General features: G+C 47.1%; 1 protein-coding gene across 1 annotated transcript; it reads right to left on the bottom strand.

The window, feature by feature from the left end:
- Positions 1-19,204: 19,204 nt before the first annotated feature.
- LOC135908616 (uridine phosphorylase 1-like) lies at positions 19,205-71,421 on the bottom strand. Its single transcript, XM_065440440.1, has 8 exons — positions 71,198-71,421; positions 29,602-29,749; positions 27,261-27,422; positions 26,657-26,771; positions 24,149-24,219; positions 23,529-23,670; positions 21,390-21,536; positions 19,205-19,580 (listed from the first exon to the last, which is right to left on the bottom strand). Exons 1-8 carry the CDS (start codon positions 71,236-71,238, stop codon positions 19,432-19,434), a joined length of 975 nt encoding a protein of 324 aa, XP_065296512.1. The 5' UTR covers positions 71,239-71,421; the 3' UTR covers positions 19,205-19,431.
- Between the last annotated feature and the right edge of the window lie 668 nt (positions 71,422-72,089).

The raw sequence follows: 72,089 nt of genomic DNA, 5'->3' as shown, positions 1-72,089 counted from the left end.
GTGTTCGCCTGCACGGCAGGTACGGATTCTTTGGTTCGTACATTGGTTGGTTATTTTGTGCGAACACCAGTTTATTGCGCTTCGATATCTCGCGTTATTTACCTTGGGGTGTAAGCCTGAAAGCTAGGTTTCAGTTGTGAGCCATGTGGAACATGTCTGCATCGAAATGGGAGCCGGGTCCCGCTGCGACTGGGGACAGCAATACCGGTGAGTCGTTTAACATCACTGCTTCAATCGGTATGTAATTTATTCGTCTCGTTAACTTACAGGCGGAGGTATGTTAACGAACTAGATGCTGCATTACATAAGGGCAGTCAGGACCCTCCGTTGCTGTTTCCGAAATAAACTTTCAGTTGCGAGGCCATCATTATGCACACATTCACGAAAGAGAAACGATATCGGAACGCGCGTCACATTTTTCATCTCGTTGTAGCCGTAGCCATAAGTGACTGAGTTCCCTTATCAATATATATTTTTTTTCGAGTCCGCCGGCAACTTCTTTCGTTCACAGAACCGAATAACCTTTTAATAAACTGACGCTAAAGTACTGAATTTAATGTATTAAACAGTTGCACACATGATAATTCACCCATATTTCGTACCTGTTGGTTCCAAATGTTCTTGATGTTCAGTTTGGCTTACCTCAGGACATCTATTTTTGCAGTAGTGAAGCGGTGCATCAGGTTCATGCACAAAAAGAATGTATCAATTCTAATAGCTTCATGTCTTTCATCTATTTGCTTGTGAAATCAGCAGTGTGATCTCTTCTAGTGTATAAACGAGCGCACAAATGTTCTTATTTGTGATCTGAATAATACTTAAGCTGTTGACATGCATTGTAGTTACGCAGACATCAATTTTACGGAGAGTAACCATATTTATTTACCACCGCTGCTTAAGCACCCTAGAACAAACAGTGTACATACATTTGCATGTGTTTTGTAGTCACAAACCATTGCAATGTATATGTCGCACCTTTTCGCGTTTTATATTGCAAAATTGTGCCTATTCAATTTCTGATGCAGTCAAAATTTCTGTTCCAGACATGCAGTAATGAGGATGGCACCAGTATAAAGCAACACACTCCATGCACTAAACAGAAGCTGCTGCCTGCTACAACAAGGTCATTGTGTGGACTTTGGCTGCTACCACAAGGTAAACAACACCTGGTTCAGAAATAAATATGCTTGATATATGCTGCATTGGCTTGCTAGTCTTGAGATACATGTCATTTGTTTGTAGCATATGATATGAACATTTGTTCATGTTTACAGTTCAGCACAATTAGTTCGAACATAAAAGAAAACACTACATGAGTTTGGATAATCTCTGCTGTATCTCATGTGCCATTGTTCTGCCCCAACAGAGTCTGTGCCAAGTACATCTTGGTCATCACGGGAGCCCCCATCTACACCAACAGGAAGGGGCTGGAGCTGAATTCGCAAGACCACGAACAAAGAAGCCATTCCAGAATTATTTGGGTGAGATATCAAGTCTACGGACGACTGTTTCAAGAGTGAAAAGAGCCTACGCCATCATTCCACCAGCACGGATATTGGCCGAGTCATCCAGGTACCTCAACAACAAAAATTATTTGTCTTCAGATGTACCTGCAACCTCTGAACAAGCACAGACGACGCTGGCTAAGAGTGTTCTGTCAGCTTGCCCTTCCTTAGTGAGCATCCTGGCCTTGCCAATTCTTGCCAAGTATAATTTTGTTTCAATGAATGCAAGCTTCTTCATTCCACACTTTTGTTAGAGATCATTCCTATTCCTCATACAAACAATAAAGGTCAACCGATTCTTTGCTCATACTTAATGCCAGTCACTGTCTAGTAGCATAACATATGTGTAGCAGTTCTTTCTAGTGTATGTTGCCATGTGCAATTCCTCTCCTGAAATAGCTGATGCGGCATTGGCGTGTCTTGCATTAACCTTTACACTGTGTGCTATGCAGCATTTAACTTTTGTTAATGTTTTTGGCTTTCAATGCTTGCAAGGTAGAGTGGCTTCTTTCTTGAATGCAAGCTTTCTCAGTCCCATATTGAATTCCTAGTCTCATTCAGGATTGCTATTCTTGCTCGACAGCCTGTGTTTTTGTGCAAGCTACATTGAAGAGATTGATTACAGAATCTGGTTTCGGCGCTGTGCGACTTGGTACTTGTCACCGTGTTACGTTTCTCATATGTAGGAGCCTGGTCAGTTGCATTGGGAAACAGTCTCTCGAGGCATGCACCTGCTCCTACAGTCTGCACAGTGACATAGACTGCGAATTTACACGCACCGTGGTTAGTGCTCCCCGTTCCGTCCTTTCCTGCTGCTGCCGTGTGCAAATTTTGCTTGTGGCCTTCCTCAGCCATGATTTGGCGTCAATGGAGACTCGTACATAATTACATGGTTCTAAGTGTATGAAGTTGATATCCACATGTGTGGAAAGGCCTGCAAAAGTGACTGCAAAATAGTGATGTCCACAAAACCGACCATGTCCATATATAGAGAATGTGGTGGACGAAGTGTGAGTTACACATTAGTGGCATGCAAAAGAACAAAAAGAAACATGCAGGTTGGAAAGGCGGTAACGCTAAAATGCCGGGCACTCCATGTCGCTGTTGGCTGTAGCAGCAGATGCTTGCGTCACCCGATTGCTTCGCAATGCAAGTTGCTCATTCAACGCCGACTGTCGGTGCAAACACGTGGGACACACTGTCCAATCTGCTTGCGCTGCTGGTTGTTGCTTGTTACCAGACTGCAGTGTGCGACGAGGCAAGCGCTATGCCTACAGTCGGACGGTTGAATGTGCCGCAAGCAACCCGCGTGCGTGTATGCTCACTGTTGTCATGTAGATCGTAGCCAATGCATAGTGCCAATGTATAGATTGAGCCTTATGTTAGAGTATGCTGAAGTGATTTGATTGCATAATCTTGTTTCAATGTTTTCCAACTTGGTCATGGTTGCCGTGTTACATTTCTGGGATGTGGCAGCCTGTTCAGTTGTATTGGCCAACGGCCTATCGAGGTAACCACCTGCTCCTGCAGTCCACACAGTGACACAAACTCCCTGTTTACATGTACTGTGATTGGTGCTCCCTGTTTGTCCTTTCCTGCTGCAGCCGCGGGTAAAGTGTGCTTGTGGCCTTCTTTGGCCATGATTTGGCTTGAACAGAGACTATCATACATGATTACATGGTTTGAAGTGTATGAAGTTGATATCCACATGGGTGGAAAGGCCTGTAAAAGTGGCTGCGAATTGGCGATTCCCACAAAACAGACCACATCCATATGGAGAGCAGGTGGGGCACCAAGTGTGAGCGACACATTAGTGGCCACCGAAAGAACAAAAAGAAACATGCATGTATGAAAGGAGGTAACACTAGGTTGCCGGGTAGTTCATGTCACTGTGTTGGCTATGGCAGCAGGTGCCTGCGTCTCCCGATTGATTCGCAGTGCAAGTTACGGTGACTGTCAGTGCAAACAGGTGGGGCACTGTCCAATCTGCTTGTGCTGCTGGTTGTCACTCGTTACTAGACCACCATGTGCGACGTAGGCAAGCACTGTGCCTGAAGTCGGATAGCTGAATGTGCTGTATGCAACTTGTAGTGCGTGAATGCCCACTGTTGTCATGTGGATCTTAGCCAATGTACAGTGTATTGTCTGAACCTTATGCGGTCATTGAATGCAGTCTAATTTGATAATGGTCGCCGTGTTATGTTTCTTCGATGTGGCGACCTGGTAAGCTGCATGGGCAACAGTATCCCGAGGTAACCATCTGCTCCTGCAGTCCACACAGCGACAAAGACTGCCAATTTACATGCACCGTCATTGGTGCTCTCCCCATTCGACATTTCTTGCTGCAGCCGCCGGCAAATTATGCTTGTGGGCCTTCATCGGCCGTGATGTGGTGTGAGCGGAGACAGCACACGTTATTACATGGTCAGAAGTTGATAGCCACATGGGTGGAAAGGCCTGCAAAAGTGGATGCAAAATGGTGATGCCCACATTGAGAATGTGGGGCACCAACTATGAGTTACACATTAGCGGCCCCCGAAATAACAAAAAGAAACGTGCAGGTTGGAAAGGCGGGAACGCTACAATGCCGTTTAGTCCATGTCGCTGTGTTGGTTGCGGCAGCAGATGCCTTGCGTCACCGGATTGCTTCGCAATGCAAGTTACGGCGACTGTCAATGCAAACAGGTGGTGCACTGCCCAATTTGCTTGCGCTACTGATTGTCACTCGTTACCAGATCGCCATGTGCGGCGACGAAAGTGGGCAGTTTCCGAGCTCGCGTTAATGGTTTCAGCGCATCTCGACATGCAAATTTTATTTCTGATCTTGTATGAGAAGGTGCACTGGTTTTCTTCTGCCAATGAAGTCGCACGTCCTGTTCACTCACTTGTGGCTTGTTTGTATGGGCGTCAGTAGAGGCTCTTTAGTCTCCTGGCCATTAAAACGCGGCAGCTGGGGCATGCCGCAAAGCCAGCGAGGCGGGCAGGGCGCGTACAGCGTACGCCACCGGTATAAAGCGGCCATATTGAATACTGTATTAAAAAAAAAAATTCCGCTTTCTGTTTGAGTAGCACCATCTGTCGGATCCCCCACTAAGTTCCATGCGCTGCCGCTTCTTATTTTCGAACCACTGTGGAAGGTACAGTTTCCCTTCTCTAAAGTTGTTCTTTATTCTATGGCGTGAGCTTGCGCGCGCCACTGCGGCCGCTTTTTGTCGAGTCACGAGCGCTGACGCATAGGGCCGGGCTTGGTGGCGAACGCAACAATTCGTTTTTCTTTTCTGCGCTGCACCTTTTCATGGCCCATCTTCATTGTTTCTTTTTTTTTTACGAACGGGGCGTTCTCCCGCAAAAGAGCATGGCAGAAAACGCAATCTATAGAAGGAGACAGGCAAGACGAAAATGAACATTTGATTTCGGTTGTATAAACGAGGTTCTGCCCGTCGAAGCCGCCACGGTGCATATCACAAGAGGGGTGCCTCGCAACATTCGAATATCACCGGCGCGCAGAAAGGAAGCGCGAAACATGCACGCTTGCAGTCTCGGAGGGACGCGCATGCGCACAGGTGTCGGTCTCGACACCAGGGGTTCACCGCTAGAAGGGGAGGAGGGTCGCATTGCCACGCGCTCGCGCACCCCGCAATATTTTGTGGGCGAGTGTACGTCCATCCCAGGCACAAAAATTGGGATGATATCTTGCCTTTTATCACATACGCCTACAACACTGCAAAGCATGAAACTACCGGCTACAGTCCTTTCTATTCTCTTTGTGTCAGACCACTCTGCAGCTTCCTCGACACCATTCTACCTTTTACTCCTCGTGCGGACTCTTTTATTGCCCAGACTCTCTGCCGCGCTGAGGAAGCACCCCGCATAGCTCAGCTCCGTACGTTAGCATATTCCAGGACCGCTCGAAGATCAGCTACGATTCACGCCATAAGAATGTGTCGCACGACAAAGGGGGCATAGTATGGCTTTGGACACCACTTCGCAAGCGCGGCCTGTGCCAGAAGTTTCTGGCTCGTTACACCGGGCCTTTCGTCATCACCAATCGCCTAAGCGATGTGACCTACTCGATTGCTCGTCTCGTTTCTAATGGCTACCGGTCTGCGAAGACGCAGCTTGTTCACGCCGCCCGCCTGAAACGCTGTCATCCCCGTGACTCCGAGCGGACGTAACAGTTACTCGTTCAGCGGGCTTCGTCTGTGAAAGGAGACAGACAGACAAAGAACTTTATTAATGGTCCTGAGGAACCGGCGGAGTGTTACGCTAAAGCTACAGGTAGAACGGAGGAGGACGAAGTGCGCTCGTCTGTGCAGCGGCTCGGTGTCGGCGCGGCCCCTTTTCATGAATTCAGCTTTAAATAAACGCACCCCATCGTAACACTATGTATTTACCTTTCCGATGTTTGCCGAGAATGATGAGGTTGACTCGGGATTCCTCGACACTGGCAAAATTAAGAAGGCAGCGTTTTCCACTTTTGTTGAACTCTCCTTTGATTAAGCAGCAAGTGAGCAATATGCGCCAGAAATATGGAAAGCTTCGTTTCTTGTTTCAATAATAATAGCACTACTTAATGAACTCCATAAAAGACTGTCCAGAGGGTGGCACTCCTTTCTAAAACGCGATGACAGCAGTCTCATAAACTAACTAGCGCCGAGCTCGGAGGTCGTGCACCTCAGCTTGCGCGCCAGCTTAAGATGAAGCTTTGCCTCAAGGGCTAGTATCTAAATACATGTCAACGGAGAAATCGGTTTGCACACCATCCACAGCACAGAATTTGCTTAGGTCTGTTGTTATAGGCGAGAATGTTAAGACAGTAAGCAGACGGTTGTTGTTAAATTGTCATATTATTTTACGAGAGTTGTTGAAATTGCAAAAAAACCTATGCACGCCGTAGTGGGGGACTTCGGAAATTTTGACCACCTTGGGTTCCTTAACGTGCACCTAAATCTAAGTAAACGGGTGTTGAGTGTAAATAGAGAATAGAGCAAGCTGCTTCATCATAAACGATTACAACTACCAGTCTAGTGTTACACAAATAAAACTTAAGCTTTCATTACAATCCTTGAGCACTCGCCGAGACATTGCCCTTTTAACACTGTTCCACAAATTCCTTCACTCCACTCGAACACCCGCATGCTTGAAACGACCCTACTCCACGTCACATAGGCTTCATAATCATTTCAGCTATGCCCGCCTTTACGGGTCTACAAAGGCATTCCATTGCTCTGCTCTTCCTCGTGCTATCAGAATATGGAATTCGCTCCCTGACAGCATTGCAAGCCAATCTAACTACGATTCATTCCGTGATGCCTTGACTGAATACATGACTAAAGAAAAGTGAAGTTTTACGTTCGTCGCACAATGCTTTCTATACTTGCACTATATTTACAGCTTATTTTCGCATTATTACTGTTATGTCGCTATGTTTACCGTTTCGTTGGAATGTCGCGTCCGTAACTTTTCTGTCATTGTTTTTCATCATTACTGTTGTTATTAATTACACGACTTCACTGAAAACAATCTGTGTGATTTATTCCTTGTTATTATATTATGTTTTTTTATGTTTCTTCTTTTCCCTAGTGAATCGTAATCTAAAAAATTCTTTTTTTATCTCAGTTGTACTTTGGTTGTAGGTTGTAAACAGATACGGTTTATAGATGTCTTGTATTCAATGTATTTTCTATGTACTGCCCCCCCTTACTCAATGCCTCACTTTGAGGCCTGTAAGGCATTTTTAAATAAATAAATAAATATGGCTTAATTAAAAATGATATGATGGGGTTTTATGTGCGAAAACGATGATCTGATTATGAGGCACGCTGTAGTGGGGGACTTGGGAAATTTTGACCACCTTGGTTTCCTTAACGTGCACCCAAATCTAAGTAAACGGGTGTTGAGTTTAAATAGAGAATTGTGTGTTGGAATATAGATTGCACTTGCCCCCAAGCTGGAGCTGCAGCACTTGCAGTCCTTGCCAAAAGACAAACATCTTCCAATAGTCGCAAAGCCTACGTGTCTGTAGAGTAAGCGTCTATCCTGCCTGGTTGGACAGAGTTACACACGGGGATCACGTTCTCTTATTATCCTACCCGTTACTGAGCAGGTCAACCCCAAATATGCGCTGTGCATGCATTACGGTTGTACTATCGGCGTCAAATGAAACGCGAACAGCATAAGCGAAGGTACGGTGCACACCGGTGGCCACCATCGGCAAGCGAGCTCGTCCCGCTTGAACGCATTGCGCGACGATGCTCCCCATTTTCGTTTCTGGCTCTTTTATTTGAAAGCGACAAAAGAAAAATCGAACAGGAGCTACAGTATCACACCACAGGGCGAGTGTCGCCCAGTGCGTCGAAAGCGTATGTCAAATGAAAGGTGCGCGTTGCGCTGTCACCATTACTGCAGCATCATCGGTTCTCGCCTTCAATTAAAACAGAAACGAACATCACCGTGCAGGGCAGGGAAGTGCGCGCCTGCCAATCGTGATGACCGGACGGGGCGCACTTTACGTTCGGTCTCCGCTGTTCACATTTCAATTGACGCCGACAGTGCGTCGTGCTCTCACTTCAGCGGTTGGCCACATTTTGTGCGTTTTTGTGTTTCCCACGGTTTACTTCCGACGTCATTAAAAATGCAGAAGCAGAGCGAAATGCCCTACATTCTCCCGAAAAAATGTCGGACGGCCCTACCAACTGCAGCTTAATTATCTTACGGTTGGCAACGCTGGGTACCGGGGGCCTGCGTTACAGGGACCGGCAGCCTGTAATCATGTACTCCCTTTGATTTGTTTCTTGCGTTTTCTTCTTGTGATACGACGAAAACTTGTGTAATCCACACCGGTTACCTTGAAAAGTGCACCAAAATTGTTTCGATCCTGCCTAGCTAAGAGCCGGAAAGATGACCTCGTGATCATAAGCAGAGCGTCATAGAGACTGCAGAGGATAAGGTTTTGAGAAAAATACTGTCCAATCTTACAACAATGGTGTTCTGTATGTTCTGAAGAAGAAGAGGTGGCCGAAGAAAGCAGATGCATTTCACGTCGGCTCCGTCTTCGTTCAATGATTTCGCAGGGAAATCATCGAAAATCACCCAGCTTTTGCTACCATCTCACGCAGTAAGTTACCAGGATTCTGCTGATATCAACTTCAAGGTGTGAATCCCATTTTTCGAAGTTATACGCCAAATGTTCATCTGTGCCACACCGGCAACCGCGGCGGTGGCTGCTGCGAGCCTTGTCCTGCAGGTGCGCCTGCGAAAAAGGAGTTCACGTGGCGCGCGCACACGCTCCTTCGCAGACGGAAGAAATGGAGGTGCTCGTGCAAGGGGAGAACATTTCCGAAGAAGAATTCGAGGCCGGCACGGGCTGGAGTACCGCCGGCTCGAAAGAGCAAACCGTGGAGAGATCCGATACGAGCAGTTTCGGCGCCCACCTCGTCACCGGTGGAAGGAAGCAGAAGCGCGAGCAGAAGCTGAAACAGCAGTTGATCAAGGCCAGCGGCATGCCATGTCTACAGAAGGGCGATTTCAACATCATCATCCGTCCGAAGGGAGGCCTCAATATTGGCGAAATTAGGAGCGGCCCGAGTAGCCTCGTGCCTCTACCAAGCTGCTGGCATACCCGGGGAGAACAGGGAAGACGGCACCGTGTGCCTCAACGTACAGCAGAACATCATCGTAGTGATTACCCCCAGTGAAGCCAAGGCAGACCGAGCGCCTCGTGGTCAACGGCCAGGCCTATGAGACAAGCGCATACGAATCGGCACCCGACTTAACTTCCAAAGGAGTCATCAGGGGTATACCTCTCGAAAATTCACCCCGGGACATCACCACCCAGGTCGTTACCCCGAAGAATCCTACGGCAATCGCTGCGAAACGACTCAGCAATACCACCATGGTTATCGTGCTGTTTTCCGGACTGAAAATTCCCTCCTTCGCCCGCTACGGAGGCGCACTCATCAGGTGCGCGTCGTACAGAAAACAAGTCGACCTGTCACACCAACGTGGCAGACTGGGCCACCGCATGGACGTGTGCTCCAGTCCGCATGACTGCATCTATAGAGGCTGCGGCACGGCCAACCCAGGTCTCGACCACCAGTGCAACCCCCTTTGCCAACTTTGCGGGGATGGGCACTTAACGGCCGATAAGAATTACAAGGCTCGCTTCAAGACGCCATATACAGTCAAGAGACGACATTGGGAAAGACAACGACAACAGGAAGGAGAATTCCTAGCATCGGAGGCTACGAGGGAATCAGTTGGACGCCCTTCCCGGGAGACAAGGCCCCGTTCACGCTCGAGGGCCCGCTCGAGAACCCGAAACTCCAAATCACGGAGCCGCACACCCGGACCGGCCCGAACCAGATCCAAAAGCCGTACGCGTTCGCGGTCCCGCCACAGCGGAGGCGGCCCGGCAGTAGAAGGGTCGACCAACAAGGTGAACTGGGCAGACGCGGTCAAAGGCTCTGAGGACACTGCAGCTTCTACGGAAAGAGCGGAAATGAGACGGGAAAATGCACAGTTGAGAGAATTAATCTCACACCTCACGAGATATATCCAGGATCTTAAGAAGAGTCGAAGGGTAGACATATCCCCCCCCCCCCCCCCCCCCCCTCTGAGTACTTGTAGTAACCCTGATAATCGCATGGAGGAGGATGAAAACCCTCCGCCACCTAAGAGAAAGGCTCCGGCCGTTAGCAGCCAAACCAGATCGCAACTGGCAGACCTGGGGAAGAAATTAACGGAAAGGCAAAATGTACTCAAAGAACAAACGGAAGCCGTCGGCAACCTCGCGCTGGCGGTCTTGACCATAATATCGAGACTTGACAAATTCTAAAACAACGTGGCCAACCTAAGTCTTAGGGTAGCCAAACTGCAGCCAGTTACCACCGCAGGGGCCCCCATAACTGGGGTCGCATCTGATCAATTCCACGACGCCGCTGCAAACACCGCAGCAGCATGTGGGGTCGTTCAGACCGCCACCCCACGACCAGACAAAAATAGGCAAGCACGGTAAAAAAGAGGCACGCTGACGATATGGCAATGAAATTGCAGGAGTTACGCCGCAAAAAAAAAGGTCCTGCAGCATTACCTTAAAAGCAAATCGAAACCCGATGTAATAATACTACGAGAGACACACGGATTAGCAAAACTACCCGGTTACCAAGCCATCGGTTCCTCATCCGGGGAGAACTGCGCGGTAACTACTTTGGTCACGAAAGGCTTAGTGGTCGTTCGTCACGACATTAAGGTAGCGCAGATTGAACAAGTATTCATGGAAATTATACCCAAAAGCAAGAGCCAATCCAGCTCGTTTATCCTCAATCTATGCGGCAACCCCGTGCACATACGACAACGCTTAATTCCTAACGCTTTTTAAGTGGGCCACCGACATCGCGGGCTCCCATCCCCTACTAATCGGGGGAGATTTTAACGCGCCGCACGGAGCGTGAGGCTACGCCTATACGAGGGCCAAAGACAAGGCTTTATGGCAGGAGGCCTGACACTCATCACCGATCCCAGCTCTCCCACCAGAACGGGAACCGGGCTGACAAGAGACACCACGCCCGATCTAACATTAGTGAAGAACACGAGAGGAGTCAGTTGGAATAACACGTGCGAAGGCATTGGTAGTGACGACAGAATTCTTGAAACAAAATTATTGGAGAATTTAATGATCGAACCCAACAAAACCTTCAAATGGACGGACTGGGACCAGCTCCGTAAGAATCGAGCCGGAATGACGCACGCGCCCATCACAGACATTCAAGAATGAGCCGAAAAAGTGATGGCTGACGTCACTGAAGTAACAAAGACCGTGACCCCAGAACTTCCCGCCGAGAAGGTCGACAGCCGCCTGGTGCAGATGTGGGAGGTCAAACGATCATTTCAAGCCAGGTGGCAGAAGCAGACACAATAGGAAGTTTAGGAAACGCGTTACTCAACAAACAAATAGAAGAACACTGCAGAACTCTTAGTAAACAGCAATGGGATTAGATCTGCAACGCGATGGACGGACGGATTGGCACCGGTCACACTTGGCGCCTGCTCCGACACCTGCTAGACCCGACCAAGACCAAGGCAACACATAGGGAAACCATCCGCAAGATAATACACACATACGTCAAGGACGAGGAAGAAATCCTTTCCGAACTCTGCGATAGATACGTCCCCCAGAACCCGACTATTAAACACGGGGAACACACGGGAAAACCCAACTTCTTTCTCGACAGAGACTTTGGCGAGGCGGAAATCTGGGCCGCTTTGCAAATGCTCAGCAGCAAGTTGGCCCCGGGACTGGACGGCGTAACTAATAAGACCCTTCGTAACTTGGACAACGAGACCATCTTCGAACTGACCAAGTACATTAACGATTGCTGGATCCGAGGATCCATCCCCGACCAGTGGAAAAGAGCAAAAATAATGCTCATCCCCAAACCAGGGAAACCCCCAGATCTCGACATCCTTCGACCAATATCTCTTGCGTCGTGCGTCGGCAAGTTGATGGAGCACGCCTTCCTCACCCGGATAAACGCACACTTGGACGATGTCGAAGCCTATCCAGACACCATGCTCGGAACTGAGGTTTCACCTCAGTTCTAAGTATGAACCAACTAGCCCTCATCAAGATCTTACCATGCTCGGGTTTCGGGCTCATCTCTCGACGCAGGATGCAGTGTTGCAAATCAAACACCAGATACTCGACAACAAGGCAAGAGGTACCAGGGCCATTCTAGGATTAGACCTGAAGAAAGCCTTCGACAACGCAGCTCACGCAGCCATACTACGCAGCATTGCCGCACTCAATCTAGGAAACCGAGCGTACAGCTATGTTCAGGATTTCCTCACAAAGAGGAAAGTCTCCTCAACGCTGGGCAAACTCGCATACGAAGACAGGAACATGTACAGCTTGGGCACTGCACAAGGCTTGGTCATCTCGCCCATGCCCTTTAATCTCATTATGATCGGCCTCCCTGAGCGCCTCAACGCCATCGAGGGAGCGCATCACACAATATACGCGGACGATATTACGATCTCGGTGTGCGAGGGAAGCGACAGAGAAATAGAAGAGCGGTTACAGACCGCGATCAAGGTGGTGGAAGAGTACCTCGTCGGAACCGGTCTCATCTGCGCGCCAGAAAAATCGGAACTCCTCCTCTACCGCCCGACGCTTAGGGGAAGACCCCTTAAGGCTCACATCCAGCATGCTGCGTACAAAGAAACTTACATACGCACCAAAGACGGACAAGAAATACCTAAGTTGAAGCAGATTAAGGTGCTCGGACTCATCATAGAATCCAACGGCACCAACGGAGAAACGGTCAGGCATTTGGAGACTAAGATCACGAACACGATGAGGCTCATCAGAAGAATCACCAACAGACGCCAGGGTATGAGGGAGGCCAGCGTCGTCACACTCATACACTCCTTCGTTATTAGCCACATTACCTATGTGGCCGCCTACCATAACTGGTACGCGGCCGATTATGCCAAACTGAACACCCTCATTAGAAGAACACACGAGATGGCACTGGGCCTTCCACACAGCACAAGCACGGAACTTCTGCTGCAGCTGGGCGTCCACAACACGCTCGAAAAGTTAATTGAGGCACACCAAATCTCGCAACTCGAGAGACTAGTGAAGACACGAACGGGCAGGAGCATCCTGGACAAACTCGGGATAACTTACCACAATCAGCATGGCGACAAGACATCCCTTCCAGGCGCGATCAGGGAAAAGCTCCAGGTGGCTAATCTACCCAAGAACATGCACCCCGAATTCAATCAGGGTCGAAGAGAGAGTTGTGCTAAGGCTTTACTACAAGCCTTCGGTTCGGTTCCCACCTGCGGCAAGTTGTTTTTTCATCCACTTTAATTTCCATTGAGTTATCGTTTATTTATTTCATTTATTAAGCGCAAGTAATTTCCCCTATGTTGTCCTTGGTGTCAGTGTTTGTTGGCTTCTTATGATATGACTAATAAAAATCGGGCTCCTCGGTTAACCCCCTTCCTTCTCGTTTATTACATAACGAGGGTCTCGAATCCGGCAACATTGATGCCTTCAGGTAGCATATGTGGGTTTATTGACCAGTTGCCTACACCCTAAAAGATCGCGTTCTCGAGACGCCTGCGGCGAAAAGGACGTTCCACGTCCGCCGCGAAGGTCTGTGAGTGGTGGAGTTGGCTAACACTCCCAGGGTTCTACTAGGGCACATAAATACTCAAGAAAGTGGATGGGGAAGCGGCGCCGCGGTAGCTCAATTGGTAGAGCATCGCACGCGAAATGTGAAGGTTGTTGGATCGGTTCCCACCAATGGCAAGTTGTTTTTTCATCCACTTTGATTTCCATTGATTTATCGTTTATTTATTTCATTTATTAAGCACAAGTAATTTCCCCTATGTTGTCCTTGGTGTCAGTGTTTGTTGGCTTCTTATGATATGACTAATAAAAATCTTCTTTCCTCTCGTTTTTTTCTATGTCATAGGTAAGATATGAATGGGATGGGTGCCGGATAGATGACGCATATTCTAACTGCGGACGTACGAATGTTAGATATGCTAGCTTTTTTATTTCTGGTGATGAGGTTGTGTTTTAAATATCCAAAGTTGCGTGAAGCATTAGAACAGATGGTGACAATATGACTTACCCATGATAGTGTCCATGTCATGTGAATGCCTAGATATTTGTAAGACGGGGCATGATTGATAGGAGCTGAATTTATTGTGTAGGTGTGACTTGTTAAGAGGAAGCTTTAGCTCGGGCCCAACTCCGACGCGGCCTATTCAAATAGATGTAAAACGCAAAAAACGTTTTTATGGGATAACTCCTGGACCGATGTTAATGAAGTTTGTTGCATTTGAAAGAGAAAGTTAAATTCTACTGACTGTTGGAAGCGGAATTTCAATTTAGGACTTGAATTTTCTTAAAACAATTTTCAGATACTTGACCGTTGGAAAAAAATAGGAGCACGAAGTTTACAAATTCATAGCTCTGCATCAAGAACAAATATCGCGGTTCTGTAAACGGCATCCATTAGATCATTCAAAGCGGACAAATTCAGTATGTCATTTTACATCTCAAGGGAATTTGTTACGTTGGTTGCAAGGATTTTGCAAAAGTTGTATTTCCCTATTATTAGTTTTTTTATATTCATGTGTAACATATCAATTTTGTCCGCTTTAAATGTACTATTTGATGCAAATCTCAGAATTTTATTGTAATTTTTTGTTGTTGAGTTACAGAGCTGTAAACTTGACAGTTTCGTTTTCTGAAAATGTTCGATTTTTGCCAATTTTAATAAAAAATTGACGACCTAACTCAAAAATTAGAAACCAACAGTCACTAGATTTTAAGTTTTTCTTTTAAATGCAACAAATCTCGTCAAATTTGGTGCAGTGGTTGCCGATAAAAACGAATTCTCCTTTTACATGTATTTAGATAGAAGCACCCGAGCTAAAGCTTCCTCTTAAGCTGTGGCTGCGGGTGAATGACAGAGCTTTGCATTTAGTAAGGTTAAGCAGCATGAGCCATTTCTCGCACCATACTGCGATGGAATCGAGATCCTGCTGTAGTGCGGTGATGTCATTCGCACCCGCCGTGGTTGCTCAGTGGCTATGGTGTTGGGCTGCTGAGCACGAGGTCGCGGGATCGAATCCCGGCCACGGCGGCCGCATTTCGATGGGGGCGAAATGCGAAAACACCCGTGTGCTTAGATTTAGGTGCACGTTAAAGAACCCCAGGTGGTCAAAATTTCCGGAGTCCTCCACTACGGCGTGCCTCATAATCAGAAAGTGGTTTTGGCACGTAAAACCCCAAATATTATTATTATGTCATTCGAGCCTTTGATAGGGGAATATAGGACACCGTCATCCGCGAAGAGACGTAATTTATTCTTAATGTTAGCAGGTAAGTCAATGATGTAGATGAGGAAAAGTAGAGGCGATAAACGAGCGCCCTGTGGCACACCCGATGTTACGCTGCTAAGAGATGAATAATTATGGTTATTTGCAGACGTAAACTGTGTGCGCCCTTATAAGAAGTGTTCAAGCCAGGTAAGCAAGCTATCTGGGATTCCGGTAGATGCGAGTTCTTGAAGTAGGTGATTGTGGGAAACGCGGTCGAATGCTTTCGAGTAATCCAAGAAAATGGCATCATTCTGCAAATGAAATTCCATGAAATGCAGAATGTCATGGGTAAACTTGGCGAGTGGGGTCCCGCATGAAAATAGTTTTCGGAAGCTGTGCTGGTGAGGGTAAAAGAAGTTGACAGATTCCAGGTGAGACATTATAGGTTGGATGAGATTATATGTTCTAGAAGTTTATAAGGAATGCTAGTCAGAGAAATTGGGCGATAATTTATAGCACGGGAGCGGTCTCCAGTCTTAAAGATTGGTACGACATGGGCCTTTTTCCAATCGTCGAGCAAGCTTTCAGTCTTTAAGGATTGCGTAAATATTAGGTGTAGTACCTGGCTAGAAATGTTACTCGTGTTAACTAGTATTTTGGCGTTAATTCGATCACACCCAGCTGAGGTGGTTAGTTTTAGTGAATTAATGAGACGACATATGCCATCACGGTTGATCTTGATGTCTGACATTAATTTTATTGAAAGTGGTGGTATTGGTTCAATGGGAGTGTCATTAGTGTTGGAGAAAACTGAGGTGAAGTAGTCGTTAAGAGCTGACGCGCATTTCTCAGAGTTAATGAGATTACCATATGGATCTGTTAGTTCAATCTGTGTAGTATGTGTCTTTACTGAATGTAAGCGCCAGAATTAATTGGGGTTTGATCGTAGAATCGTCAGAAGGTCATGATTAAAGAAGTTATCTTTGGCTATCGTCAGCTCCTGAATATATTGGTTAGCGTACAGTTCGTATTTTCCCCATGTTTCTGAGTTATTTGTAAGTTTGGCTTTTCTCTAAAGCCTTTTCTTTTTAGTAAGGAGAGCTTTGAGCCGTTTATTAAACCATTCATTGTTAGAATGGGATTTCACGAGAACTGTTGGTACGTATCTAGCTTCCCAGTTGAGCAATACATTCTTATAAAGTTCCCCGTTGCTATCGATAGTGCTTGATAAGTAAGACTGCTGAAAATCATAAAAAAAATTGGAGTTCTTTATTTATGGCGTCAATGTCTGCCCTTTTGTAATCTTTTATTATTTTTGTTGTGGGTGACTTTTTCTCAAGTGCTATTGTCATGCCGATATGATATTGTCATGCTGTTGTCATGCTGAATATACCGGGTGTTTTACTTGAACGTTAACAGAATTAAAAAAAAAGAAATTGCCCGTGGCATTTGGCAGAAATATACTTATTAAGCTGGAATAATCGGAGAGGTATACATTACATACACTGGAAATCAATAAGCATGACTAATTAACAAGTACGATTAATTAGCGTTTAACTAATTAATTTAGCGCTATATTCAATACACGAATTGGAGCCAGTGATTTCACAGGACTCATCCAGTTAGAACAAATTTTGAAACTAGCACCACTTTTGAGATGAGCGCAGGCAAGCTTGTAAAAATGCACTGTTGTATCAGTTATCATTTTAAGCAAGAAGGATTTTTATGCATTGTAGCTCAAAAGTTACTCAAACACCAATGTATTTCGTCCCAAACTTTCGGGACACATATGTAGAAATTAATGTCCTCCTCAGAATTTGTTCCAATGGCTTTAGAAGTCACCGGTTACAATTACTAAATTGTAATATGTGATGTAAAATAAATGGTTTAAAATTTTCAATAGCAAGAAATAGCTAGAACAATCCAGAAATAGCTAGAACAGAATAGCAGACATAGCAAGAACAATCCCACAACCTTCGTATGCGAAGGTTGTGTGATTGTTCCCAACCTGCGGTAAGTTGTTTCTTCATCCACTTTCATTTCCATTAATTTATCGTTTATTTATTTCATTTATTAAGCACAAGTAATTTCTTTTATGTTGTCTTTAGTGTCAGTGCTTGTTGGCTTCTTATGATACCACCTTACTGATTGGCAGATTAAAGGATGCCGGGCTTCCTGAAAAATTGATATTGTGGTTGCAGGCTTATCTGTAAAATCGCACACAGTTTGTAGAGTGTGCAGGTGTCAGGTCTGCTGACCTTCCGGTCTTGTCAGGGTTACCACAGGGTTCCGTACTTTGTAATTTGTTATTTCTAACATATATAAATGGTAGTTCCTCTAACTTCGATCACCCTGTTACAGTAAAATTATTCGCTGACGACTGCGTGATGTACAGTGTTGTTAATAGTTTCTCTTACCAAACACTACTGAACAATAGCTTCTGTAAGCTTGCGTAATGGTGTGAACGAAACGGAATGCAAATAAATTTTAATAAAACAGTTCTGATGACAATTACCACAAAGAAAAATGCACTCTCTCATACGTATTGCATTGTTAATAAAAGTATTCAGTCAGTAACGTCTGCCAAATATCTACGACTGACTATGACAAGCAACATAAAATGGGATAAGCATTTGAAGAATGTTTGCACAACCGCATTTGATAAAATTTGCGATCAGCGCACTAAATTGAAAGACTCACCGTCACGTGTTAAACTCGAGGCATCGACCCGTCCTTGAGGTATACGCTTCCGCAGTGCGGGACCCACACTACGTTGCACGCGCGTGGAATAGATTTGTTGTATGTGACTATCGATTTCCGTCATCTGCGGGACTAAAAATGCTTTATTTCATCTATCAGAACAGAATTGGTATGCCGCGCGAAACTTATCTTTCCCGTGCACAACACGGATAATCTAGAATTAATCACTCGAATGTTATCCGCCCGTATACATCGCGAGGACGAAGATTTTCAGAGGTTTTCTTTTTTTTTCCGCTCGCACTTGAAGAATGGAATTGTCTGCCAGCGCCTGTTGCCGATTGTACAAATTTAAATGCCTTTGTGGATTCTTGGTCATTGCAGTTGATGTAAAAAAAAGATCTTTCCTGCTTGGGCAGCACTGCTGCCTGCAGTACGCATTTCGAAATAAATAAATAAATGAATTCATAAATAAATACACGTGACATGCGCACTGCAGCTTTGCCGAAATTGCTTGCAGTATGGATTACCCATTCATAAATAACCTAGCCTAAGTGAAATTTTATTGCAGTAGGCCTCTAAGATCAGTGGTTCATGTTATCAAAACATCGAGTCTTAGTATTTTTTTCTGCTCCGCAACAATTGCGCGCTCTGCTTCCGTGTGTTCCCTGCCTTCATTTACGCCGCCAATCTTCTAGCCATCTTTTAGATTTTAATTGACTTTCCTCCGACTGTTTTTGAAACCTAACGCCTGCGGCAGGGTAGCTGCGTAACGTTTTATTCAATAATTTAAAATCAAGGAAATGCATTCCCGTTCACAGGAGACCGAGAAGTACTATTAAAACGTGCTAAATAGTTTATGCACTGTTTCCACGCGCGCCGCTTGAAGAATCGCGTGCGGCAATATTTCTTGTCTAACCATGCGTTTTCTTACACCTTGATCTGGCTTCGAGCAGTGTAGCGCTGTTCTTTCAAGTACAACAAATCTCTTTTGATGTCAGTCTTCGCTGTTGTATGCAGTCATGGTACTCAACGCTATCAGTTTAAGGAAATGTTGGGAGTACCACGATGCCCACTGGCGATCTTTGAACGAGACACGTACGCATTATGTCATTTTCACACTCGCAGAACTAATAACGAAATAAGAATACGCAAGCTTGCTCACAAAACACTTTATACGTTAAAACCAACAGTAGCGTTAATCTCATTATTCATCGTTAAACAGCAATAAACATCAGTAGATATAAGCATTCATTGTTCCTTTGTTTCTGGGTGACGTAACGTGACATGGCGACTGTATTCCACGCCGTGAAAGTTGGCAGAATCATTTTTTCGCATAAGGCCGGAAGCACCGACAGGCGTCGTAGGTGAGGTAGCGCACACTTCAGGCACACAGGGTCGCGCCCAGCTGGCGTGCCATGAAGTGAATGGCGAGCTCCTGTGGCCGCTGCTGCCACTCGGCCATCACATCCTTGGACGCAGTCACCTGGTCGCCCTGGATCCTGTCCAGCAGGGTGACGCACAGAACCGCGCCTGCATTTAAGCGGTTCTCGCATTTATACGCGGCAGCACTGGCGGGTCGGGAGATGGGGCCCTCCCCCCCTGCGAATGGCCAGTGCTCAGGCCGCAGCGAGCCCCCATCCTGGGTCCACGGCGGACGCATGGGAGAGGTATCGCGGAGGGGAGGCAGGCGCTGTTTTCTGCAGCCCTTTACACACGGGGGGAAGGGGGGGGGGCGGAGAAACGTGTGTTTTCCTCACTCACTGAGCTCCAGTGAGGTCACAACCCAGATATGAAAAGGCTGACATGGCGGCGAAACCTCGGGATTCATTTGAATTGCTAGAGGATTATAAGTCGCTGATGTCAGCTAGTGCAGAAGAGTGTCCAGCTGGGGGGCAAGCCTACACGCTAGGGCAGGGCACACTGCACAATAAAATGAAGGAAAGCTAAACTATCATCGCAGTCCGGAACACGAACTAGAGAATGAAGGTTTATTTAAAATCCTGACAAACTCAACATTTACGGTTTGACAACGTACAGCATCGCCTCCGTCATGCATCAACTAGTCACTGAAAAGTTAGCCTTGACAACAGTCTCGCTTCGCCCCACACTTCGCACTATTGGGAAGGCTGTCGTTTTTTATTGCCTAAGGTGAATACTAACCACCGTCGCTCGTACACCGCAGTTTACAGGCACCTCAGTTTGGAATAGGCTTGACAGCAATCTAACCAGTCTAAGAACATTGCATACAATTCTTTAAAGAATTAAATCACTCACTTAATGACAATGCGTAGCACTGCGTATGCTTGCACACAACCTTAATTTTTTTTCTTTTCATGCGCGGATGTTTTTGATAATGTAAAAGAAGAAAGTTGTTAGAAAAATTTATAACCTACGTGTGAAATTTTCCCTACTACTGTATTTTCTTGTTTTACTTATTCCAGCTGCTTTTGTTTTATGTGATTTCGCAACATGATATAACAGCTGCCATAGGAGTGTTTTTTTTCTTAATATAACCCTCTGACAAATTTGTTGGATCCCAAAATGTGTACTTCGTAATTGTGTACCTTATTTATGCTAAATACACTTTCAATGTTTCAAACTACGATATACATATAACTTTTGAGAAGGAAATATGGTAGCGGCAAACAATACAGTGTCGAGACGTGTAGCATGCAGAACTGACGCTTACACGTCCATGACACTGGAAGCGCCAGTCCGGTGCACTCGTTTCGTCCTTGTTTCTTCCTTCTCAGTCGTGAACCAACTCGCCCAAGAAAATGCTCTACTCAGATATAGCTTTTGATATATCCGCTGAGAAATCTCGGGAGAAATGTACTGGCATTACTCACAGTTCTTCCATAAAGCATCCCTTTTGAAACGCTTCCTGAGGCTTTGCTTGTTCATACACTGTGGGTCTCCATCTTCCAGTGGCCACTTTATCTGCTTTGAGCAAAACTACACGTGGAAAGCCAATCTATCGTGGGCGCTTTCGGTGTCAAATAACGCCTAATTGGTCTCAGACTTCTTATACTTTATCAGTGGACATGCATTGAGCGTCGATTGATTTCAAATCCTCGATTGCAACCACCTGACAAAATCAATTTCAGCCCAGTCCAGTTAACCAAAAGGTGAACCATTGTTTCTTTGTTCATCAAGGCGGTCACTGATTATGGCGTAATTTGTGACCTTCGATAGCGCGAATATCGCAAAAAAAAATCGCTTCTCTGCTCCCTACTGCGTTTGGGAATGACAGGCTTCGCTGAAACACCGCAAGCCGCTCGTACAGCTCGAGAGGCCATACAAAATTAAATTTCTGCAGTGCAACAAGCGCTGCTCAACCTTTGACTCCGGCGTGGTGGCACATGGCTGCAAATTGCGAGGACTCCATCTCGATGTTGACGACGCCCAGCTCACGCAGCCTCTCGAGGAACGCGACCTTGTCGTCCTCCGTGTAGTGGCAGAAGGCGCCGTCTAGTCTTGCTTGCCCTGCGCGCGGGCGTGAAAGAAGTGCGCTGCAGCTCGAATATTGCAGGCTGCAATGCGTCACTGGTGCGTGGCGGATTGAATAAAGTTACGGAAACTGCTACGTAGGCGATGTTCAGTTGCTCTGCTAACAGAAAAGCCTCGAGTTGGTGGGCAATAGCTTGAATGAACAAATTTTGCCTTAAAGGGACACTAAAGGCAAATACTAAGTCGCCATGGACTGTTTAAGCACCATTCCAGAAACCTTGCAGCACTTGTTTCGTGCCAAGAAAATGCTTAGTTTACGAGAAAATTGTATCTGAAGGGTCCGAATACCTTTTTTCGAAATTCAAATCTCCCGCCACCTAACCGAGGGAGTGGTGACGTTGCATGCGCCATCACCACCCTTTGATGCCGTCGGTGAGTAAAACGGCGCCCGGCAGACGGCGGTACCGAGCCAAAAGAGCCGGGTACAGTAGTAGAGCAGCAGCTTCCAGGTTTATTTTTTTCGGACGACTTTGTGTTACTAGTGGCACCTCTAAGTGCCCTAATATAGTGTAATACCTCTACGTACCTCTATTGCCTGTGGACAGGAAAGCGAGAATTTAGACTTAAAATTGAGCGTTAGAAAATCAGGTTTATGGTGTTCAATGAAAACAGTGATAAGACAGTGGCAATACAGGGCCAGGAAATACCTCGGTTAAAACAATATATATACCTTGGTATATGGATAAACGGAGGTAATAGATATATGGAAACACAGAAAAAAAAATAACAGTAAAGCGGAAGAGAAATGCAGCCATAATGAAACACACAGCGCTATGGTGATACAATATGTAGGAGGTGCTCCAGGCTATGTGGAAAGGTGTAATGGTTCCATAACCTACTTTTGGAAATGCGGTTGTTTGCTTGAAATCAGAGGTACAGTCAGGACTCGATGGCAACCAAAGGTCAGTGGGACGTCTCGCATTGGGCACTCACGGGAATATTAGAAATGAAGCTGTGCAGGGCGATGTTGGCTGGACAAGTTTTGAAGTGGGGGAAGCTCACAGTAAAAATGATTACGAAGAACGACAGAGGAATATGGAAGAAAGTAAATGGGCTGGGAGAGTGCTGAGGTAGTTGTACAGGAAACACCTTGATTCAAATACATTTATTCACAGTGGAGGAAAAGAACTAGGAAGCTTACAAGCAAGTATGCAGCCTGTACGGTGAGCAACACAGCAACAAAGAACGTCAAGCAGAAAGTTAGAGAGGCTGAAATAATCTCATGAGTGGCGGCAACGGAAAAGAAACCTACCATGAGTAACTACATAAGAGGAAAAAAACGAAATCAGGAAAGAAACAATTTATGATAACTGAAAGGGAAGCTCATTACTTTTCGAAGCGAGATCAGGATGCCTTAGAACACGCACCTATAAAGCGAGTTATAAGAAGGAAGAAGAAGCATGTGCTTGGCGACGGTAAAGCTAGGAAAACGATGGGGCATGTTTTGTTAAATTGCAAAGATATCTACATAGCGGTCGATTTAGGTACCACTGGCCTCCTTGAAGCACTTCGATTCAGCGAGAGCAGGCGGAAAGTAAACATATCCGCAGTAGAGATTAGTAAGAGGCGATTGGTGGAAGTAGGGAAACGACATGAAACGGAGACGTACAAAAACAAAGTTCACAATAGGGGGAGAGAAAATTTGGTTATGGGAGTTCATCGTGTGTTTTTTATTTTTTCTGATTTGTTATCCTAGGTAATACATTGAGCAGTACAACAGCAAGTCATTATAAGTCAGTATAATAGCAAGTGCTTGTTAGTTTAGATAGTATGTGATTGTTTGCAGCACATTGTGCAGCCGATGAAACGACTACCCCTGCTTCGTATGGCAGTCTAATAATTTGGTCTCGGACTTTACGCTTCGCCTGCGATGGAAAACGGTCACTTTTTTGTGTTGTATGAATCATTGCACTTCTCATGAGCAAGTATTACATGAGAGATTCGTGTCACAGCATGCCATGCCCCTACCTTCGTAAAAGTCGTTGGAACTCAGTGTCTTCCCGGCCACCACGTTGGTGCCGGCCATGCAGCGGCGTCCCATGGCGACGACCTCGTTGGCCAGCTGGGTGTCCAGCACACACGGCCGCCGTACTACTTCACCGAGGATATGCTGCGCCGACGCAAAGGAGAAAATGTGACACACCCTTTCTTTGCACGTTGCTCTTTCAGTATTACAATTTCTTCGCATGTTTTCTGTCGTGGCCTATTCTCACGCACTTCAGTGCAATACCTTCTAATAGCAAATACGTCAACTATGAAGTCCCGTCCACATCTATACAATGCACTGTAAGTAGCGGATGCGTCGTCGCAGCTTCCGTGAGAGAAGGTATTCGCATAGCTCTCTCTGACAAAACGAAAAGACAAAATAAAGAGAGAAATTAGTATCGAAGCACTCTCGGTTCCCAAAGTGAAAGCTTAATAATGTAATATCTCATGTGTACAACAGTGATGAACGAACGGGCCAAATGCCGGCAAACTCTGGCTGAATTTACTCGCTCATTTCGCAGGACAACCGCCTAGGGAGGTGGAGAGCGAGGAGCGATGCCTGTTCGCAGCTCCCAAATCGCAGCGTATTATAGCACACTCACCAGCTCGACCTCTTCCTTGAGCAGGCCATTTACGGCTCCGGTGCTGACCACTACGGTGCCGGGCTGGATTCCTGAAACAGAACAAGGCGCAGTCAGCGAAGCAGCTGTAGCGTTGCTATCTGCTTAGCTCTATCGCATGTTCAGTAGAGAACGAGAAATGTAACAACAACAACAACAACAACAACAACAACAACAACAACAACAACAACAACAACAACAACAACAACAACAACAACAACAACAACAACAACAACAACAACAACAACAACAACAACAACAACAACAACAACAACAACAACAACAACAACAACAACAACAACAACAACAACAACAACAACAACAACAACAACAACAACAACAACAACAACAACAACAACAACAACAACAACAACAACAACAACAACAACAACAACAACAACAACAACAACAACAACAACAACAACAACAACAACAACAACAACAACAACAACAACAACAACAACAACAACAACAACAACAACAACAACAACAACAACAACAACAACAACAACAACAACAACAACAACAACAACAACAACAACAACAACAACAACAACAACAACAACAACAACAACAACAACAACAACAACAACAACAACAACAACAACAACAACAACAACAACAACAACAACAACAACAACAACAACAACAACACAGCCATGGGAAAGGATGATCGTCGAAGTCAAGCGATAGCTATCATGTGGATCTATTGAGATATGCAGCGGGGGACACTTACTGGTTAGATTTATTACTTAAATGCTGTGAGACGTGTGATTGCTCTGAGTACGTTGCGCTACCTTGCCCAACGCCGGTCAATCCTGTCAATTTGTCCAGTCAATTTTTATGCGGTGGCAGCAGGATCAGCCCACTGAGTCACCATATTTAATTGCGCACTGTCTCTGGGACTGGCCCCCGTTTACTCGGCCAGACAGCCGTCCTAGATATGCATGCGGAATAGCCAACAAAATCTTCGCTCTAATATGAGGCGACTCCGAATTCATTCACGTCAATCTCTCATTCGTGTATTCTCCCAGGACTGAAGCAGGTCAATTTCGTATGACCAATTAACCGGTGCCATATCTCCACGCACTGCCCGGGAAAGGGCCGGTGTAGTGGCAAGCATCGCCGCTTGCGATGCGAAGCACGATAAATATTCATACAGCGCAACGGTAAACGTAGACAGCGCTACGCAAACATCGCTCCGTAGGCATATTTAGGATGACCCGCCAACTAGCCTAAAGTACCGTTGCTGAGTTTGACGCAATTCCGTATACGTCAAACACAAAGGCCGTGCGACTCGGTTTTAGCAATACTGATACACTTTCGGATATATGTCTTAATAAGGCTTGTGAGAATTTCCAGAAAATATTCGATTGAATATTATGCTATTCAATAATCGCTTCAGTTCGTATTCAAATGTTACAAGCTTTATAGTATTCCAAACGAACGAATATACGTAGTTTTCCGCATATAAGCCACATAATAAATAAACAAGTGAGAAGAACAGCATACAACGCCATAATATTTGTAAAACCGTCCACGTTAGTTAGATCTTTGGCCGGCGGCTCTGTTTCCCATCTCTGCGGCGGCGCGCTTATGACAGAGAACTTTGCCTTAAAGGTTGTTTCACGCCAGCACGCAAAGCGCTGCCGCGAAACATCACTTCGAGGGGAAATAGCATTTCTGTGAAGCCACACTTGAAGTCAAAATTCGAATGTAAGGTACCCCGATTTTACTGTTAAATTAAAAATATTTATTTTTCGTCTGTGCAATTGTAGAAAGGAACGGGTTAAGTTCGGGTGTAGGTGGAAACGGTCAAGCTGAATTTGCGCAACACGGCAAAAGAGTGCTGGCGTCACGCAGTCCCGCTTCACAACATCGCGACGAGCACGATGGGAGAACGCGACACGCTCCCCCGGCCTCGACCACCACAGAATTTAGGTGGACTGAAGCGCTACAGCGAGCAAGAGCCTGTAAACACGTTTTCTGTGCAGCTGGAGTTGTAGGAAGTGTTGAACTTGCACTTTGCATGAAAATATCTCAACAGCCGCAGTTTGAAAATAAACTGCATGACTTCAGAGGGGAACCTATTTCATAATTGAAAGCGAAGAACCAGCTTTTCTTAAAGTGGTCAATATCTGGCTCTTAATGTCAAGGTGTTATGCAAATCTCAGAACTAGTTTAACTGTTTGGTTTCAAGTTATTCGACGCTAATTACCATTCGCCTCGACTTGGCTTCCAACCAAAAAGGTGATATTCGCATAAGCTTAGTCTTAATAGTTACTGCGCACGTTCTGTGGAGTCCCTTTTCTTAAGCAGGAAACTTGCACTTCTCTTCGGCAGAGTGCAAACAGTGAGGGAGAGAATAATTTTCTTTTGTGCGGCTTGCCTTTTCCTTCTTAACCCTGATTGCGTACACAACGCCACTGGTTTTTCTAGCCCTTACGTGAGATCTCGTGGAGGCAAGGATGGATAGAAATAGTGACTCACCAATCCCACCGCTGGTGCCTATGCGGATGAGCACGACGTCCTGGCAGCGCGCATAATGGATCAGCTTGAGGACCTCGTGCATCAGGATGGACAGGGAAGGTGCGCCCATGCCGTGCTGCGCGAGGAGACAAGCCGACAAACATCCGCGCGACGCCCAGGGAAGAAGGCCGTCTCAGTGTCCTTGCGCGCACACACATTCAAGCACCGCAGGAGGGCTGCACACCGGGGAGTCGGTACACATTCCGAATGTAGAGCAGTTGCTCCTTGGGGCGGAGGCATTGTTGCAGGAGTATGTGTGACCAGACCGGCGCGCACCTTCTTATTATTTTTCATCGAATTATTTACAGAGCCAATCAATCTTCATCCCACCGCACTTTTCAACGATTGGCGACTCTGTGAGCCGCAGACGAGAGAACAACGGCATCTCGTAAACGGACGGGACGTATAGCTTGCAAAACGAAACGACCCTGCTCGTGCCCAACTTTTCTGTGTCCGCTCCTCAGTGCCCCATTTTCGCTGGTTTTACGTCTTGCCGCGCGTTGTGAGACACACCAGGATAGATTTGGCTCGTGGACATGTTAGAGGAGACAGCAAATGAACTTACGCTGACCGACAGCACGGGGCCGCACTTGTACATGGCGTAGCGATACGACCGGTGGCTGATGTCACACAGCTCGGCACCCGTCGGCAGCTTGATGCCCAGGCGATGCTTGGCCAGCTGCGCGAACTGCTGCATCCGCGCCGGAGTGCCGCCCATGCACACGAACTGCGCCAAGGTGAGAAGTGCCGCTTCGAAAACTGGCATTCTGGCGCGTTCTCATGAATTAGCGCATAAACTACACAACGTACTATATAGATGAGTGGTTATGCCGTTTAACTGCATACTGCGCTAGAATCATGGGTTTGGTCCCCATAGTGACGGTTATCGGCAATGTTTTCTTCAACATGCGATGAGGGTGAAGCTGTGGGACAGGAGATAACCTGACGACACTTGAAAGTCAGGGCACATCCCACCTTCGAGCTCTCAGTTGCTATCGCAGTAAGAGCACGACAATACACAGACAATTCCTGCAGAATTGCCTATAGGTTTGTAGCCCGATACTTTTACCAAATGTGACATTTTGTATTTAACAGCTTTTGCCTTCTCTCCTTTTTTCTCTTTCCCTGCTGCTTATAGACAAACCCTGCAGAATTGTTTATAGAGCGCATGACGACAAGGCCTTACAGTGGCGTAGCCAGGAATTTTTTTAGAAAGGAGGGGGAATGGGGGCGGTGCTGGGCGGACAACAAACTGGCACGCAGAAATTTCGAAATGGGAGGGATCGCGTGTGCCAACTCTACCTTCCCTCTGGCTACGCCCCTGAGGCCTTACGCTTCTTCCTGTCTGCTGTACGTCCGAGGAGTCTCTTTAGACACATGGCTAAACGTCGAAGCTGAACTTCTTGGAGAATTTCGTATGATACGAACTCTAAAGCCGCTAGCGCAAATATTGATGTCGATAGATTTAATATCTGGAGTATAGCAAACGCGCTGCAAATCAATACTACAAAGACGAAATCAATTTCGTCTACACCATACCAGAAACGCATACACTTTAAATTTAATCATAACATCGGAACAACTAAAAGTGAGTTACTGTCAGAAAATTATGTACTTGGCGTAATATCAAATGGGCACTTACTCTAGAAATCGCCAATTAAACATGATCTTCATAATCCTGCTAGAGTAGTTGGGATGCAATGCAACTGCCGGTATGTATCACCAGGCAGGCTGAAGCTGTACAACTGATTTTTTTCCGTCCAAGTGAATTACTGCTCGGTAGTGCAGGGTACGACGTCGCTCATAAATATAGTAAATAAGATTCACAGATTGCAGAAGAAAACTCTGTCAAATTGCCCTGGGGTTCACCGTCACATAATCTATTCCTTACGTACAGAATCTTACTTTTTGAGCAGTTCTACAAGAACAGATTATTGCGCCATTAAAAAATGTGTTTAAAGTATAATAACACGTCATTTAAGTCACTACTCGCAGTTGTTGCTTAGTGGCTTTGGTCAATTGCGCTGCTAAGCACGAGGTCGCGGGATCATATCCCGGCCACGGCGGCCACATTTCGATGAGGGCGAAATGCAGAAACACCCGTGCACTTAGATTTAGGCGCACGGCAAGGAGCCCCAGGTGGTCAAAATTAATCCACCACGGCCGGCCTCATAATCAGCTCGTGGTTTTGGCACGTAAAACCCAATAATTGATTTTTTTTTTCGTTTATGTCATTGTGCAACCCAAGGAGCGCTCCAGAAAATGCGTACAATTTCCGGAGCAAGACAATCTGGATGATGGTATCTTTCTGCGGGACAAATCACGGCTCTAACAGCACAAAATTTAATTTAGGCAGACTTTTGAGTTAATTTCTTGTGGCATAAATGTCCTGGAGATGACGCTGAGTAATTTCAAATTTCATTTTCGAAGCACTTTTGGTAGTTTTGTTAACACGTTATCATGTACCCCTACTGATTAGTTCTGGATTTGTTAAATGCGGCACATTTCTTTCTTTTGTAGTTACGTATGTTCTTTACCTTTTTCTTTTTGCATTCCACAAGCTATGATTTTTACATTCTCGCTAGAATCGAAGTTTTTCACGATTTGCATAACGCTCTTCTACTGATAACCACTGTCGCTCTGCCATTGACTGTCTGTAAGGGTGCTGGGATCCCGTGAAGCTTGTCAATTGACAAAGCTTTTTGTCCCTGTACCCTGCATTTCTGATGTATGAAGTGCAGAAATAAATTGAAATTGAATTAAGTTTGAATTTAATTGAAACAAAATGAAACTATAGGAGAAGCCAGTCATATACTCAGAATATGTGTCGTCCGGTCAATTGATGCGCGCTCCGCGGATCCAAGTTACAATTAGGTTCCTTCGATTACGTATCCGATGCCTCTCACCTTGACGTCGCCGAACATATGTTGCAGGTCGTTTGTATCCGTGGCCAGGGCCAGATGGTAGAGGTGATCGGTAGCCATCTTCGAGAGGTGCGGGTTTCGCAGTCGCAGCAGGCGAGCTTCGGCCTGTACGTCATCACCTCCGTCTAGTCTGCGCCGATACACAAAACTACAAGTGTTATCTCTGCAAGAGACTCCTGGCAAAGGATTCCCGAGAGAGAGAAATACAGGGCTATTAACGAGAAAGGCGTCGAAATTTGGAGCCGGCACGCTTGCCGACATGCGCCTCTTCTGTTGCGGCAGGCTGCTGGCGTCATCGTAGCGGCGCCCAAGTTCGGTGTCGACCGAGGAGGACCAGCGCGCCTCGGAGCATCGACAGCATCGTCATGGATTGAACCGGCGGCCGATAGAGTATTGACGTTTCCGATCACTACCAACGCCAAGCCGTTCAGGAACGGGGACTGTCATCAAATCACCATCGTGCGACGAAAATCGTTTGACACCGACCGCCCTTATTTAATCGAGCGACACGTTCGCTACGTGGAATTTGGAGCCGGCACCTTTGCCGACATGCAGCTTACGCCTCTTCTGTTGCTGCAGGTTTGTCATAAATATCCAATTATGGTTTGTAGATTATTGTGTGCCCTGCCGGCTCCTTGTCCCACAAGTGCTGTGCCTGTTTGCCGAAGACAGGTGCTGACGGTATCAAGTAGCAAACTTTTTCGTTCGTTTAGCGCACATGGTTTTGTACCTAGTATTGCTATTATAGCTTTCCGCGGATGTTGAGTTGAACCCCGGTTCGCCGAGTACCCACGAGCTAGAACTGTTTAAGAGCTTGCAAAATGGTCAAGCCACAATTATGAGTAAATTAGAGGCCATTGACGCTAGATTAGCAAAGCATGACGTAATGATGGCACAAATTAACGGCAAACTGCGCGTCACAGAAGGCCAGATCACAGCGCTTAAAGATACAGTCAATGTGCAAGAGAGCAACGTTAGGACAATAACAAAAGCAGTTAGACAACTTCACGATAAGAGCGTCGACTCAGAAAATAGAAGCCGTAGTCTTTTACGAAGTCGATGATACCGAATCAGAAACGTGGGAACAGTCTGAACAATTGCTCAAAAACATTTGTAAAGAAAACTTAGGCTTAGAAGTGCGGTCGGTAGAAAGAGCACACCGTACAGGTCGCTATAACAAAATGAAGAAAAGACCGATCATTGTCAGTTTTGCCTTCTACAAAGAAAAATCAAACGTTCTAGCTCTCTAACGCTAGAAACTTCAAACGAACTGCGTACAGTGTCGACCGGGATTATGCACCTGAAACAAGAGACTTCGAAAAGGCTCTGGGAATATGCTAAGGCCAGTAAAGCGGAGGAAAAAAATCGCGTCGGACTAAGTTTTGATAAGTTGTTCATGAATGGAAAGACGTTTAAGTGGGATACAGAAAAAATAAGAGGCCGTTCCTGATGTAAAAAAATAAGTGAGCCAAACCAGAGGAAAGGGGGCGTCAGATACATGATTTGATTACACTGATAGTGAATTGTAGAAGCGTGGTCAATAAAGTGGACGACTTTGCTGCTCTTATCAACTCTGTGAAAGCTGACATAGTCTTTGGGACTGAATCATGGTTCGATTCTTCTGTGAAAGACAGTGAAATTTTTCCGGAAGGCTTCGTTGCTTATCGTAAAGATAGATCCCGCGTGAGTGGTGGTGTATTTCTTTTTGTTCACCACTCTTTAAACTAATCTGAACTAGATATAGATTATGACGATGTGGAATCAGTATGGTGAGAAGTTACGTTGCCAGGTAATTCTTCACTGGCAGCCGGAGTTTTCTATCAGCCTCCTAACTCCTCTGTCGCCATGCTACAGATTTTATATGAAATTGTTTCTGAGGCTTCTTGTTACGTGTTCACGCTGGCAGGAGACCTTAATTTGCCTGATTTATGCTGGCGTGTAGGAAGTTGTGAGTACAGAGCAGGTGGAAACTTCAACTTGGAGATGAAAAGTATCGTAAGATTATTTCGGATTAACGCAATATGTTATTGATCCAACTCGTGGTACTAATACATTGGACCTTTCTTTCTACAACTTGCCAAATATAGTGAATTTTGTAAAGGTTATTCCGGGATTAAGTGACCACCGCACTGTCGTCACAAGTGTTGAAACCAAAAGTAGCAGAGAAAAGAAAAAAGAGGCCAGAACAGCGTACCTATATGGCAGAGGTGATTATGCCAGCATATCAAGGAAGCTTCTTGATCATTTGCCGCTTCTGAATGCCTCTCAGATGATTGTGACATTCAAGAATTGTGGAATAAGTTTACAGAAGAACTCAAGGATAGGGATAACTTTAATGAAGTGCCGGCAAACGACGATTTAACGAGTCGTGACGCTGGCCAAGCGTCGACCTGGGGTTACACCTTACTCTGCACTAGCCCAGTTGGGCCCGTTTGTAGTGGGTCATGAGGCTTGTGCTTTTCGAGCGCACCCCGGGCCTGCTGGACGGCCCATAGTTGGGAGTCCTTGTGTGCAGACTGCAGTGCACCTTGAAGGTCTGGCGGGTAAGTCCTGGAGGTAGCTGCCGTCGGGAACCTGGCACAGCCCCACATGATGTGCCATTGGTCCGCCGGACCCGCTGCACAAGCACCGCACAGCCCATTCGGGCAGAGCTCTGGGTGAAGCACGTGCAGCATTGCGGGGGCGAGGAGTGACGCGGTCTGTATTTGTCTTAGGATTACGGCCTCCTCCCGACTGAGTGCCGGGTGGGGAGGCGGCATTGTCCGTCGAGCTAAGCGGTAACACTTGGTTACTTCGGCATAAGGTTACTTCGGCTAGGGGATAAGGAATATACGCTCCAAAGTGCAGTATTAGCGGTGGAGAAATTTTCTAGATGGAGTGGCCTGAAGTGCGCACCCGAAAAATCTGAGGTTATCCGGATACACGCGAAAGGCTACAAATCCAGAGGATCGATTAACATCGTGGTTGAGGGCCAATCAGTCCGAGAGGTACCCACGATGCGAGTCCTGGGTTTGTGGCTTCAGAGCGACGGGAGAGCACTACAGACACTCAAGACCCTCAAATCCACAGCCAACAACATAGCCCAAATGATACGTCGCGTGACGTATCGAAAAGCGGGAATGCGAGAAGACGATACCCTAAGGCTCGTACAGGCCTTAGTGGTTAGTCGAATAACCTATGGCTTACCGTACCAAATCCTGAACAGGGAGGAGGAAAAGCAGGCTGACACAATAATCCGAACCGCTTTCAAAGCTGCTCTGGGCCTGCCTAAATGTACTTCAACGGAGCGCATGTTAGCTTTGGGAGTGCACAATACTTTCGACGAACTGAGGCAAGCCACCCTGATGCGACAGAGGGAGCGCCTCAGCTTCACAAAAACTGCTAGGGCAATATTGGCTAGACTCAATATCCCAGCATACCCCATTTATCTCACAGAGCAGGCCGTACCTCTCCCTCCTTCGATGAGATCCAAAATTACAGTAGCCCCAATTCCAAAGAATATGCATCCAGAGTACAACAAAGAAAGGCGCAAAGCACGTGCACAACACATTCAATCAGCCTACTCTAACAACCATAGGTACAACACGTACTACACGGACGCAGCTCTGTATGCAGAGACGACCGGGCAGCGCTACCAAAGGAGGTACGCCCTGGCAGTCGTGAACGCTGTCAGCCAACAGCAAATTACCGCGTCGGCCACGGCGGGATCCCCAACCTCGGCCGAAATATTAGCAGTGGCGATCGCACTCGCTCACGCGGAGCGTTCGCAAAGGGACTCGGTCGTGGTCACGGACTCCCAGGAGACATGTCGCATGTTTCTCAAGGGGCACGTGACTGCGGCTAGCCTCGCGATAATCCCGAAATCCTTCAACCACCATCATCGCCTACTCTGGTGCCCAGGCCACGCGGGGGTACAGGGGAACGAAAAGGCTAACGCGTTAGCTCGAGGGTTCACTAACCGAGCGATGGCGTCCTCTTCTAACCCCAACCACCCGCACTACCCATCACAAAATTCCACCAGTTTAAATGCCAAAGACATCCTTGCTCATCAGCGTGGAGTCCGAAGAAAATACCCGCCGCCTCACCCACAACTTAACGGGGAAGAGGCCGCCGATTGGCGTAAAATACAGACCGGGGTGTTCCCCCATTTAAAATTGCTAAACGCCATGTATCCCACTCGTTATAGGGCCAACTGTCCTTGGTGCGGTGGCATACCTACCCTAATGCACATAACCTGGGAGTGCACTAAGCACCCTCATAGGCCAAACACCAGTAGGACAATGGAGCAGTGGGAGGCACAGCTCGCCCGCTCCGATCTGGCAGGACAAAAGTCCTTAATTAGCCAGGTCAGGCAGGCGGCAGAGGCCAGTGGGGCCCTGGACTGAGAGGCTCCGACCACCTCTCCTTCAAATCTTTACAATCACAATAAAGTTTCTCTCTCTCTCTCTCTCTCTCGGCATAACTAGTCAATCTGTCCTTGGTTTCGAACCACCACACGGAACGGTCACTCTCGGGGGCGCGGAAAGTAAGCGCTCGCGCCGCCGAAAGAGCCGTCTCGTTGTGGTTCGGTGAGGATGCACACTCGCCGGCGTGCGCCGGGAACCACTTGATGCGGACGGTGCTGCCGCGGTCTGAAGTTGGAGCTTGCCGATGATGGCGGCCGCTGGCGCGCATATTCGCCCCTTGGTAAAGTTGCGCACGGCATTCCTCGAGTCGCTGAGCACGGTGCGACACTCGGCCTCGGTGATCGCCAGAGCGACGGCAACCTCCTCAGCGTCTCTGGCGTTCGTGCACCGCACGCTCGCCGCCGTTGTCTTGGTGCCGGTAGCCGCCACAACGACCACTGCCGCGAAGCCTTCCCGCTTGTATTCCGCGGCGTCCACATACCGGGCGTGCGGGTCTTGGGCGTGTTGTTCAGTGAGGGCCTTGGCCCGCGCCTGCCGCCGTTCTTGGTTGTATTCTGGGTGCATGTTCTTCGGGATGGGGTCCACGTAAATGTGAGCCCGCGCCTCATCTGTGATCTCGCACGGTTGCCGGCTGGGAGCTTGGGTGTTGTAACCCAGGGACGTCAGTATACTGCGGCCCGTCTTGGTGGTGGAGAGGCGCTCGAATTGCGCGGTGAGCTGCGCCTCGGCTATTTCTTCTAGGGTGTTATGGACGCCGAGCTGCAAGAGCCGAGCCGTACTCGTGGTCTCCATTAAACCCAGCGCCGTCTTGTAAGCCCATCTGATCAGCGTGTTGATCTTGCTCCTGTCAGTGACGTGCCAGTTAAGGTAGGCCGCAACGTAGGCGATGTGACTGTTCACGAACGACTGGACCAGGCGCACGAGACTCTCTTCACGCATGCCAGCCCGTCGTGTAGAGACTCGGTGCATGAGCCGGATGGCGTCCATTGCCTTGGTGGTAAGCTTGTTGATGGTCTCGTCGTTGCGGCCGCTCTTGTTGAGCAGCAGGCCCAGGACCCTGATCTTGGGAACTTCGGGGATGCGTTGCCCCGATGCAGTCACAATTCAAGAAGCTTACCGATACCTACATTCCCAGTATCGAATGCGTTATATTAAAAAGCGCAACAAGCCATGGATGACTAGGCGTATCTTAAAAATAGTTAAGAATAGAAGGCGTATATAATTAAAACACCAAAGAACTAATATCAATCATCACTTTGAACGTTTACACGCTATAATCCATGAATACAAACAAAACATAAAAATTGCTAAGGGGTGCTACTTTGGAAAACTCGGCAGGGAAATAAGAACTAATGCCAAGGAGTTCTGGCATTATATGAAAGCCTACGAAATGAAAGCCCATGAAAGCCTCAATACATGAAGCAGATAAAGCGGGCATCACCGAAATTGTGTTCAATAAAGCGAAGTTCTTAAATGACATTGAGAAAGCTACTTGTCTAAATAATTACTTTTGCTTGGTATATTTGCCAAAACACAGCTCTAGTCCTACAACATGCACAAGTTTCATTCCGACTATGGAAACAGTACAGCTAAATGTGAATGGAATCAAAGCATTACCAAACAAAATTAACGATAATAAGGCAAATGGATCGGACGGAATTCCTCCTCGAATTCTAAAGCAATGTGCCGAACTGATGTCCCTTCATCTCTATGTGCTCTACAACAAGTCTTTATCTTCTGGTGCCCTCCCGGATGACTGGAAAATTTCACATGTCGTCCCCATTCATAAATGTGGGTCGAAAAAAAGGATCAAAATCAAAATCAAAATCAAAATCATGTTTATTTTTCCAAAGAACTTTGGAAGGAGGCCCGAACAAAAAGTGGAAGCTAGTCCACTTGACGGGGGTTCGGGCCCCCTTTTACAAGGCACAGCGAAGGTGACAAGTCGACAAATGAACAATAGAATCAATTATACATAACAAGATAATAACTAGTTTACAGCACAGGCGCACAGGCAATAGCACAGGCGTACAAATGAGAAGAAAACAATCTTATCAACATATAAGTGAATTTTACATTTTCTTATAAAGTTGTTATTCGACATATACAAAAAAGTTGCGGAGCCTTGTTCTATTACTATTTTTTATCGTTAATGTCTGTTTGTGTAGATAATTTATTAGCATAGGAAGAGAACAGCGAAGCATTTGCTTTGATGTATATAACTACAGGCCCATTTCACTTACATCCATACCATGTAAATTATTAGAACACATTTTATATAAAGAGATAATGACATATTTACTGACAAACAACGTACTGGCTTCACAACAACCTGGGTTCCTTAAGGGTCTATCTTGCACAACACAACTGATTGAATTCTATCATGACCTTGTATCTCATATCGACGCCGGCGGACAATTTGACTGCCTTTTCCTGGACTTTCAAAAGGCGTTTGATACTGTTTCACACCCTTTGTTTTTAGGAAAACTAGCATCACTAAGTGTTGACCATACAGTTCTAGCTTGGATCGAAATCTATCTATCATTTCGCCGACAATGCGTAGTATTAAACGGCAAGAAATCCAGTTTCGTAGATATCACATCTGGTGTCCCACAGGACTCAGTTTTGGGGCCACTTTTATTTTTCATATATAAAAATGACATCTGTTCAGGAATTAATTTTAATATGCTGTTGTTTGCCGATGACTTGTATAGGAAAATTAGAAATAAAGATGACGTTGCCCAGTTACAAGGTGACTTATGTGTTCTTGAATGGTGTTCAAGATGGAAATGATCTTAAATACAGAAAAATGCGTTCATGTTACTTTTACATGTGATAAAACACAGTAAATACAGGCTAACCTCTAACCTCACAGGCTAACCTAACACAGTGAGGCAAAAATTACACTACAAATACTTAGGTGTGACATTCTAAGCATAACTGCGAGTCGGCCTAGTAGGAACAGATTGATCTTAAAACTTTTTGTGCGCAAACAAACAGGGACGAGGAATAGGAACAACACAAGGACGAGCGCTTTATACTTAAAACTTTTTGTGCGCAAACAAACAGGTATGAAGAACAGGAGCAACACAAGGACGAGCGCTTATATAGAAGCGCTCGTCCTTGTGTTGCTCCTATTCTTCGTCCCTGTTTGTTTGCGCACAAAAAGTTTTAAGATGACATTCTAAGCCGATTGTTCATGGAATGCTCACGTTGACACAGTGGTTTCTAAGGCCGCCAGGGCTTTAAACCTTATACAGTGAAATCTGAGACACACGCTGCCTTGTTTGAAATCGACTGCTTACCTAACATACGTTCGTCCATTGCTCGAATATGCGTGTGCCGAGTGGGGCCCTTGGCAAAAAACACTAAATGATCAACGGCAAAAAATCTAGAACAGAGCAGCAAGGTTCGTCTTATGCCGGTACTCGAGAACCGATAGCTGTACCAATATGAAAAATGAAATAGGCTGGGAAACTCTTCCCTCTCGCCAAAAAGTTGAGGCTGAAAATGCTTTATCAAATATTTCAAGGTAAAACCGGCATACGAAAGGAAATATATATACACAGACCTCATTATGTCTCTGCACGTACTGATCATCAATTCAAGATTTTAGAATACCGCACGAAAACTAACATATATGCTAATTCATTTTTTGTTCGTTCCATTATAGCGAAAGAAATCGCCTATCAAGTCAGCAAAGGTGCTGTGTCAATGAAGATGGGTTTTATTTTTCGACATTGTAACCCCCCTGCTATAGCGCCTTTGGGCTAAGCGGGGTAATAATTGAATAAGGAATAAAGAAAAAAATGGCTACCCTACGCTGAGGGAGGAGAACAGGGAAACAGAATGATGAGAGGGTGAGAGGGGTGTGCTGCTGCGCTGACACGCCATCAAAGGCCCTCGCACAAGACAGCCATTTAAAAAAAAAGCACGAAAGGGCCTTGGCTACTTTTACGCTTCGCCTCCGACGTGCGGTATAGCCGGCGCGGATGCAACGGACGCCGGGGCTACGTTCACAGCGGCGGACATTTTGGCCAGTTCAGCGCTGCCGCAACGCTTCCTGCCAAGCGCGTCCAGGCATGTTTCAATGCCACGTGTCTTCGTGTGTGTGTGCATGTTGGTGCCAACGCTTGTCAAAGTGCGGCAGCCGGGGAGAGGAGCTCCCCAACTGTGAAGCGAGGTCTGACCGGCGCCGGCCCGGCGGATACGTCACTTCTTGTCACAACGTGTCCGTGCGCCGCCGTCACGTGCGCCTCTTTCAAGCCATTCCTTCTTGCCCTCGACACCGAGAGTATAAAAGCAGCTGCCCCCGGACGCCAAGGGAGGCTTCGATTTCTTCCGTCGAGTAACGTGGTCTCCCGTTTCTCCACTTCGGTCGACCTGACCGGCCGCTCTTTCGCGATGCTAGAATAAACAAGTTGTTTTGTTAGCAGTCGACTCATCCTTTGCCAGGACCTTCGAATGCTTCCAGCTGTGCCCCAGGCCGCCAGGCCAACGCTACCTTTGGGGCTTGCGACCCATTTGCAACAACTGGTTGCCAGCGGTGAGATCGCGACAACGGAGGCCAGCAGCGAAGATATGTGGTCGACTGTATGCTGAGCAGCACAACGACCATCCGCGAGCAGTGCAACGAGCCCTGTGTGATGACTGGTTGCCTGCAGCGGGACGACTGCGCTGAATTCTTGGCTGCGAGGTTTGGTGAGTGCGGGACTTTCTTCTTCTGAGTTTTGCCAGGCTTTTGTTAGTGTCAGAAACAGAGCTGGTAATTGTGGTTGTCGTTGCTGCCGGGTTAGTTTGCGGCAAGACAATGGTAGGCAGTAGAGAAAGCAGCATTCAGAGCAGCCATGGATTGGAAATCGTTGCGCAAACCGAAATTGCTGGAGCTTGCAAGAGAGCTGGGTCTGGATGTCTCAGACAAACTCAGAAAACCAGAACTGCTAAGGGCTATCCTTGAGTTAGAAGCTGAGGATGACGAGCTGTCGGAATGCCTTGAGACCGTTGAGGAGAGGGAAACGGCAAAAGCACAGGAGCGCGAACGTAAAGAGCAAAAAGAGAAAGACAAAGAGGAATGCGACCGTCAACACGCTTTGGAAATGAAGCGTCTCGAGGTAGAGATGGAACGCGCTCGTAATGGAAGTCAGGCACACGGTGCAGGAGAACGAGTATCGTTCAAAATGACTGACCTGATGCGGCCGTTTAAGCTTGGAGAGGACATTGGTTTGTTCCTGGTTAACTTTGAGCGAACGTGCGAGAAGTAGGGGTTCTCTCGGGAAACGTGGCCACAGCGCTTGCTCACTTTGTTACCCGGCGAGGCGGCCGACGTAGTCGCTCGCTTGAAGAGAGAGGAGGCAGAGGATTTCGACCAAGTGAAATCGAGTCTGCTAAAAAAGTACAGGCTGTCAGCGGAGGCGTTCCGTCAGAAGTTTCGGGAAAATGAGAAAGGCAGAAGTGAGTCATATACAGAGTTTGCCTACAGGCTTATGTCAAACATGCAGGAGTGGCTCAAAGAAGAGAAAGCGTTTGGTGACCACGAGAAAGATCTGGAGTGTTTCGGGCTGGAACAGTTTTATAGTCGGTTACCCGAGAACGTGCGGTACTGGGTCTTGGATAGGCCAGACGTTAGTACGGTGGCTAAAGCCGCCGAGCTAGCCGAGGAGTTTGTGTCGCGTCGGGCTCGCGGAGCTAAGGACGGTCAAAAGGGTGAATTTGGCTCCAAATTTGAGAGGCCGAAGTTCACGCCCATGAGAGCAAGGGGGGACACACGTAGTGCGGATGCGAGTGAAAGCAGTCCGACCTAACGTAAGGAGACGGCGGCAGCCGAAGCCAAACGCAGAAAGCGGTTCGAGACGAGGCAAGCGCGCGTGTGTTATACGTGCCAGAAGCCGGGTCACTTTTCGGCGCAGTGTCCAGAAACAAAAACAAAAGTCGTGTTTTTGTCATTATGCAGCACTGACGAGAACATGAAGCTTCTCGAGCCTTACATGCGAGACCTCTTCGTGAACGGGAAAGAGTGCCGAGTGCTTCGTGATTCCGCAGCTACAATGGATGTAGTTCACCCCTCTGATGTAGAACCTGATATGTCCACGGGCGAGTGCGCATGGATCAAGCAAGCCGTGGAAGCTCATAGCGTGTGTCTGCCCGTAGCAAAAGTGCTTATTGATGGACCTTTCGGAGAACTTGAGACGGAGGCCGCAGTGTCATCTATGCTGACCCCCCAGTACCCGTACCTATTTTCGAACAGGTCCGATCACCTCCTGCGCGAGAAGGGGCTTTTGTTTGGTGAGGCTAGCGTTCAGGCCTTAACCAGATCGAGAGTTCGGGAGCTCGCTGCAAAGGTGGTAGTTGCGGGGCTGACGTTGTCGAACAATGAAAAAGGGTCGGAAGCGCAGCAAGCTGATATTCAGAGCACGTCCGAACTGAATAAAATTGAGCCTGTAGCGTTGAAGGCACCAGATACTGGAGAGGAAATGCCCGACACGGGAAAGTTAGAAAAGCTATCTGCAGATTTGCTCATCGCGCCTACGTCAGATGGACTTAATAGGTTGCTAAAAGTCAGCCGGTCGGCTTTGATAGCCGAGCAAAAAAGGGATGGCAGCCTAGAAAACATGCACTGCAATGTCAAGGAAGGTATCGCTAAGAAAAATACTCGTTTTGTGGAAAGAAGTGGGTTCCTGTACCGGAAGTATCTAGACCGCAGGGGAGTGGAGTTCGATCAGCTGATCGTGCCTCACTGCTACCGTCAGGATCGGTTGCGCTTGTCGCATGGGGGTTCGTGGTCTGGACACCTAGGAGTTAAGAAGACTAAGGACCGTCTCTTGCAAGAGTACTATTGGCCAGAGTGTTTTCGTGACGCAGAACACTTTGTGAGGACATGTGACACCTGTCAGCGGGTGGACAAACCAGGGGACAAATCGAGGGCGCCGTTGAAGTTGGTACCTATCATTACGGAGCCTTTTAGACGGCTCGTTATTGATACAGTGGGACCTCTGCCGGTAACAACCACGGGGTACAGACACATTTTGACTGTGATCTGCCCAGCGACAAAGTTCCCTGAAGCAGTTCCACTTAAAGAACTCAGGTCAGTTGAGATAGTCAGTGCACTACTGTCCATATTTGCGCGAGTTGGTTTTCCTGCGGAAATCCAGTCAGATCAGGACACAGTGTTTACTAGCGCTTTGACGACAGCCTTTCTCGAAAGGTGTGGGGTAAAGCTGTTACACAGCTCAGTGTACCACCCACAGTCGAATTCCGTTGAGAAGCTCCACTCCGTCATGAAGCGCGTGTTGAGGGCATTGTGTTTTGAACAACAAACTGACTGGGAGCTGTGTCTGCCTGGGGTGATGTTTGCATTAAGGACCACGCCGCATGCGGCTACGGGGTTTTCGCCAGCTGAGCTGGTGTACGGTCGCTCGCTGCGGTCTCCGCTTCGCATGCTTCGAGACTCGTGGGAAGGCAGGGGCGACGACACAGTCGTGGTGGAGTACGTGCTTAGGCTCCTCGAACGCTTAAGAAGGGCACAGGAGTTGTCAGGTGAAGCAATGGCAAAGACCCAGCAGAGGGCCAAGATTTATTATGATCGGACAGCCAGGGCCCGTCGTTTTGAGGTGGGCGATGAGGTAATGATATTGCGCACATCACTAAAAAACAAACTCGACGTGCAGTGGGAGGGCCCAGTACGGGTTGTTCAAAAACTGTCGAACGTTAACTACGTGGTGAGTCTGCCAGGAAAGCGGAAAGCACAGCAAGTTTACCACTGTAATCTGCTCAAACCCTATAGACAACGGGAAGCAGTGGTGTGCATGATGGTAAACGTTCCCGAAGAGCTTCCGGTCGAGCTTCCGGGATTAGGCTCAGTGAGGAACAGGGAAGACACCGATCAAATCATTAGTGACTTAATCAGTAAAGCACTGCTGTCGCCTGAGCAGAAAACCGAACTACACCAGCTCTTACAAGAGTTTCAAGGTCAGTTCTCTGAGAGGCCTGGTAGGACTTCTGTCCTTACTTATGAAATAGAACTTACCTCCCCAGAGCCAGTACGATCCAAGGCGTACCGGGTGCCACCCCGCCAGCGCGATATTATGGAGGCTGAGGTAAAGAAAATGCTACAGCTCGGTGTTATTGAGGCGGGTGAGAGTGATTATACCTCCCCTTTGATTTTAGTTGAGGTACCGGGCAAGGAACCTCGTCCTTGCGTCGACTACCGCAGGCTTAATTCCATCACTAAGGATCAAATTTATCCGATCCCTAACATCGAGGAGCGCCTTGAGAAAGTTAGTAGCGCTCAGTTTATTTCCACCCTAGATCTTGTCAGGGGTTATTGGCAGGTTCCACTTACAGAAGAGGCTAGTAGGTATGCGGCGTTCGTTTCACCAATGGGAACATTCCGTCCTAAAGTTTTGAGTTTTGGTTTGAAGAACGCGCCATACTGCTTTTCAAACCTCATGGACAAAGTGTTGCGGGGACAGGAAGAATTCGCTTTACCGTATTTAGACGACGTAGCCATATTCTCCGCATCCTGGTCTGAGCATATGGCACACTTGCGGGCAGTGCTAACCCGCCTGCGCGAAGCGGGCTTGACACTCAAGGCTCCCAAGTGCCAGTTAGCACAGGCCGAGGTTGTCTACCTCGGTCACGTGATTGCACGGGGTCGTCGCCGCCCCTATGAAATAAAGGTGGCCGCTGTGCGAGACTTCCCGCAACTGCGCACGAAGACCGATATTCGATCGTTCTTAGGTGTCGCCAGCTACTATCAGAGGTACATCCCCAGGTACTCTGATATCGCGGCTCCCCTGACGGATGCTCTAAGAAAAACAGAGCCCCAAACAGTCGTCTGGGACGAGACAAGGGAAAGAGCTTTTAGCGCCCTAAAGAGCGCCCTAACAAGCCAGCCTGCTCTACGATCGCCAGACTACACAAAAGGGTTCGTTGTTCAGTGCGATGCTAGTGAGCGAGGCATGGGCGTTGTACTGTGCCAATGGGAAAATGGAGAAGTGGAACACCCCGTCCTGTATGCTAGTCGTAAGCTGACCAGTCGTGAGCAGGCGTACAGCGCCACCGAGAAAGAGTGCGCGTGTCTCGTGTGGGCCGTTCAACGAACGGCCCGGCGTCCGTTGCATCCGCGCCGTTCGGCGCGGATGCAACGGACGCCGGGGCTTCGTTCACAGCGGCGGACATTTTGGCCAGTTCAGCGCTGTCCCAACGCCTGCTAAGCGCGTCCAGGCATGTTTCAATGCCACGTGTCTTCGTGTGTGTAAGCATGTTGGTGCCCACGCTTGTCAAAGTGCGGCAGCCGGGGAGAGGAGCTCCCCAACTGTGAAGCGAGGAGGTCTGACCGGCGCCGGCCCGGCGGATACGTCACTTCTTGTCACAACGTGTCCGTGCGCCGCCGTCACGTGCGCCTCTTTCAAGCCATTCCTTCTTGCCCTCGACTCCGAAAGTATAAAAGCAGCTGCCCCCGGACGCCAAGGGAGGCTTCGATTTCTTCCGTCGAGTAACGTGGTCTCCCGTTTCTCCACTTCGGTCGACCTGACCGGCCGCTCTTTTGCGATGCTAGAATAAACAAGTTGTTCTGTTAGCAGTCGACTCATCCTTTGCCAGGACCTACGAATGCTTCCAGCCGTGCCCCAGGTCGCCAGGCCAACGTATACCCTTGGGGCTTGCGACCCATTTGCAACACTACCTTCTGGATCGATGATCGGTGAGGACGGTGTTCCAGTAGCATCTGCACGGTCAGCGGACGATTGTCTAGACACTACAATGCATTGAAAGTTTCAATACAATTAACGGCTATTGGTGTCTGTAACTGCCGTGTAGTTTCTGCGTCTGCAGAAACTTTGACGACGTGGTGTTGATGCTGCTTTAGGCAGTTACTGATGCTTCCGGATTCGCCGATGTAGTCTGCTTCACTTTCTTTGCTTACACTTAGTACATGCCACACTTATCTCGTTGCTCAATTTCAGGTCGTTAGCGCCTTCCGCTGCGAGAGGGGTAAACGCGACACGGCAGCCAAAGGGGGCGCGCGACGCTACTTCGCCGTTTCGCGCCGTTCACTGCACGCGCAGACCTTGGCAGCGCGCCAGGAGGCGCGCCGATTGGTTGAAGCGCACCAGTGAGAGAGGAGTGTTCCCTTACGCGAAGCTCGGTTCCCGTAACACCACCTGATGGCGCTGCCCTGCGGCCGCCGCATAGTCGCAAGAGTCGAGGAAGAACTTGGCAAATGGCCAAGAGCGGGAATATAGTGAGCTTCTAAGTGTAGTAACCACAGAAATACGGAAAGAGAAACAACATGTTCGTTGGAATAGAAAAAAATTATCCGACGATTACGATACTCCCTAATGCGAAATTTGAGCGCAGCTCTATACGCGTGTTTCCATTTCGCGATATTTTGAAGCAAAGAATTTGAGAGAGACATGTAGTAGAGTCGGTAATGGTCGAAAATCTGATCTGCGGATCAAGCGAGCCGGCGTTTATACATGACTCGTCAAAGGTTCCAGTGTGATCGCTGGTGCCGCATGGCTTCCAGAAAGTACTATACAATTCGCATAGCGCATACAATCAGATTAAGAAACAATCTCACACAATAACAACCAAAACAAGCGCGAACGAGACCGACCCAACAGAACCAAACAGGCGCGGGCGAGAGCTTTGGCGCGAGCAGACGATAGTACGAAACGAGCGGATCGGCTGAGACCAGACACGAGTGCGCATCGAGCCGTAAGGAGGGTCCGCATGACACCAGCATCGCGCGCGCACGTCACTGAAGGGGCCGCTGTCATTGGTCTCCGCCATTCGCGGCTCGCGTCCTTCGTCTCCCACTCCAGCGAAGGGGGGCGGAGCTGGTTACGAGGCCGACAACGCCGACGACGACGCGAAACCCAGGAACGGACGCCAAAGAGCTGCGCTCTAAAAGAAACCGAAAAGCTGGTGGAACAAGGAAGTACGAGAAGCGATCGCCGAACGACAGAAAGCATCTCGAGAGCACAGGCAGGCAAAGAAGGCGCAGTTGACGCAGGATGAAGTAGCCGGAAAATGGGAAATATACCGGTAGTAAAAATATATGGTTCAAATAGTGGCGCAAGCAAAGATAAAAGGTGGAGGTCAACGTTGATTGCCAGAAATACGTGAGATAAAGAAGATCGGGCCTAGAATACTTTGGAATCATATAAAATTATTAGGCAGGAAGTCAAATTACATTCGAAAAATAACAGCCGAATCGATCCAAGCCAATGACGAGGTTGTATTTGAAGAAAAAAAAACATCAAAGAGAACCAGCTGGACAAGGAGCTGGTGCTGACAAATTTCAACTGGAAGAAAGCCGAAGAGAAAATTTCTACGCGCACAACCACTGGGCTAGACGAGGTTCCCGTCAGGCTGAATAAATGAACAAGGACCAAAGAGTAAGGAAGCTCAAGTGAAAGCATTGGAAAAAGCTTTAAAAGATAGACGAATACCAGACAGTTGGCGACAAAGTAGAATGAATTTAATTTATAAAGGTGACGTGGAGAAAGATAGAATTCACTCATATAGACCGTTACATCGCTAATATACAGGTCTGACGTTTGACGTTTGTTTATTTTCGGACAATCATGTACAGACTTTCCAGGGGACGCTGGCGATAAGGCAAATACATTCCTGACAAAGCGCCAGCTACCCATAAGCATAAACACTCAGTGAGCAATGCAGGCAGTTAAGTTAGAACTGTAAGCATGGGCAGAGAAAAATGGCATTTTGGAAGAACTTCTGAATGGCTTCAGAATAGGTAGGCGTTTGGATGATAACTTATTTGTTCTTACTCATTGTATTGAAATATCAAGAGTAGAAACCAGACCGTTATATGTGGCCTCTTTAGACATCACAGGAGCGTATGACAACGTAGACCGCAACATTTTTGGGAGATTCTGGAATGGGAAGGCTTAGGCGACGATTGTCTACAGCTTTTGAGAGAGATTTACCTAGAAAATATCGTTTGCGTTGAATGAGAAGGGATGAGGAGCAAGGAGAAAGTTCATATCAACAAGGGACTGAGGCAGGGGTGCCCTTTATCTCCGCTGCTGGTTATGATGTATATGGTAAGGATGGAGGGGACGCTATAAGGAAGCAATATCGGCTTTAATCTCTCATACAAACAGGTGGGTACAGTTACTAGCAGAGCAGCAGCTTCCAGGCTTATTTCATGCGGAAGACATTGTGTTGCTAGCTAACAAGCACAGTGATTTGCAACGTATAGCTAATAGTGGACAGAAAGGCGAGAATTTATGTTTTAAATTTAGCGTTAGAAAATCAGGTGTTATGGTATTCAATGAGAACAGTGAACAGAGAGTGGCAATACAGGGCCAGGAAATACCTCGGGTAAAGTAATATAAATATCTTGGTATATGGATAAACGAAGGCAGTAGATATATGGAAATACAGGAAAAAAAGAATAACAGTAAAAGGGGAAGAGAAATGCAGCCATAATGAAGCACTGAATGCTATGGTGATACAATAGGTACGAGGTGCTCCGGGGTGTGTGGAAAGGTGTAATGGTTCCAGGACTTACTTTTGGAAATGCGATTGTTTGCTTGAAATCGCGGGTACAATCAGGACTCGATGGCAACCAAAGGTCAGCGGGTCGCCTCGCATTGGGCGCTCACGGGAAGACTACAAATGAAGCTGTGCAGGGTGATATAGGTTGAACCAGTATTGAAGTGGGGGAAGCTCACAGTAAAATTGATTGTTTTACTTGATTATGTTTTACTTGCACTTGATTATGTTTTACTTGAAAATTGATTCAAGAACGGCTGAGGAATATGGAAGAAAGTAAATGGGTTGTGAGAGTGTTGAGGTATTCGTACAGGAAAAACAATGATTCACAGTGGAGGAAAAGAATTAGGAAGCTTAGAACGACAGAAAGATGAGCTAGTTGGTAAGGATTCATAATGCCAAAAAAGAGTTGAGGCGTGCAGACAGGACACAACAGTAGGGAAGTGGACAACAAGAACGCTGACTATCAACTGAAGGGAGAACTGAGGCGAAAAAAAGAAAGAAGACACAAAACTCATCTGCGCAAGCTCAGGAATGGTACCACCACGTGTCAGTCGGGTACATGTGCCGGTCTACGTGAGAGGTAACTGTTAAGGAACTTAATCTCTTCCTTATGTGAAGTAATCGAAGGCTGACTCACGCATGCACTTCCACCATTATAGATATGCCATGCCTCTACCATAAGACGCGTATCTTCATTCTTATGCCTGTACAATATCGCACATTCATCTAACTCTGGCGTGCAGTTACAATCTTGGCAATGCAGGCAAAGATTAGAAGGCGATCCACCGGTTAACGACCTTTTATGCTCCATTAGCCTCTGATTGATACACCGTCCCGTTTGCCCTACGTAGAACTGGCCACAGCTAAGGGGAATTTTATAAACCACACCCATACGACAGTCAGTAAACCTGTTGTTGTTATTGTGCCTCACTGGACAAATATCTGTTCTTTTCTTGCCTTTTGCCTGCTCCTTTTTCCTCTGTACGGCAGCGCATATCTTACCTAGCTTCTTGGGAGCAGTGAAAGCAACATTAACATCATATATACTTGCAACTTTTTTAGGCCTGTGCGACACTGAATGAATGTACGGAATAGCCACTACTCTTTTTTTGCTATTACTGGCTTCTGCAATAACGTCCGTCCCCTCGATACCGACTTCTTTAGGCGCTCAGCCACAGTGACCACTGCTACACTAGGATAACCTGCTTCATTTAATAGGCGCCGGACCTGTGCATTAAAACTTGCGCTCATTTTGTGCATGCAAGATCTGGTGAAGGAAGACTTAAGGCACGACATGGCAATTCCGTTTTTTACTACTTTGGAATGCTTGGATTGAAAGTTTAGCAACGGCTTCGAAGATCTTGGGAAGTATTGCCAACAAACGGGATTTTGTTCGAAGGCCGAGGAAATGTCAAGAAACTGAATTACGCGTCGCTGAGGAAATTCCTTGGTTAACTTTAATCCTCCTCCATAAAGGTAAATTGCTCACTTACTGAGGTAGCAGTGGAATCGAATTCTTCCCTAATGCAGAAAATCAGGTAATCATCAGCGTAACGAAATATCCTGATAATGATATCACCTAAGGCTTTCTCTAAGCAGCTGTCAACCTTACTCAGGTAAAGATTGCTAAGAATAGGGGCAACCTTTCAGCCAATACAAATGCCTGATTTCTGCAAAAAAACGCCATCTCTCCACCCAATCAGCGTCGACTTCAGGTACATTGAAAGAATTTCTAGAAAAGCTCCCGTGGAAACACAGCATCTGTCAATAAAAGTCGACTCTTGCACTTGTTCTTTAATGCACTCATTTACGGAATTTAGTAACCCGTCATGCGGCAAGGAATAATACAGGTCTTCGATATCCATACTAAAAGCTGTACAATCACCAGGATCTTCCTCTCTCAAATACTGAACTAGTGCCTGAGAATTACGCAAGCAAAAGGGGTCTGAAGAAACTAGTGAAGTTAAGCAGTTCTGTAGGTAACTAGCGACACAGACCTGCCACGTGCCTTTCTCTGACACTATAGCACGAAAATGAATTTCTTGCTTATAGGTCTTCGCCGAGAAAAACAGTTCTAAGGTGAGGGATTTTGCGTTCTTGACATTAGAGACAACCCTATCAAGATTATGTTTTGACAGGAGGTCAACCGCACGTTGCTTAACTGTCGACGGCTTGAGTTTTACTGGCTGTAAATTCTTTTCTACGGCTGAAATCACTTTTTCTGAAAACATGTCATCTGGCATAATTACGAAATAACCTTCCTTGTCAGATATTACTGGTCTAAGTTTATGCTCCCCAAGGTAATTAACTAACGGTCAGACAGGGTCAGACGTCTTAAAATGAGAATTTTATTGTTTAATGCTAGCAATGCAATCTGAAATACAGCGCGAGCGTTCTTCTTCCGGGACGAACCTGGTTATGCTGCGCGCTATGCTTAAAACGTCAACGGGCTTTACATTCGGCTTAAAACAGTGCTTAGGGCCTAAAGCAAGGGTTTTTCTGTTGGTATCACTTACGATGGCGTCTCCAAAAACCAGTACGTTATTTGACAGTGAATTATTAGGAAGGTGTTTCCTCTTACTTAGTTGAAGCTCCGGTAGTTTCATCCTCCATAGGGAGCCCGCGTGTTGCACGGCTACCCTATTCCAATCGGCGTAGGGGCGGTTCCAATGGCGACTATCTCCCAGGGCCGCGCAACGGACCTTTAGGCACTCCTGATAGAACCTTACTTGGCGCCATGATTCAGCGGAAAGAATAACTCCAATCCTCCTGGCATGCCCAGTTGATGGTTGAAGGAAGCCGCACATCATTTGAACTTCCAATGGGACGACACGATTACGACTAAACCACGACATGGTTCAAGCGGAACATACATATCGCAATTAAGGCAGCTAACGAAGCAGGATGGTGCAGATAAGTAGGGGAACATAGAAAAGGGCTCATAGTACTAGAAATGAAGCTTAGAACGACAGAAAGCTGAGCTAGTTGCAACTAGAAAGTAACTGCACGCCAGAGTTAGATGAATGCGCGATATTGTACAGACATAAGAATGAAGATACACGTCTTATGGTAGAGGCATGTCATATCTATAATGGTGGAAGTGCATGCGTGAGTCAGCCTTCGATTACTTTACATAAGGAAGAGATTAAGTGCCTTAAGAGTTATCTCTCACGTAGACCGGCACATGTACCCGACTGACACGTGGTGATACAATTCCTGAGCTTGCGCAGATGAGTTTTGTGTCTTCTTTCTTTTTTCGCCCCAGTGCTCCCTTCAGTTGATAGTCGGCGTTCGTGTTGTCCACTTCTCTACTCTTGTGTCCTGTCTGCACGCCTCACCTCTCTTTTTTTTTTTTGCATTAGGAAGCTTACCTGCAAGTATGCGGCCGAGGTTGAGCAACACAGCAACAAAGAACGTGAAGCGGAAAGTCAGAGAGGCTGAAATAATTTCATGGGTGGTGGAAATGGAAAAGAAACAATTTATGATAACTCAAAAGGAAGCTCATTACTTTTCGAAGCGAGATCAGGATGCCTTAGAACATGCACCTACAAAGCGAGATGTAAGAACAAAGAAGAAGCATATGCTTGCGGCGGTAAAACTAGGCAAACGATGGAGCATGTTTTGTTAGAATGCGAAGATATCTGCCCAGCGGTTGATTTAGGTACCACTGGCCTCCTTGATGCCCTCGAGTTGAGCGAGAGCAGGGGGAAAGTATGCATGTCCACAATAGAGATTAGTAAGAGGCAATTGCAAGATTGGTGGAAATAGGGAAACGACAAAAAACGGAGGCGTACGAAAACAAAGTTCACAATATGGTGTCAGAAAATTTGGTTTTGGGAGTTCATCGTGGTTTTTTTTCTGTTATTTTCTTTTTTAACCTAGGTAGGACATGAGGCAGTACAATAGTCAGAGCTTGGCGGCACAACCGACAACCCCGTTCCAAAGGGGACGCTCACAACATGCATCCAGCGTGATCACGGGCGTGTTGCCGCGTCGCAGTCCCTGAAATGTCGCCGTCATCGCGATGCCGTCACAGCCGCTCCTCGTCGTCGTCATTCCATGCAGCCGTCGCATCCCATTATCACCATACCGTCGTCGTTACGCCGTCATCTTCGTGCCGTCGTTGTAATTCCAGCGTCGCCGTGTCATTGCCACCACAATGTCGTCGTTGCGCGGTCTTAGTCACACCGTCATCTTCAATCCAACATGATCATCATGGCATTGCTACAATGCCGTCGTTGTCCTTCCAATGTCGTCACTGCTTGTTCGACATTCAATCGTCATCGTTGCGTCGTTGTCATACAGTCGTCGCCATGCGATCGTAGTCACTCCGACGTCATCGTGCCGTCGTCATCGCGCCACCGTCGTCATTGCGTCGTCGTCCTGAAGTGATCGCCATGAATTCGTGGTCACACTGTCGTCGCGACGTTTTCTGTTGCCGTAATGCCGTTGTTGTAGTGCAGTCGTCATCGTCATACCGTCGTCGTAGCCCCAGCACCGTGATCACATTGTCGTGATGCCGTGGTCGTCATTCGAACATCGTGTGGTCGTGCCGCCATTGTCATATCATCGTCGCGATTCCTTCTTCGATATTTTACCGTTGTCGTACATACAGTCACCGTCGTGCCTTTGTCGTCGTGACATCGGGGTTATTTCATCGTGTGATTCTGTCGTAGTCGTCCTCATGCCGTCAGACACGTAAGCGATTCGGCGAGCTCGAGATTGGCAGAGAAACCGCCCCACTGCCCCGCTTAAACATTCGCATCGCACACTCGTAACCGTCCCGTGAGTTCTTTCTTTACATTTTTACACTGTGATGAGCGATTGTTTTAACAAAAGCCATATGGTACATAATGAAGTCAGCTTTCACCTTATCCGTTAGAAAATAAAGTTTATTCTATATATATATATATATATATATATATATATATATATATATATATATATATATATATATATATATATATATATATATATATATATATAAAGAAACAGGAGCCAATCGGGGAAGCTCATGAAGCCCCAACAACCAACTGGTGACACACCCCAAGTTCGAAAGACCCAATCGTAGGGACACAAAAGGCCCAAGGACTAAGAGACGACGCGCGTTCAGAACTCACCCGATTCTTTGCCAATCCCCCATAGCCATGGGCATGAGCCACTCGTAGAGAAAAACCAATCAACCAAGCAACTAGAAAGTTCTCCTATGCGAGGTGGTCTTCCCTGTTCCAGTCGTTAAACATGAATTTGATTATATTTTCGCATACAATGCTAAACATTTGCCCTGAAAACATTTGCACCTGAATGGTATTGTGGAATACCACCTTACGCACCCAGATGCAAAGACCGTAACAGCGAATGCTGTTTCCGTTTGTGAAATGAAGGCAGGTGTGGGCATTGTTGGCCCATATTTAAATTGGTCTGTTTCCATTCCACTACTTGGCTTCACGTCTTTCAGGCTCAATTATTGGCAATTGTTTTAGCTTTACGCAGATTACCGTCATCTCTGTCGTCAGCTGTAATTTTAACCGACTGTGTGTCTGTTCTTTACTCACCAAGTCCAACGTGTAACATTTCTTAGAAGCAGTCTATTCTCTCGTCTTAAGACATTTACGTCTCGTCCGTTTAGTGTGGGCACCAGGCCACAAAGGTATAGGCTTAAATAATTTTGCAGATGCACAGTATCATCCCACGATGGTGCTGTAATTCTCACTTTACCAACGTCGACTTTCATCACTGCGGCGCGATTAAGAAAATATGCTACTACAAATAACTTGCCCAAATCATCGTTGTCAACATCTGATTTTCCGCATATCAGTTTCACTGGGAACAAGAAATAATGCTCCACTAGAAAACTTAAGTAACAATCAGGAGAATATGGTGGCGAGGCCACCCATTGAACATTTACCTTCACAGGTATGGTCTGGTTATATCACCGGTATGTCCTTTGTGTAAAAAGAGCCAATCTCTGCAACATTACCTTTTATCATGTCGCCAGTTCATTATTCAAGTAAAAATATTTTTTAGTAGAACCCTTCCAATACCTTGGCCTGGATTTGACTTTTTCGGTAATTCTTTGTTTTAGGACCTCCGTATTGGGTTATAGCCGCAGGAACGTTTGTGAAGCTGCAACTTTCTGTGCGAGACAAAAATAATTGCATTTTAAAATTGTTCTTTTTACTTCTTACGCTCACATAATTTTTACTGCAATATTTAGATATTTCAGGCTTGATACCAGTAACAGTAGACATTGTAGTTCACACTTACAATATGCTTATTTTAATTCACCTGATTTTCCTAAAACAATGGTAAGTCTATTAAAAATACTCGCCCGATTCATGGCCGATCCCTCGGCCATGAATCGCCATTTGCGTCATTTCGCTAAGCAACAAGAACAAGGTGATGGAGTTCCAAGAAGCCACGCAGGAAGGAGGTTCGCGCGCTGAGGATAGGCCATCGGGTTCTGGGCCCGAGCCGCCACGGCTTCGACCATTCGGTGCTGCCAGTCGTGGGCAGGCTTTTGCCCTCCTGCGACTCTCGACTTCGTCTGGCCATGGATTCCCATTCTGAGGCCTGTGGATGTCTGCGCCTGTAGGCGAAACCTTGAGCAGTCAGGCCAGAGGTCGCGCCTGGCCAGGACGTCCCCTTCCTCTGCTGCTTCATGTCCTCGAGGTTTCAGCTGCGGCGCCTGCTTCCTCTCGGTCAGCCGAGAGTGAGTGACTACTACTACGCTCCAGCCAGCATCGACTCTCCACTAAACCACATCACTACTTTGGGGCGATCCTCGCCGGTTCCCACATCGCCACGTCCATTGTACAACGTTGAAAGGAATTGTTTGCGGGAACTGCATGCTATTAAGTTACTTGGTTTCGCAACAGTTCTTCTTCTATAGCGCTCTGATAATGTCCATGATGTTAGCTACTTCCCTTTTGTTGTGTGTATGAAATGTTGTACGTGCCAGTGTTAAAAAACTGCTTTGTCCTTAACTGTGTGCTCTGAGATTCTGCCTCTGTAACCCGCTGCTAAATCTAAGAACCTGCATCACAATGAGGCAGTGCATCTTGTGTCCCTTGTTGTCAGAACGATTTTCTACCTCTGAGTCCTGAAGAGATTATTGACAGTGCGATTGCTAGCAGTGGTGTCTCATGCGGTATCGCACGTCACTGACACTAAATGTGCCAAAACACAACGGGATGGGACTGCCAATAAAGAAAAATGACAGAGAAAAAAAGGGACACAGTAAACATGTTGCTCCTGGTTCGCTACTGCTACTATGCAATAGTGTAGCGGGACATCAAAATCATTTACGAAGCGAACGACGCCGATCCTTTTAGAGAGGGAGTGCTCTTGCCCATCCCACGGTGACGACAGTGCCCGGAATGAAACGGAAGGAGCAGCCCCGCGTTAGTTATGCTCAGGCCTGTCGTTGCTTAGCGCAGCCATCGGCGTAGATAGACAATGTGGCTTTATATAGGAAACGCCCAATCAGCCGCCACTGCCAAGGATTCCCACTTTGTGCAATCCGCTACTTAGTTGCCGTTTTCCCGCGAGGACATCGAAGGTGCCGTCTAGGATATCGCATAACCAATGCAAGTTGCTTGTTGGACCAACCCTGATCGTCGGTACGCTCTCTTTGGCATTGACCCGTAGTACACCTACGACGTCCCCATGGGGGACAGCTAAAACACGTTGAGGGCGTCGCTCATTGATTGACACTTCGTGTAGCCTTCCCCAATAGTTTTTGTTGGACAACTCATTTCGCAGCTGTGCACCAAGTTCAAGCTTCCTGGTTATAATGTGCACGTGCTATGTCACACCGGCGCTATACCAACATGCGGATAGCAGCGAATAAGACTTAATTAAATACGCGAGGAAGAATACAGATTAGCAATTTTGCAGGGCCTCGGGACAGAAATAGGGACGCAGTTCGAAATAATACGACCCTGCTGTAATACTTACGCCAGTCAAGACTTATAGACATCCTGTGACTGTTCTTCAGTGGTTTGGGAATCTGGGAACTTGTTAGGTATTTCTAACTTAATTTTCTTCCTTTCTTGTTTTTTTTTCAGGACTTAGACATTCTTTCACCTTTCTTCAGTGGTTTTGTAACTCGGGATATTGTTTGATATTTCTACCGTTTTTTCGTTCTTTTTCTTTCATTTTTTTTTGCTTGTGTTGATTTTCTGGTCCCCTTCATGTCAACTCACACACCTCACTATAAGCAGCAAGCCCTGCGTACAGCACGGCGGTAATTCTCAGCTACCACTCTCTCCATGTTGTATAGAACGAGTAAAGCGTGCCACATGCCATTGTACCTGGCAGCCAACGATAGCAAACGCGCCCGTGAACGAAAAGTCGGCCTCACTTGGACCGGAACAGTCGCGCTTGGCTGTATTCTGTGGGCGCGTGCTGTGGTGCATAGTTGCTTATCTAAGGCTTCGCCGGGAGCAAATGACCTTGGCGTAACAATGAGACACGGATGGCATACACGGCGTCAACATACGTCTAGCTGTCGTAGCTTCAGTGCATGGAGAACTAATTACGCAAGCAGCAAATCGAATGTCGTGTTACAAAACAGGCCCATGTGAAGCCTGGCATCGAGCCAGCAACCTCGTTAGCACGCGTAACGTTAGGCGGGGGACTGTATGCGCGTCCCCGTGCACTGCTGCTGCTCTGGACAGACCACTCAGAAGCTAATCCAGGCGAATTTTCATTGAATCTGAGGAGCACATTTCGCGATCAAAGTTTACTGCATACTTTCTCGTGCCAGTGCCTCACTGGCTTCCTCTCTCTGTCTCTCTCTTTTGCTGCTGAGCACCAGTTTGCAGGTTGGACTGCCGGCCGCGGCGGCCGCATTCCGACTGGGACGGAATAGAAAAAAATTATCGTGCACAGCACTTTGGATGCACTGTGGGCACGAAACGTTTGCAGGCTGACACTGTGTTTCTTAGATAATGCGACAGTCGAATGTTTACGTCCACAACAAGCTTTTTTTTTTTACAGGCATGACTATATTGCAGTCAATACGGGAGTTTACCCTCTAGAACAATAATCTTCAAACGGCACTGAAGAATTCGGAACAGTCAACCATTCATTTCTCTCACAAACCCTAGTCTCTAAGTTTCCCTTGGAATTTCAGTCTTATAGCAGCTTAGCTAATGTGTCACAATGGGCCACGGGGAGTAGGCCACAACTACCGCGATCGTTTCATGGGCGGTATAGCAGTATGGAGGGGCTGTATTTCATGTAAGCTGAACCAAATGAAAATAAAGGATTGTGGTACATCTCACATGAATGAAACTAACACTAATGTAATAAAACTCGTAGTCGCGTCTAGAGTATATTTCAAGATCATCTTGAAGCGCGATTATTTAGGTAATTACGCTAAATAATGCAACTTTTTTAAATATTCGTTTTAAGACAAAATTTGTGTTTGAGAAGTTCGAAAGCTTCATAAAAAAACACCCAATGGCGTTATTTCCAAGGCATATATATTGCGTGGTTTGTTTTCCCGGATTCTAAAAAAAAAATAAAAAGACAAGGCCATTGAAAAAAAAAAGAGCACAAAGAAGGAAAATGACGTCATTGCGCGTCTGGGTTGTGCTCTCAAATGTGTTTCAATGAACAAAGTTAGCACGGCTAAATTCTCTTTGCGTATTGACGAAATAGCGTTACCGGCACTGTGTATAATTCGAGTTCTGCTTGTCATCGATAGCAACGACCAACTCTCAGTGCACCATCCCTAAACATTTATTTCTGATAACTATACTAGCCGGTTCACACAAGCTTTAAGTAATAATAATAATAATCATCATCATCATCATCATCATCCTGGTTAAGCCCACTGCAGGGCAAAGGCCTCTCCCATACTTCTCCAACTACCCCGGTCATGTACAAATTGTGGCCATGTCGTCTCTGCAAACTTCTCATCCGCCCACCTAACTTTCTGCCGCCCCCTGCTACGCTTCCTTTCCCTTGGAATCCAGTCCGTAACCCTTAATGGCCATCGGTTATCTTCCCGCCTCATTACATGTCCTGCCCATGCCCCATTTCTTTTTCTTGATTTCAACTAAGATTTCATTAACTCGTGTTTGTTCCCTCATCCAATCTGCTCTTTCTTATCCCTTAACGTTACACCCATCATTCTTCTTTCCATAGCTCGTTGCGTCGTCCTCAATTTAAGTAGAACCTTTTTCGTAAGCCTCCAATTTTCTGCCCCGTACGTGAGTACTAGTAAACATAGTAACCAACTAACGCGTGATATCATCGAAGCAGCGCACATCGCCTGGTAAAAAGACGCATGCGTCAGTATAATCCCTCCTTATCGATTACGTCCAAAGAAGTGGCATTTTTAGCGGCGGGGATGTGATGCATGATTACAGTTATCTGCCTTGTTCAGTGCAGCATGTATGATTAATTGTGAATATATGCATGTTTTTTTTTTCGTTTCTCCTGTTGGTTGGAGCTGTTATATATTCTTCGTTCCATGCAATAAACTACAGTTGCAAGTCAGCGCTCGTCCCTGTCGTTTCTCCCTGCTTTTCCCCGTGAAAACTGCGCTGTTCTGTTTCAAATATGGCTTACCAACTCGCCCAAACGTCCGTTTTCTTATGCGCAAATGTCGAGGACAGTCAGTATCGTAAAGGAAGGGAAAAAAAACCATCGTTGCCTCCAATAATGCGCCATTCAAAGGTCAGTGAACTCGGTCTGCCTTTCGTCTTCGTATGCGTTCTCTGTGTTCCCGTATGTTCTAGCGTTGCATTTTCTCAGTTTGCGGGAGCGTATGATGGCGGATGATCGCATACGACGTAAGCTGCTGCTTTCACACGACGGAACCACGGATTTTGCCCACGAACGAATGGAACGTGGCTCGACGACGCCCAATAAAGCCGCAGACGAGCTGCTAGCAGCACGATTCACTGCATATCTACGATCAGTCTGTAGACTGAATCATTGATCTGTCCCTCCGTGTAAATTTGCAGCTTAAATTGTGGAAGGAGCAGTATACCATTTATATATTCCTTCCGATACATTGCTCTCTGTGATTCTTGATTCTTTAGCGCGAATTTTTTTTTCGCTCTTTGATGCAAGCTCACCCCTTGGCTTGTTAAGTTGGGCTTGTTTTGATGGCTGGTAAAAAGGCCCGAGAGTACGCCACGGCCTGTCACTTTCAAAGGCTCAAAGTTTATTGCTTCAAAGTGGTTACATGTTACCTATACCTATACTCGTAGCAATCGCTACAAAGGAAACTTTTGTAGCGATTGCCACGAGTATAGGTGGATGTCTCATTTTCTCTTAATTACTTCTCTCCACCTTGCGGGTTTCCGCAGAACTATTACGTCAAATCCTTGCCTATGCTTAGAGTTGTTGACAGATTCGACTTCGCCCTGCTATTTGCTAGCCGCCTGGTTAACACAGATGGTAGAGCGGCTGCTCCGGAAAGGCGCTGGTTCTGAGTTCGAGTCCCGGACCGGGACGAATTTTTCTTCAACTGTGAGGCTTTTTTTTTCAAGGAACCCGCACGGGTTTTCTTTGTAGCAATTGCTACGATTAGGTGGATGTCTCATTTTCTCTTAATTGGTTACATGTTTGATAGATATGAAATACAGAAGGAGCTCCCATCGTCAAAGACTGCATTCGGACCTGCATCGTGAAAGACGCCATGGCCAGTAATCCGGCTCGACCGAATAATCCGGAGCCCCCCGCTACTTTGTGTGCCTCATAAACATACCATGTTTCTGACACGTAAAACACAAGAGGTTTCCTTTTCTTCTCATTAAGGACGCGCACGCGAATGCATCATATTCTATTTAGCCAGGCTGTCGCCAGCAGAGCACCAATATCTGCCATCTACACCCAAGCTCGGTCGAATACTTGCGTGGAGGCTCCCATGTAATATATGTCCATGTGGCTAAAGTGATACGAAAGAAATGAAAAAAAAAATGGCTGTGGCTTAGGTAAGGTTAAGCCCAGGATGCGAAGCATACTAGCCTTTATTTTAGTTGTTGAACCACTGTTTAGCCTGGTGAACTGCTGTTGCTTGGCTATATTTGGTTCGGCTAGACGAAGAAACAACTCATGCATTACTTCTTCGCCTTCAAGAGTGGAACGCGACAGCGTTCCCGTCGACCCGCCAAGGGGTGTAAGACAATGGGCTACAGGGCAGCGACTACGCGCCCCGCATTGGACGCGGTGAGCGTCGAGCAAAGCAGCGTTCGGCGCGGCAACGAAATGTGCGCCTGAGCAAGAGACGCACGCCTTAGAAACAGCGCGTTTCTAAGGCAACACCGCATTCACTAGAGGCGCTTTTGTACCGCTTTGAAGCGTTGTACTCGTGGCTCAGTGGTAGCGTCTCCGTCCCACACTCCGGAGACCCTGGTTCGATTCCCACCCAGCCCGTCTTGCAAGAGTTGAGCCAAAGCCACTTCTCCTCTGTCGTGACGTCACGGTGTCACTTGATTTCATGGTCACCGCCGCGCCTGAGGAGCTGGGTTGAGCCCTCGTAATATGCTTCGCATAAAAATATTCAATTGCCTGCAGAATTTCCAGTATATTTCCGCTCGTAGCTTGGTGCTCTCGTAGCCAACGATTACCTCGCATGCGGCGCATTACAGCGTCCCGAGTGCCTTATTCGTTACTGCGTGCTGCGCGACAAAAAGCGCGCCGCCGAACTCACGCGTTCCAGCTCATTTTGTTGTTTTGCCGAGTCACGACAGCAGCACGCGGCGTCTTCGCCGTTCTCGCGTCCGCGATGCGCCCGCCGCTCGTGCGCGCGCTGGGGCGCCAAGGACGGGCCCCTGGGTGCGACGCCCCCCGACTGCGGGGACACTGCGCGCTGGCTCCGCGGCCGCCGGCCCGGAGTGCGCGCACGAGCCTTTCTAGGTGGCTTTGGCACGTGCTCAGGACAGACCGTCACTGTTGCGGCGCGGGCCGCTTTGACGTGTCGCCACCGATACCGCCACAATCGTGAGTCGTGAATTGTGTGCGTCACACTCACCGCGCAGGTATTTTTATGCTTTCGCTTAAAAAAGAAATACGCTGCTGCCTACGCCGAGCCGCATAAAGTTTTGTTGCACATTTTCTGTCAGTTCCGTCGATAGCTCAGTTGGTAGATCTGTGGTGTCGGAGTGCTATGGGAGGAACATTTTCTGTTGTGAATGTCAGAAAAAAAAGAAAGACAATACCCGGCGGTCCTGTACCGACTATCGGCACCTGAACAAGATTACAAAGGACGTTTGCCGCGAATAGATGATGCACTCGACTCTCTCCATGGCGTCAGGTACTTATCTTCTATAGTTCTTCGGTCCGGCTAATCGTAAATTATCGTTGACGAGCAGGATCGCGAAAAGACCACCTTCACTACACCCGATGGGATCTACAAGTTTGAACATATGCACTTTTGGTTGTGTAATTCTCCAGATTTATTTGAAAGAGTGATGGACTCACTCCTCCGCGGGTTCAAGTGGTTGACTTGCTACCGTGATGACGTCGTCGCCTACATTCCCCAGTCAGGTACAACGACTTACGGCTACTTTGCAGCTATTTCACAACTCCCGGCTTCAACTACATTCCTCCAAATGTCACCACTGCCGCCGAGAGGTCACCGCATTTGGCCATCTTGTTGATGCGGCCAGTATGCGACCTGAATGCTCCGTTCTTCGCAAGACGCCCGCTCGTTTATTATCCTCTGCTCTTACTTTCGTCGCTTTGCGAGAGACATTGCAGAGATAGCACGGCCTCTCACACGCCTTCTCACAAAAAAAAAAGAAAGAAAACGTTCCTGTTACCGGGGGTCCTGGCCAAGCGTTTGCCTTTTCGCAGCTCATCGCACTACTCATTCCGCCACCTGTGTTGGCTCACTTTGCCGATTCTGCTCCCACAGAACTCTGTACAGACGCAAGTGGCCATGGCAACGACGTTCTTCTGGCTCAATGTCAACGTGATCATGACTGTGTTAATGCCTATGCCAGGCGCCTTCTTTTCATCGCTGAGCGGAATTATTCCATTACAGAGAGAGAGAGAGAGAGAGCCTCACTGACCATCACGCTCTCTGCTGGCTGTCTTCACTCAAAGATCACACGGGTCGCCTTGGACGCTGTGCATTACGGCCTCAAGCATAGTCATATAGTCATCCACAAGCCTTGCTCTTTGCATCGGGATACCGTCTGCCTTACCCGGTATCCCATCGACCAACCGGAACCTGCATATAGCGACTACAGTCCTTGTGCACTTGCCATCTCTTAACCCCTCAACATTGTTGCTGAACAACGCCGTGACCGGTCCTACGCAAGATCACCTATCAGGCTACTGATGCCACGCCTCTTTCTGGTACACGATGACACTTCAAGTCGTCGCAGTTTGCTCTCTGCTGGTCCTGACCGGTGATTGCAGTGCGCCTCCGCTCGACTGTTGTGGGCCAGCTTCACGATGCGCCAACAGCGGGGCACCTCGGCATTTCATGCATATACGATCGCGCACGCCGTCCGCATACTGGCCAGGCATGTCCCGCTCGGTGCGTCGTTACGTGGCTGCTTGTCACCTTTGTCAGCACCGGAAGAAGCCACTACTCCCGCCTGCTGTCCATATTCAGCCTCTCGACGTTCCATATGAGCCGTTTCATGGCTTCTACTTACTTATGTCGTTTCCTCTGTGACACGAAACAGATGGGTCGCCGTCGCTGCATGTAGGCTATGCGACGCGATTCGCCAGCTGCGCGACCGACGTTGCGGACTTGCTGCTCCATAACGTCATTCGCCAGCATGGGGAACATCGGCAACTCCTAATCGACCGAGGCAAGCAGTTTCTTTCGAAGGTGATCGAGGACATTCCACGGTTTTGCTCGACACAACACAAACTGACCACGGCGTACCATCCATAGACGAACGGCTTGACGGTACGACTGAACCGAACGATTACAGACATGATGGCAATGTACGTATCCGCCCGCTCCGTGTAGTATTGGGGCACTGCATTGCTCTTTGTGACATTCGCGTATCACACGCCAAGACTTGAGACCGCTGGTTATCCGCTTTTATTTCTTTTATTCCTTTTATTCGGTCTAAATCCTGCGTTGTGTATGGACACGTTGGTACCTTGTTCTGCCCCCCCCCCCCCCCCTCGCGTGCTCGAGAAGCTTAGAACGATAGAAAGCTGAGCTAGTTGGTGAGGATTCATTATGCAATAAAGAGGTGATGCGTGCAGACTGGACACAAGAGTGGAGAAGTGGACAACACGAACGCCGTGTTGAAGCTGTTGCCCGTGCCGACCATGCACATCAAGTTGCCGCCCTCGACTGAGCGAGTCGCAGATCCACCAGCAATCTCGGCATAATAGTCATCGCAGGGCTGCCACTCTGACCCTGGATCCTTTGTCTTCCTCTGCTCCCCAGCGCACCGTGTTGTGCTTCCTAAAAAGCTGCTGTTCCCGTACACCGGCCCATATCGTGTGTACCGCCATGTGACCGACGTAACGTACGAAATTGCTCCACTGTCTTTGTCCCCATCGGCTCAACTCCGCAGCGACATCGTGCACGTCATCCGCCTGAGGACCCATCGTGTCCCAGACACTGAATAGCCCAGTGTGCAGCGAGCCTTTTCCGTGCCGCTGTATTTTGACTGCACCGAGTCGGTGCTCTCGCCGCCGAGGAGGTAATGTCAGGAGCCACTTATTCTGCGGACGACGTTGTTGCGTAGCAGACGAGGAAGGGGACGAGCTGTGCCCGCCATCTTCGTTGTTGTGGTGCCACTCGCTGTCACTGTGTAAACATCGTATATAATCTCCTTTTGTCATCTCGCCGTAACAATATGCATTAGAATCTGATTTTTGCCAGTTTCGACGAGCCAAGCTGGAGCGCGTAATTTTTAAATCGATTCATGCATTTTCACTGCGGTCTGCTGTTCCTAAACTACTGCTTGATACTTGCTTCCCATGGTGCCCCGACTTCACTAACGGCGTAAATTTCCACGCGGACAAATAAAAATAAACGAGTGACGCTGAGTGCGAGTGGACGTGAGTACGAATGCGTGCCCGGAAAAAGACGTCCATCGGTGAGTGTAAACGCTCACTAAATTTGTCGAGGTATGGCGGTGATGCGCAAAGCTGTAGTCTTTGCTATGACTGTAAATTCCACCGTGCTTTAAGCACTGCGGCGCGGATTAGCTAACGTGCGTAAATGTGGCGTGGCTGGTACAATATCAGCAAGCGGTAATGCAGAACTAAATTATATTGTATACGGAAAAGTTCAATACTGAGACATCGTGACCGCATTACACATAACGGGTTGGCCATTACACACGTCCAACTGCACAAACCCTTGATATATCGGATTGCGAGAACACATGCTTTTTTTAGAGCACCACTATAAGTTCCGAAATTCATGTGAATCAACGGACCGCGTGACATAGCAAACTACAATCGTTCGGCGTAAATGTTGTGATGCATGAAATCGGTCCGTAGATAATAGTGAAGCACCTGCATCGCAAAATTAGGAACGATCGGCGGGAGTCCATTTGTGGCGCCGAATGTAGCGAATCCAAAGGAACCTCGTCTTTTTTTTTGTTTTCGTTTCGGGAGCAGGAAGCGCATTTCGGCTCAAGCATCCGACTGCGCCACAGCCACCCGTGGCGCACAAGGGAACCGCGTGCAAGGGCGGACGTTATTCGCAGCAGGTGCAAGCCCCACGCGTGTCGGTGAGAGGTTGCGTACAAAATGGCGTCGCCACGGATTCACCGTGTCTCCAGCGCTGGCAGCGCCAGGGGGTTACGTCACAAAAAGTGGGAGGCGAGCGAATCCAATGGCTTTGGGGAAGCAGGGCAAGACGAAACAATCGCCGAACTTGTAGCTCCATGGGAGCGTCCACTCTTCAACTATACATAGTATTCTGTAGTGGTTCACGATGTTGCGCGGAAGCAGACGATTTTATTTTGGCAGGGTTGCGCGATAGACATTGCCAACTGGCATTCGTTAGGTGGATGGCATTGCTTTCTGTAACGGACGGGCTTGCTTTCTGCATCAGCGCATCGGCTATGCTCCAAGATAAATTGGGTCACCTGCATGTAGTTCTTCGACACGCGCCTCAGTTCAAGTACTCGAGCGTTTTTTGCATTTCGCTTCTATCAAAACCAGGGCATCGAACCTGCGACGTTGCATAACCACTGAGTCGCCAGTGCGTCGCTACATAGCCACTGAGTCGCCACGGAAGGTTGTTTCAACGTGATGGGAATCGTATATGTACTACATGTCGGGATCCGCTCGCTTCGCAATGATAAATTGTTTACTAGCTATACGATATGACGACATGAGACTGAATGAGATCACTACAGCAAAAAATCACTTTCTCCAGCATATTTGGCGAGCTTTTGAGGTGATAATAAATGAAACTGCAATAGGTACATTTTCGGGCAACTCTGGAAGCATTGCGATTGCAGAGTTGTATTGCCAAGGGTCGAGCGACGGAAAATACTGGCATGGACGCAGGAACGCCCGGATATATGCCAACAATGATGTAGGACATACTGCTGCGGTACGCGGTTTTGCCGAGACAAGCGTGCAAACAACAACCAACCCATTAATTTTCTCTATTCATTCTTAGATGTTACTGCAAGGCCAAGAGCTGAGACAGGCGGCAGGTCGTACTGCACAAATATTGCTCAGGGCCGCTATTTTGTAGCGATGCCTTATGCCTTATTCTATGCTATTCTTATCATCCACGATACACGGCCGCCTGATCCCGTTGATAATGCGGGCAGGCTGTCGCTCTGACCACTGGCCAAGCGCGAAAAGCCTGAAAAAGCATAGAATCGGAAAAGGCATCGCTACAAAATACCGGCCCAGGTCTCCGCGAAAGTAACCCGCGCTTCACACGCCTGTGCTGTGGGAAAACGCGCTGGCAAGCACAGGTAAGCAACAGTGGTAGCGCGCCATCGATCTCCATTTTGCTACAAAAGCAGCAGAGAGCAGCACGTTGAGTGGCACTGGTCAGAGAGGCGCAAGTGCGCTGGTGAGATGCAATGCAAGGCCCGGGCTGCCGTTAACGGTGTGCACGGCTGACCCTTTGCTGTTTCCCAGCCTGCTCTTATTTCGTACGAGGACAAATGCACGAGGCTGCGGCTCAATCAGGCTGAAGTATATAATGCGACTTTCATTGCTTAATCACTTTTTTTTTCGTTTGCGGCATAATTTACTATATTACAGAATAGCAAAGACCGACGTACAGTCTTTTGTTCAGCTACAAATTTACTTCAAACTTGAAAAGCTCGCATCTAACATTTGCTGCCTCTTACATTCAACTCTAAGAGAGAAGTTTGCCCCTGAGGACGTCACGGCGACCGGGTACAGGAAATCACTAATTGCTCACTTACGTTTTGCCACGTGCTTCCGGCTACATGTACGTCAGCAGTGTCAAATCAAATCGTTTTTATTTCCCAGAAAGGAAAGTGTCTAGAGGGGATCGTTGGCTAAAAGGTATTACGGACAGCTCGACTGGGACACTGAACTCTTGACAAGGCATTTAGGTTGACACCAGTACATAACCAAAGCGCACAATACATAATATGGTAAAACCAAAACACCGAAGACATTGTAACATTACATCATACAAATATGTACCAGAGAAAGGAATGATAAACGTACCTATGACAGCACATCAAAGTTACGTTTCTCAAAGAAAAACTGAAATAAACGCAATAAAAATACAATAAAGCGAAGAGACATTCAAGCATGACAGGAAAGACGGAAATAACACAAGATAAGTGCTTTCTCTCAACGTTAATTGTCCTCACTATATTTTGTGTTATAATATATACAATAACGCAAGAAAAAGAAATTATAGGGAAGGAAGAAAAGAGCAAAGTACCACAATGAGTACATTTCCGATTTCCACATCACAATGAAGATTTACTCATACTTAAAAAAAAGGTAACCGTACTTTTTTTAACGTGAAGTTCACTACATGACTGTATTGACTGAGCATTGTTGGCAAATCATAAATCAACCATTGGAAAGCGTGATTATTGCAACATCTTTAAACAAACCAAATATCGGTATTTCTTGCGCATGAGGTAATATCTCTGGCTGTTAGGCCCGTGGTGTCTTAAAAATTGTTTAAAGTCATCATTACAGAAATAATAAGAAAGTAGAATATGATAAACGCACATATTTTCAACTTTAATAAGATTATAATCCTGAAACCAATGATTCGTTGAATAAAAGTAAGATAGATCAGCTATGTGCCGCACAGCCTTCCCTTATAATACTTGAAACTTCAAAAATTAATTTTTTGACGTGGCAGCCCAAACGAAACTGCAGTAATTTATGCGAGACAAAAAGAGGGCATGGTAAATGTGAACTTTAGCAGGGAAGAAATTTGGGCGTGTTGGTGGGATACATACAAGCTGGGATACATAGCGCGAGAATGACACAGGGACAAGCAGGAACACGGGACGAGCGCTAACTTTCAACTGTATCCCAGTTGAGCATGTATCGGCTCACCAGCTCAAATAAATGAATTGTTGAAAGTTGTATCCCGGCTTGTATGTAAATTTGAAGTTTTGTACTTTTTGGGTAAGACATATCGACGAAAAGCTAATACGGCGATTACACTAGAGGCTTTTTTTGCAAATATTAATGTGTTATTTTCAGCTTAGGTTTGAAGAAAATGTGACACTTCGAATTTTATGCTCATCAACGAAACAAATGTTTTCATCCGTCTAAACAAGGGACTGCATTGTGTCAATTGGAATTCCTTATTGCTAGCGCGGAAAATTATTGCTTTTGTCTTTAATAGGTTAACTTCTATAAAATTTTTGGTAGAGCAGAGAAACATTCTATGTAATAATTGACTGAATCTAATAATTAAAACGTTTGCATCAGGCCTGAGAAGCATACTGGCGTCATCTGCATAAAAAACAAAAGATAGACTGCCGGACTGGTCTTTAATAAGCTTTCTTCTTCTTCTACACTAGTATCGATGCTGGCAATGTCTTTTATATAGATATTAACAGTGGGCCTAGTACACTTCTCTGGCGAGCACCACTCAGCACAGGTAAGTATACAGATTTTTGATCACCTTATTGAGTACGTTGGTGCACCTCCCATAAATCTGATCGTGTCAAAGTCAGTGCCGTACCACGAATCCCGTACAAATGTAGCTTAGGTTGTAAGATACCGCGAATAATGCAATCAATGGCTTTGCTAAAACCGATAAACACACCTACCATGTAAAGAGTTCTCTCAATCTTTTGGGGAGTACACGCCGGATGAGCTTTACATAAGGAAGGGCTTCGCGAACATCGGCTTCCCTTAATAGGGCGACAAAATCGACTAGCTCCGACAAGCTGCTTGCGCGGTCGGCCATAATAAGTGGCGCCTTAAGGTAGCTGCCGGGCTACCTTAAGGAACGCTCCTTTTCCGAGCCGGTAAGGTTAAGGAAAGGTTCGACTTAAGCATAAGGTTTGTTTATGAAACGCGTTAAGGCGCTGAAAAGGTAAGGAAGGCAAAAGATAAGTATAAGGTTGGTTTGTGAATACGGGCCGTAATATGCTTCGCATAAAAATGGAGGATGCTTAAGCTTTGCCATCAAGAGTGGAACGCGACAGCGTTCCCGTAGACCCGCCAAGGGGTGTAAGACAATGCGCTACGGCACAGCGATCACTTACGAGGCGCCCCGCATCGGACTTAGCGCCCACCTATCACGCGGTGAGCGTCGAGCAACGCAGCGTTCGGCGCGGCAACGAAACGTGCGCCTGAGCGAACGGAACGAACCAAAGAACTCGATGTCTCGGAGGGGAAATGATCTACGCCAGCCAAACGTCGTGATCGGCACGGGCAGAGAGATAGATAGATAGTAATCTAAAGAAAGGAACGGCGCTTGATTCTGCAGCCGGAAGCACGGCGAAGTGTCGTCAGGAAAGAGGTAGTCGGGACCGCGACGCGCCTGGCACCGGTCCCAATGCGCGCGCGGCGCGCCTCCTGTCGGGGCAGCGCCGTACATTGAGAGGAGGGGGTCTTCTGTGTTTGCCGCAAGATGGCTCTGCGCGTGCGGAAAGCGCAGAAGAAATGCAGCGGAAACGCACTTCGCAACTCGTGTAATTGCGACTTCTGTAAGTTACATGTTCATAATTACCGATATACACCGCAGTATAACTTTCCACGGCTCTTTTCGAAGGCAACACCGCATTCACTAGAGGCGCGTTTGCACCGCTTGGAAGCATCGAACTCGTGGCTGAGTGGTAGCGTCTCCGTCTCACACTCCGGAGACCCTGGTTCGATTCCCACCGAGCCAATCTTGGAAGCTGCTTTTTATTTATGAAGCGCCTGCCGTGATTTATCGCTCACGGTCAACGCCGCAAACGCCGACACCGACGACACCGGCTTTTCTGCGACACGAGCTCCTTAACGCTATCGCGTTAAAAAAAACGAGTTGCAGTTTTGCCCGAAAGGCGAAGCATCGACTGCGATAGCAAATGAGTGGACAGCTACACGAAGTAAGGACAGTAGCTTTATCGGCCATACGAACGTGTAAACATTCGCTTACTAACTTAAGCAGCGTGGTGTCACAGGAGCCTATATAAGCATGAACACATCTCACTCGATAGCATTCAGCGCACTCTGTCCCCATCGCAGATCGCTTTCGAGACGGGGCCCACAAGGCCGCGCCGTAACGCAGCCGCCGACCCCTGGCGCGCCACTGGAGAAGAATGGCTGGTACGCCATCATGGGCTCACGCTCGCACGCTTTCACTCGCACATACAGCATATGGCGCGCGGCGACGATGTCATCGCTCGCGGTTTTTATGCAGAGCATGACCACGACGGCAGAAATGCGCGTGGAGTGTCTATTTAATTGATATCGCGATAATATATATATATATATATATATATATATATATATATATATATATATATATATATATATATATATATATATATATATATACCTGCAGCAAGTTCTTTTTTCATCCGCTTTAATTTCCGTTAATGTATCGTTTCTTTATTTCATTTAATAAGCACAAGCAATTTCCCCTATGTTGTCCTTAGTGTCAGTGGTTGTTGGCTTCTTATGACATGACTAATAAAAATCGGGCCCCTCGGTTAACCCCCTTTCTCCTTGTTTGTCTATCTATCTATCTATCTATCTATCTATCTATCTATCTATCTATCTATCTATCTATCTATCTATCTATCTATCTATCTATCTATCTATCTATCTATCTATCTATCTATCTATCTATCTATCTATCTATCTATCTATCTATCTATCTATCTATCTATCTATCTATCTATCTATCTATCTATCTATCTATCTATCTATCTATCTATCTATCTATCTATCTATCTATCTATCTATCTATCTATCTATCTATCTATCTATCTATCTATCTATCTATCTATCTATCTATCTATCTATCTATCTATCTATCTATCTATCTATCTATCTATCTATCTATCTATCTATCTATCTATCTATAATGAACGGGAAGAAAGGGCACTGAGGGTGCTGGTTTTTATTAATCATATCATAAGAAGCCAACAAACAAGAACAGCATAGGGGAAATTACGTGTCCTTATTAATCGAATTAAAGAAATCAATTAATGGAAATGAAAGTGCACGAAAAAAAGAAAACCCTGGCCACAGGTTGGGCACGAGCCCACGTTTTCGCATTACGCGTGCAATGCTCTTACCGATTGAGCTATCGGGGCGCCGTTTCCCATCTACTTTCTGCGGTATTTATGTTCAGCTGCTAGAACTAAACCTGCGAGCGTTAGTTAGCGCTACCACTCACGGCCTTGATGGCAGATGTTGCACATCCTTTCTGCCCCAGGCGACACGACAACGTGATCTATTTGGGTGACGGCAACTGGTCAATAAACCCACACGTGCTACCTGAAGGCATCAATGCTGTCGGATTCAGGACCGTCGTAATACAATGAACGCGAAGAAAAGGAGCCGACAGGCCTGATATTTAATAATCATATCGTAAGACGCCAATAAACAAAGACACCAAGGACCAAGGACAACAGAGGGGAAATTACTTGTGCTTACTGATATATTCTGAGCAGTACCTGTACGCATAGATGCCGCGAGTAATCATGGTTGGGAGCATGTTATCAGTGGCTGATCGATGACATAAAGTTCTTAAGAACGAAAATGTGTCAATCTGGCCTGTGATTTCGTAACAATCCCCCGTTTATAAACCTTGCGGTCACAAACTCACACGCCACTGCGCCAAGCGCGACAGGTGTTGTCAAACGTCCTTGTGTATGAACAACGCGGCGTGGGCCGCACGATATAAGAAGTTTCTTGCCATCGTCTGTCTCAGAAAAAAGTTGTGCATGTTTATGAACAACACGGACGAAAAAAGCAAGCCCATTTCTTAAAGAAAGATGGTTGAACGCGAAGCTTTTCCCCAACGCAAGGTGAATCAAAGTACAAAGCTAACGACCACGCGACGAAACCAAGATATGCTAAGCGGCCTGGTGCTCTGCATATGGTGATTTGATTGCTAGTTTAGGATTGTATTTTTTTAACGTTGAAGTTGAATGAAGACACATTTCGTTAGGTTGCATAGCCTTTATTTTAGATCATACAGAGCCGTTCATTACAAGCACAACTCCACACTTTCGCGGACGACTCTCTCTCTCTCTCTCTCTCTCTCTCTCTCTCTCTCTCTCTATATATATATATATATATATATATATATATATATATATATATATATATATATATATATATATATATATATATATCCCATTGTTCTTATCGGTACAACTGCGGCTTTCCTGCAGTATGTTTTCGGTGCTCACAGACGAAGTGGTGAGACGTAGATAGTTTCGCTGTAAGACGTCCAGACAACTGCCGCCGGAAAGCTTGGTGAGGACGGAATGCGTGGAAGCAGGAAATAACAAGGCTGCAGAACGGATGAGCCCGAGTTTGTTTCGATAGTGTCAAGTTAGCGCGGAAAGGGTGAGTCGAGTTTTGTTAACCGGTTACCTGTGAAGTCGCACCAATGAGGACTACTGGCAACCATCCGAAGCTGCTGCAGCGGCCAGCGAGAACCGACCATCGGGAGCAGCAGTCTAAATCTTTGCGGTGAAGACTGCACGCATGGCGTAATTTTAGACTTTCCGCCTCGCCAGAGATGGTTCTCTGAATCGTGGAAGGATGATATCTCACGCCGTCGGTGTTACAACTGCCCATACGCCGGGAGCTAATTTTGGCACCGGGAGGTTGCTATAGGCAACCGTAAACGCGCTTCATCGCGCGTTGATCGGTTAGCTCGCCCGGCCGCCTTTGATCGCGAAGCCTTCAACCACGGGTACGTGCAGGCTGCACAGCATCACGTGACAATTTGAATCGCGGTAATGATTTTGTAAACATTTGTTCCGTTTTCGTGCTTTCGCCCCTTACTGTTCAAACACGTGTGGTTCCGAGCGATTCCACTTACGGCTCTTTCCACTGAGCGAATAGCAGCAGGCACGAAAAGCACTCTCGCACCGGCTGCCGAGCTTTTCCATGTCCTCCTCCCACTGGAAAGCACTGAAGCCAGCGAACGGCCAGCAGAATGGGGCTTGGTGCGGTAATAGCGAAATAAGCAACCGTGGAGCGACTCCCCGACAGCCTGCAGGCAACGACACGCGCGTACTCACCGCGAGCCGGCGTCCGCTGCTCGGTTCGTCTGCTGCGCCATGGGTGAATGGAGCCTCGGCGGTGGGGGTGCACGCTCGCACTGTCGCTCCACCCGTGACGTCGGCACTAACGGCGACGTCTGGATCGATCGGCGGCGCGCGCACGGGCCGCAGAGTGTAGAGGAGGGCAGACGAGGAGAGCAGCGAACTCGAGCATGGAGTAATAAACGACAAGAGCGAATACTCGAGCCTATACACCAGAACACCGTGAATTCAAAGGGCGCCGCCATATTGATGAGCGCCGGTCGCGCCATCTATCCCAAGCGCCGCGAAGTAGCAGGCCTGGGCTGCCACGCCGGAAGATGCGACCCGGCGCGAAAGCGAAACTTGGGCTTTTTAGCTGGGCGGAAAGCGTGTTTCGCGTTTTTTCTAACCTGTCATTTTCGCTGTCTGGATTCAATCATGCTTCAAGACCTCATGCAAGTCCGCAATGGCCACACTGAGTGCTGTGCAGACTGCAGAAGCGAATACATCGGGTAGGTACGCTATTACGTTTGTACAAACCGCGCGCTATATGCTAGAGCACGTGTGAGCTTTTTGGCACGTAACCTGTGAAGGAATTTACAGCACTGTGTTGGTGCCATATATTATTAAAGCACGCAGAACACTGTCATCTGCACTTTCAGTTTGGTCTTGTTTGTCATGGTCTCTACTGGGTTGGCCGCGTTTGGCAACCAACTGGCGAGGTCGTTTGACTGCCTGGTTAGCAGACGCCTGCCCTTCACATATATAGTACTTTTAGAGCATTTTGGTTTGATTTGTTCTTTCTAACCGTGAGTTGCAGCACACTGTGAACGAGAGGGCATGTTCGCGCTGTTTCCGTTTCCGTTGCTCAAAGGCCATCGAGATTTCG

The sequence above is a fragment of the Dermacentor albipictus genome, chromosome 4 (genome assembly GCF_038994185.2).
Source record: "Dermacentor albipictus isolate Rhodes 1998 colony chromosome 4, USDA_Dalb.pri_finalv2, whole genome shotgun sequence".
In the NCBI taxonomy this organism is placed as follows: Eukaryota; Metazoa; Arthropoda; class Arachnida; order Ixodida; family Ixodidae; genus Dermacentor; species Dermacentor albipictus.
The sequence above is the reverse complement of the archived record's forward strand: the minus strand, read 5'-3'. Positions and strand labels throughout refer to the sequence as shown.

Excerpts from the sequence above, each read along its gene's own strand:
- LOC135908616 (XM_065440440.1), bottom strand. The coding sequence starts at position 71,238 with ATGGCGCAGCAGACGAACCGAGCAGCGGACGCCGGCTCGCG. Across the intron at positions 24,220-26,656 it reads AGGCACCAGCGGTGGGATTG|GAATCCAGCCCGGCACCGTA; the intron begins GTGAGTCACTAT and ends GTTCTGTTTCAG. Across the intron at positions 23,671-24,148 it reads TCAAGGAAGAGGTCGAGCTG|CATATCCTCGGTGAAGTAGT; the intron begins GTGAGTGTGCTA and ends GCGTCGGCGCAG.